This window comes from Aotus nancymaae, unplaced genomic scaffold, assembly GCF_030222135.1.
Source record: "Aotus nancymaae isolate 86718 unplaced genomic scaffold, 86718_ANA_hifiasm-v0.15.2.pri h1tg000028l, whole genome shotgun sequence".
In the NCBI taxonomy this organism is placed as follows: Eukaryota; Metazoa; Chordata; class Mammalia; order Primates; family Aotidae; genus Aotus; species Aotus nancymaae.
In genome coordinates, this window is record NW_026988441.1 from 27,506,955 (window position 1) to 27,560,360 (window position 53,406).

At 55.2% G+C, this 53,406-nt stretch overlaps 2 protein-coding genes across 4 annotated transcripts; both read right to left on the reverse strand.

Annotated features, from left to right (window-relative positions):
* Positions 1 to 2,296: 2,296 nt before the first annotated feature.
* On the reverse strand, positions 2,297 to 13,258 carry ARRDC2 (arrestin domain containing 2). Of its 2 annotated transcripts, none has more exons than XM_012443606.2 (8): positions 11,154 to 13,258; positions 6,861 to 6,927; positions 6,510 to 6,657; positions 5,942 to 6,044; positions 5,598 to 5,854; positions 5,300 to 5,462; positions 4,952 to 5,109; positions 2,297 to 3,469 (listed from the first exon to the last, which is right to left on the reverse strand). In XM_012443606.2, exons 1-8 carry the CDS (start codon positions 11,410 to 11,412, stop codon positions 3,416 to 3,418), a joined length of 1,209 nt encoding a protein of 402 aa, XP_012299029.1. In that variant the 5' UTR covers positions 11,413 to 13,258; the 3' UTR covers positions 2,297 to 3,415. The 2 variants fall into 2 exon arrangements, with proteins under 2 accessions (XP_012299029.1, XP_012299027.1); XM_012443604.3 differs by lacking the exon at positions 11,154 to 13,258 and adding an exon at positions 7,055 to 11,139.
* A 99-nt stretch (positions 13,259 to 13,357) lies between these two features.
* On the reverse strand, positions 13,358 to 42,764 carry KCNN1 (potassium calcium-activated channel subfamily N member 1). 2 transcript variants are annotated; one of them, XM_064381638.1, is made up of 8 exons: positions 42,348 to 42,764; positions 41,021 to 41,116; positions 33,877 to 34,295; positions 30,975 to 31,116; positions 27,391 to 27,501; positions 25,580 to 25,707; positions 21,058 to 21,127; positions 13,358 to 14,594 (listed from the first exon to the last, which is right to left on the reverse strand). In XM_064381638.1, exons 1-8 carry the CDS (start codon positions 42,747 to 42,749, stop codon positions 14,340 to 14,342), a joined length of 1,623 nt encoding a protein of 540 aa, XP_064237708.1. In that variant the 5' UTR covers positions 42,750 to 42,764; the 3' UTR covers positions 13,358 to 14,339. The 2 variants fall into 2 exon arrangements, 1 of the variants encoding a protein (XP_064237708.1); XR_001105945.2 differs by having other exon boundaries at positions 14,507 to 14,594; positions 25,605 to 25,707; positions 42,348 to 42,749.
* Positions 42,765 to 53,406: the final 10,642 nt, after the last annotated feature.

Here is a 53,406-nt window from a genome sequence, read left to right on the forward strand (position 1 = left end):
CTTCCTCCCTCCTTCCTTCCTTCCTCCCTCCTTCCCTTCCTCCCTCTCTCTCCCTCCCTCCCTCCCTCCTTCTCTCTCTCTCTTTCCTTCCTTCCTTCTTTGAACATGTGTGTCCTTAGCAGCAAGATTCACCATAGCCAAGCCATGGAAACAATCCAGATGTCCATCCTCGGGTGAATGGCTAAACACAACCAGCTCCGTGCACACAATGGAATATTATTCAACCAGAAAAAGGAATGAAGTTCCAATACATGATACAATGTGGATGAACCCCGAAAACATGCTGAGTGATAAAAGCCTGACACAAAAGGCTGTATGATTCCATTGATATGAAATGCTCAAAATAGGCAAATCCATAGACACAGAAAGTGGATGAGTGGTTGCCGGGGGTGTGGGAGGGGGGATGGGGATTGATCCTGAATGGCTAAAGGGACGGGGTTTCCTTTGGCAGGGATAGAAATGTTCTGGAAATAGACGGTGAAGAGCTGGGCACAGTGGCTCGCGCCTGTCATCCCAGCACTGTGAGAGGCTGAGGCGGGAGGACTGCCCAGGAGTTCGAGATCAATCTGGGAAACAAATGGAGATCTTATCTCTACAAAAAAATAAGGCCGAGTATGGTGGCTCATGCCTGTAATCCCAGCACTTTGGGAGGCCGAGGTGGGTGGATCAGGAGTTCCAGACCAGCCTGACCAACATAGTGAAACCCCGTCTCTACTAGAAATACAAAAATTGGCCAGGTGTCGTGGCAGGCACCTGTAATCCCAGCTACTGGGGAGGCTGAGGCAGGAGAATCGTTTGAACCCGGGAGGCGGAGGTTGCAGTGAGCCGAGATCACACCACTGCACTCCAGTCTGGGCGACAGAGCAAAACTCGGTCTCAGGAAAATAAATATGAAGTTAATAAATAAATAAAAATAATTAGCTGGGTGTGTTGGTGCACACTTGTGGTCCCAGCTACTTGGATCCCTTGAGCCCAGGAGGCTGAGGCTGCTGTGATCCGGCCATTGAACTCCAGCCTGGGCAACAGAGTGAGACCGTCTCAAAACAGAACAAAAGAAACATTATGAATGTACTACTTGCTACACTGTGAAGTGTACTGAACACTCTCAAATGGTGAATTTAATGTGAATTTCACCTCAATTAAAACAAATCCAGGGCTGGGCACAGTGGCTCACACCTGCAATCCCAGCACTTTGGGAGACTGAGGTTGCCAGAGCACCTGAGGTCAGAAGTTCAAGACCAGCCTGGCCAATATGGTGAAACCCCATTTCTACTAAAAACATACAAAAATTAGCCGGGCGTGGTGGCAGGCACCTGTAATCCCAGCTACTTGCAAGGCTGAAATAGGAGAATGAGTTGAATTTGGAAGGTGGCCGAGACCAAGCCATTGCACTCCATCTCAAAAAAAACAAAAAAAAGGAAAGAAACCCCATCTCTACTAAACATTCAAAAATTAGCTGGGCATGGTGGCAGGCACCTGTAATCCCAGCTACTTGGGAGGCTGAGGCAGAAGAATCGCTTGAACCCGGGAGGCGGAGGTTGCAGTGAGCTGAGATCACACCACTGCACGCCAGCCTGGACGGCGACAGAGCAAGAGTCCTCAAAACACACACACACACAAACACACACACATACACACACATACACACACTACACACACAAACACACATACACACTACACACATACATGCACACATACGCACACACACACATACACACACACATACACATACACACAGACAATACACATACACACATACACACACATACATACACACACTACACACACACACATACACACATACACACTACACACACACACATATACACACACATACACACAAACACACACACAGGCACATACACACACATACACACACAGACACATACACATACATACACACACACACACCCCCCCCCCCAAACCTAGACTCAGGTGACAAGATGTTCCTGCAGGCCAGTGGCTCCTGCCAGCTCCAGCCCTTCCTCCCCACTCTTTGAGGATAGAGTTCTCTGCCTGTCCTCCACTGTCCATCGCCCCCACCAGCTTCTGAGACTGTCCCAGGGGGTGCAGGTGAGGGGCCCAGGGCTCAGCCCCTGCCCCACCTCAGCCTCCCCGTGTGTCCTTGGGCCAACCCCCTCCCAGGCCTGGACCTCAGTTTCCCCTTCTGAATCGTGGGCCCCTCCGCCCTCTTTGGCCAGGAATTCAGTCTCCAAGAAGGTGACCCGGGATGACAGTGCTGGTTCCCTCAGCAGCCGGGTGGGGGCAAAAAAAATCAAGAAGCCCGAGAAAGAAGTGGTTTTTCTCCACACGTTTGCTTTTAAAAAATAATTGTACAAAACAATGATTTCTTAAGGCGTATCAGAAATGCTGAGTCCCAGGCCGGGCCCTGCCCCTGCAGAGCGGCGACTCTGCAGCTGGGGGCTGGTCCAGCTGCCCCTTTCAGTGCTTTTCTCCAGGACACGGAGCTTCTGGAAGCACAGCAGTCCCCGTGTGTCCCCGTAGGCTGACCTCTGTCCCCAGGCATGGCGTGATGCTGTCCCTGTCTGGAATCCTTCATTGTTCCACCGCGAGCCGTGTTTTCATTTTGCATGTTAGGTGTCTGGCCTTGCCTGTCCTACTCTGAACCCGGGTTCCTGGGGCCATGTAACACTCAGGCAGCTCGGATGCCCCTGGGTACTTGGAAGAACTCCCAGGAAATCCAAGCCTGCGCCAGCCAGAGATCTCTGGCTTTCAAAGTCTTCAAAGGCTGGAGCGGCTGCCCCTGCCACCCCCAGACTCCACAGAGTGCTGACAACCTGCTTTCTTTCCTGAACGCCTCGTTCCTGGGTCCTTTCACCCACTGGACCTCACTGTGTGGCCTCAACTCGGAGGCACTTGCCCTCTGAACCCCCAATTTTACAATAAATGGAGTAGATTCCAAACGCCACTCAGCTCTGACCTTCTCTGACTTTTCTTCCTCATTCGTCTGCCTGCTGACCTCCTATTCATACTCCAAAGCCTCAGCTAAAAATCCCCCTTCCGGAAGGAAGACTTCTCTGCATCCTGTGCTGCGGGTCTCTTCTTCTGGTTCCATGACGCTGGAACTGTCTATGGCTCTGCTTCTTCCAGACTGAAGGTTCCTGGAGGACTCCAGCGCTGCCCACAGGCTGGGAAGACAGGTTTTTAAACAGTGTCTCAGATGCCGCCCTGGGAAGTCAATGCCTCGCAAGGGCAGCGGTCCAGATAGGTCAGATTCCAGCCAGGCTCTTCCTCTGTTCCCTGTGACGTCGGAAAGGCCCCGCCTCACTCCGAGACTTGGTTTCCCCGACTTTGATGTAGTTGGGGAGGTCAGTCCTTGGTCCAGCCGCTCCCTACAATCCCGGTGGCTGAAAGCAGGTATGCAGCCTCGTTCCTCGAGGTGTCCCTGTGCCGTTCAGCAAGTCGTGCAGCGCGGCCTCGTGGCCCCCGAGGGTGGGTTTGGATCCTCCTGAGAGAAACGTTCCCGTTAAGCCTTGGGGGTTACTGTAAACAGACATTCAGAACCCACCCCGCCCATCCAGCCATCTCCTAACTCCCACCCTTGGCCAGGGAAGAGGCCATCCGGGGGTGCTGCCTCGGACTCGGGTGCGAGGAGGGTTCTGGAGCTGAGCATGTAGCATCTCTTGGTATCCACAAGGAGACTGGTTCTAGGAATCCCGTGGACACCAAAATCCACAGATGCTCAGGATCCTGATATAAGATGGCATAATATCTGCAGATAATCTAAGCCCATCCTCCTGTGTGCTTTATTTTTATTTCATTTTGTCTTATTTTTTGAGACAGAGTCTCGCTCTGTCGCCCAGGCTGGAGTGCAGTGTGGCGTGATCTCGGCTCACTGCAACCTCCACATCCCGGTTCAAGCGATTCTCCTGCTTCAGCCTCCTGAGCAGCTGGGATCACAGGTGTGCACGCCACCACACCTGGCTGATTTTCGTATTTTTAGTAGAGATGGGGTTTTGCCATGTTGGCTAGGCTGGTCTCAAACTCCTGACCTCAGGTTATCCACCCTCCTTGGCCTCCCAAACTGCTGGGATTACAGGTGGGAACCACAGTGCCTGGCCAATTTTTATGTATTTTAAGAGATGGAGGCTGGGCGAGGAGGCTCATGCCTGTGATCCCAGCACTTTGGGAGGCCAAGGCGGGTGGATCACCTGGGGTCAGGAGTTCAAGACCAGCCTAGCCAACATGGCGAAACCCCGTCTCTACTAAAAAATATAAAAATTAGCTGAGCATGGTGGTGAGCACCTGTAATCCCAGCTACTTGGGAGTCTGAGGCAGGATAATTGCTTGAACCTGGGAGGCAGAGGTTGCAATGAGCAGAGATTGTGCCACTGCACTCCACCTGGGCAACAGAGCAAGACTCTGTCTCGAAGAAAAAAACAAAACCCCAGCTCAGTGGCTCCCACGTGTAATCCCAGCACTTTGGGAGGCCGAAGTGGGCAGATCACGAGGTCAGGAGTTTGAGACCAGCCTGACCAACATGGTGAAACCTCGTCTCTACTAAAAATACAAAAACTAGCCAGGTGTGGTGGCGTGTGCCTGTAATCCCAGCTACTCAGGAGGCTGAGGGAAGAGAATCACTTGAACCCGGCAGGTGGAGTTTGCAGTGAGCCAAGATCACGCCACTGCACTCCAGCCTGGGTAACAAGAGTAAAACTCCATCTCAAAACAAACAAACAAAAAATTAGCAGGATGTGGTGGCTTGCGCGCCTGTAGTCCCAGCTATTCAAGAGGCTGAGGCGAGAGGATCAATTGAGCCCAGGAGGTTGAGGCTGCAGAGAGCTATGACTGTGCCACTGCACTCCAGCCTGGGTGACAGAGCCAGACCCTGGCTTAAAAAACAAAAAAATCTATCTGCTAATGTCTCCCACCCCAGGGAGGCTCCCAGGGCCCAGAGAGGAATGGGTGCTTCTCAGATCCCTGAGCTCACCTCGGAGTACAGGGGTGGCGGACGGTAGCGGAACTCTTGGAAGTAGGCGAAGAATGGGCCTTCCAGGCTCATGTCGGGGGCCTGCGGGAGCGGGAAGGGGCTCTGCCCCAAGGCTGCCGCCTCGGTGTCGGCTACCACCTCCGAGTATTCAGGAGGAGCTGGAATCGAGAGACAGGGTGGGTGAGGCTGGCAGGGGACAGCCCTGCTCCAAGGGACCAGGGCCCGGGAGCCAGCTTATGCCAGCTCTGGGGCTAGGATTCCGGGGGATTGACGGTGACAGAGTTGACCTGGCATCCGCCTGTCCGTGTACCCACCCACCCCCTGCATGCCAGCAGGGTGGGAACTTACCCTCGGGCCGCTCCGGCAAGGCCCCCAGCCCCCAGTCCAGCAGGAAGCTGGCGTGGCTGCCCACGCTGGAGGAGCGGCTGCCGAAGGGGTGCAAGGGGATGGTGCCGATCACCAGTGGCAGCTCCAGCAGTAGCTTGGATGTGCCGGGGATGTCCACGCAGACCTGGAGGAAGGAACCATCATAAGGGAGGACACCCGGGCAGCCTCGCCGACCCCCACCTCCCTCCTATCCCTGGGGAGACGGAGGCCTCATCTTCCCCGAATCTGAGGGATACAGGGTGGATGCGGGATGCCCTACCTTGAGCGCGTAGTCCACGTGGAGAACGCGGCAGTGCAGGATGGAAGGACCCACCGGGGGTATCCGCAGCGCCCGGCCCTGCCACAGTGCCCGCTGCCCCGGGCCCACCGGCTCGCCTGCGAGGCTGGCCACCACCGCCTGTTTCTGCTTTCGGGCGCCTCGCGCCAGGAACGTCTGTGTCTGCACCACGGCCGCCCGAGGCAGCACGGGACGCGTGGAGCTGTTGTCGATCTCAGCAAAGACGGGGATGACCTCTCCTGCAGCGAGGAGAGCGGGGCCTCAGTTTCCCCTCCTGCAGCCCCGACGCCAGCCCCTGTCCCGACCCAGTCCGGTCTGCCTGCTACCTGGCGTGTAGCCCTTGCGGTCGATCTTGGCTGAAAGGGAGACAAGGCCACGGTTGCGGTACCAGGATCGGGCGACCTTTTCCTGAGCCCCCGCTTGAGGTGCCTGTCAGTGTAGAGGAAAGTGACATGGATGAGTCATTTTGTGCAAACCAGAGACACCGTGCAACTTCCAAACCACTCCCAGCTGAGAGAGGACTTTGGGCAGGGCTTGGTTTCTTTTTAACAATCCAGAAACTATCTATAAAACAGAGCCAGGGACACAACCCATCCTATAAAGCCAGAAGTGAAACGTACAAGCCAAGTGTTTGGTGTGTCATTCGTGTTTGGTAAGCTCTAGCTCTGGTCTCTTTCACAGAAGAGGCATCTGAGGCTCAGAAAGGGCAAGACACTTGCCCAGAGTCACGCAGCAAATGGGGGCAGATCCCAGTGGATTCCACACGCATTCCCACACCTGCCTGCCTCCCGGCCAGGGCCCACCTGTGACCCCCCAACTTCTTACTCGGTGTCACCCAGCAGCCAGGTCCTGCCCTACAATACTCCCATCCTACCTCCCAGGGCGGCCACTCACCAGCAGGGCGGGCGTGTTGATGTCTACCGGCTCGATGACAGTGAACACCTTCCTTGCCCTGCGTGCTGGGATCCAGGGCCGGTGCAGGGTAGCCTTGATACAGTATCGGACACTGCCGTGTTTGCCCTCGAAGGATGTCACCAGGGTCCTGGGGTGGAGGGAAGAGAACTTCAGGGGGCGAGATACAGAGACACGCAGGCAGGGAGAAGGCGACACACACAGACACTCCGAGGGTCTCCCAGGGGAGTCTTCGGGCTCAGAGGTGCCCAGATATCCAGTATGGGAGGGACAAATCTGGAAGGGGTGGCAGGCTTAGGGACTCCCCCGCAACCCTGTACCCAGAGGACTTACGGGGGCAGCTGGAAGCTGAACAGGAACTCATGGCGTCCAGGAGGCAGCGTCGTGGTCTCCCCCGTGTCTGCAGGTAGGAGCAAAAGGAGGCGACTAAGCGGTTGCGCTGGGGTCCTGGGGCTGACCGGTGTACCACCGTCCGGGTGATGGGAAGCACACAACCGGTGCACCGAGCAGGGGTCCCCGATCCGTACCTGGCGCCAGAAGCGTGGCGCGGTGGCTCACGACCTCCACGCGCTCGCTGTAGCTCTGCGTGTAAGCCGTGCTCGAGCCCGCGCTGCGCGACTCGGTCCAGTGCACGTGGGCGCGGCCCCGCGCGCGCAGCCTCAGGGCACCCACACGCATGGCGCTCGCCAGCTCCAGCAGCACCCGGCCCGCCACGGTCTGGCCGCCGCTGAACACAGGCTCGGCGCCCGCGGTCGCGCCGTCCAACTGCACCGAGAACGCTTTCACCTTGTCGAACAGCATCGCGTCCGGGCTGCGAACCCAAGACACGCGGAACCTGGCCTCGAACCCGCGACCCGGCAGCTCAAGGAGCCGACGCTGCAGCCTCAGAATGCAAACTCGCCCTCAACACGCAGGCGCGCTCGTCGACCGGACTAGAAAATCCCAGCGCCTTGCGTCGGCGCCGCTTTTATACGGCAGGGCAGGGGCGGGGCCACCGTATCTCACCCCGCCCCCAGAAGGGACTCCACCAATAGCGCGACAAGGGGCGTGGCTCCGCCCAGGCGTGGAGCAAAATAACAAACGTCCCTGCTCACCGCTGGCTGCCCCCTACCCTCGCGGACCCCGGGGGGAAACTGAGGCCCTGAGGCGGCCAGAGCTGGTCTCTCGCGGACTCCGGGAGCAAAGGGGGGAAACTGAGGTCCAGAGGCAGGGCCCAGGCCTGAGGTCACCCAGCAGAGCCTTCAGCCTCTCGGCTTAATCGCTCACCAGCCGCCCCGGTAGACGTGACTCGAGGCATGTCCGGCCCTATTTGGGGCGGGGGGCCGTCGCCCCAGTTGAGGACCCGAGAGCCTATGACTGTTCCAGGCCTGTTTCCCCCGGTATGCAAAGGGGGAAGACGAGGAGGTGGGTGGGACCGACCGCCGTCCACACCGGTGCCTGCCGCACCCCTCCGCTCATTCAAGCCCCGCTCAGCTGGTGGTCCTGGGCAAATGACAACCTCTTGGAACCTCAGTTTCCCCCTCTGTAGAGCCGGGAGAAAATAAAAATCAGTCCTGACTTGAGAAGGTTGTGCATGGATCATCGTGCAGCCCCAGCTGGACCCCTCCAAGAGCGTCGCTCCCGGGTCATCACCCTGCTCCGGACACACCGTCACTCGGTCGCGCCTCGGTGCATCTGCCCGAGCGGCAGCTACGACCTGACGTTCTTTCCCCAGTTTTCAGCCTCTGGCAAACCCGACCTTCCCCCAAGCCCTTGTGCCCGCTCCAGCCATCCTCAGCCCCCGCCCCTCCACAGAGCCGCGTGCAAGGGACGCTTGGGCACCCCCAGGTCAACGGCTGCGGGGTGCCCTCGGGACGGCGTGACCTCTCGCTGGCCTTCAGTTTCCAGCGATTCTTCTGCCTCAGCCCCCGGAGTAGCTGGGCTAATTTAAAAAGAAGCCGCGCGGAGTTTACGCCCGCGGAGCTGTCTCTGCGTCGCCTGTGGGACGCTGGCGCCCTCTTGTGGCAGCGGGATGCGCTGCCGCCGAACCCATCCCCTGCCCCGAGTGTCTCCTCCTCAACATGGCTCAGGAGACGCCAGACCTGGTGAGGGGTGTGGGTGTGGAGGGGGCGGTTATAAACAAACACGGTCACTCGCAGCCCGTGATGAGGGTCAGAACAGGAACAAAGGGGCTGGAGGCACAGTGATCAGCCTGGAAAGCTGCCTGGGAGGGCGGGGCTTTGCAGTTGAAAGGAAGATCTGGGACCTTGTGCCAGGTCTCAGGGGACCCTGGACGGGAGAGAGTAGGCTGTGAAGTCCGGAGGTGAAGCGGATGAGGTAACCCTGAAGGGACTACTAAGCCAGCGCCTTCCTCAATTCATGTCACAGATGGGCCCCAGAGGCCCAGAGAGGGGCGGGCCCCTGCCCGAGGTCACACAGAAGCGCCACTGGCCTCGCCTCTCCAGGATCATTGTTTTTTTTTCTTAAACGTTTACAAAATTTTAAATTAAAAAAAAATTTTTTTTTTGAGACGGAGTTTCGCTCTTGTTACCCAGGCTGGAGTGCAATGGCGCGATCTCGGCTCACCGCAACCTCCGCCTCCTGGGTTCACGCAATTCTCCCGCCTCAGTCTCCCGAGTAGCTGGGATTACAGGCGCGCGCCACCATGCCCAGCTAATTTTTTGTATTTTTTTTTTAGTAGAGACGGGGTTTCACTACGTTGACCAGGATGGTCTCGATCTCTTGACCTCGTGATCCACCCGCCTCGGCCTCCCAAAGTGCTGGGATTACAGGCCTGAGCCACTGCACCCGGCCAAAAATTAAATTTAAATTAATTAATTATTATTATTATTTTTTTTTTTTTGAGACGGAGTTTCGCTCTTGTTACCCAGGCTGGAAGTGCAATGGCGCCATCTCGGCTCACCGCAACCTCCGCCTCCTGGGTTCAGGCAATTCTCCTGCCTCAGCCTCCTGAGTAGCTGGGATTACAGGCACGCGCCACCGTGCCCAGCTAATTTTTTGTATTTTTAGTAGAGACGGGGTTTCACCATGTTGACCAGGATGGTCTCCATCTCCTGACCTCGTGATCCACCCGCCTCGGCCTCCCAAAGTAATTAATTTTTTTTGAGACAGGGTCTCACCCTGACACCCCTGCTGTAATGCGGTGGTGTGATCTCGGCTCACTGCAACGTCAGACTCCCGAGTTCCAGCGATCTTCTGCCTTAGCCCCCTTAGCAGCTGGGCTAATTGAAAAATTAGCCTGGCTAATTTTTGTATATTTAGTAGAGATGGGGTTTCACCATGTTGACCAGGCTGGTCTTGAACTCCTGATCTCAGGTGATCCTCCTGCCTCGGCCTCCCAAAGTGCTGGGATTACAGGCGTGAAACACTGTGCCCAGCCAATTTTTATGTATTTTAAGAGATGGGAGCCTGGCGAGGTGGCTCACCCCTCAGTGTTTTAAGGAAGTTGCCGTTGAGTGTCTGGGACGGCCTTCGGGTGAAAGCGGCCCCAACAGTTCTCCGGGTCGCTGGGGAAGGGAAGCGCCTCCTGGGCCCCTTCCTGCCCTGCCCCACCGCACTTGTTCCTCTGTTTCTACTGCTGGGGAGGGGAGGGTCTCCCGTATCTGTGGCTCTTGTGTCCCTAAAGCTTCTATTGCCTACAGCGCTGGGAAAAATGCGCTGTCGGGAATCTGAGCTGCCTCCCTCCTGGCCCATTTTACAGTCGGGTATAGTGAGGTCTAGCTTGGCCCAGAGAGACTGATGCCCTCCTGAAGCCACACAGCAGGGTGCAAGGATATGGACTGCCTCCTTCTGTGGCCCCTGGCTGGCTGGTGACCGGCTGTGTAGCCTAGGGGCACTTGGGATGCAAGGACTGAGGTTGGGGCAGAGTAGGGATCTCCCCAAGACCCAGACTCCCAGCAGAATATGACCCCACCTCATCTCCCGCCTCTGGGATGCACTTCCACCTCCTCACCGCAAAATACCACCAGACCGCCAACCCTACCTCGATGCACACCCTGTGGGGTAAACTGAGGTGGGGCCCAGGGTAACACGTGAGTTGGGAGCCTTCTTTGAGAATCAGGGACTCCAGGCCTGGGATTAACGGGGACCCTGGGGTCCACCTGGGAAATCTCCCACTCTATTTCCCAGGGGTTCCCTGGACTCTAATAAGAGGGTCCCCCTGCTTTGAAAGGGGCCGCCCCATCGCACAGCCTGTAAGTCGAGGGCGTCTGCCTCCAGAGAGGGGAACGCCCAGACCCTGGGTAGACGTTTCCGGTTATTGGGGGTCCTGACCGGGGCTGGGCGAGTGTCCAGGCTGGAGTGCAGCGATGCGATCTCAGCCCATTGCAGCCTCTACCTCCCAGGCTAGAGCGATCTTCCCACTTCAGCCTGTACCTGGGACTCCGGGCGCGCGCCACTGGCTTGGCTAATTTTTTATTTTTTGGAGACATGGGGTTTCGCCATGTCGCCCAGGCTAGTCTTGAACTCCTGGCCTGTGGGAGGGTACGAATCCCGGGAAGGGGGTTCCCAGTCCTTGAAAAAGGATCACCCGATCGCAGAGGTTCTAAGTGGAAGGGCTTCCGGCCCTGGAGAGGGTCCCAGCCTAAGGGGTCTGGGCTGCGGCGGGGACCTCGCGGAGTGTCTCACCTCGGAGCAGCAGCTGCCGCCGCCGCAAGTAGGTCTCGGCGGCCGCGTAGTCGCTGGACACGGCGTTGACGCCCACGCTGCGACCCTCCAGCCAGTGGGTGACCGCTCCGCCGCGCGCCTTCACCTCGAGCGCTCGCACCCGCAGCGGCGCCACCACGTCCAGCAGCACCCGGCCGCACAGCCGCTCCCCGCTGCGGTAGGCGCCGCCCGGGCCCCTGGCCAGCTCCAGCGCGAAGCTGCGCACGCCCCCAGGGCGCATGGCTCGCGGCGGGGACCGTGCGCCCGGCGGGGGCCACAACCTGGAGACGCGGCGGGGAGGCGCACGGCCGGGGTGCGCCTGCAGGTCCCCTGGGTCTCCGCGGCCCCCTTCGCGGCCCCGGGCGCCCCCGGAGCTTCCTCCCGGGCCCCCGGCGAACTTGGGCCGGCGCGAGTGGCCCAGGGCGGGCGCGTCGTCGGGGAACTTCCTGGTCCTCTGCGTCCGCCCCCGTGACGCGCCGTTGACTTTGCCATCCTCGGAGCTGGGCGGGCCCTGTTTTCTTTAGGGTCGGCGCTGATGACTCAGAGGCAGGCAGGGGCGGAGGTGGCCGGGGAGGCACAGAGGAGGCCGCGGAGCTCAGTCCTGTGGTCTCATTCGCCCCTACCCGGCACCGCCTCAGCCTCCCCTTCACTGTCACTTCCTGCCTTGTCCCCCTAACACAACCACCTCGGGTCCCCTTCTTCGCCTCCCCGTCTTCGCCTCCGCACTGGGCTGTTCCGCTGCCAGATCCGTTCTCCCACCCATGCCGCCCACACCCAAATGTCACTTCCTCAGAGTCCCCTTGCCACCTCTGGCCTTGTTTACTTTTCTTTCTTAATACAGAGTCTGGCTCTGTCGCCCAGGCTGGGGCGCAGTGGCGCGATCCCGGCTCACTTCAACCTCCACCTCCTGGGTTCAAGCAATTCTCCTGCCTCAGCCACCCAAGTTCCTGACGACGGGCGTGTACCACCACGCCCAGCTTATGTTTGTATTTTTAGTAAAGCCAGAGTTTCACCATGTTGGCCAGGCTGGTCTCCAACTCCTGACCTCAAATGATCCTCCTGCCTCAGCCTCCCAAAGTACTGAGATTAAGGCGTGAGCCACCACGCCCGGCCTGTTTATTTCTTTATGGCTTTATGGCTTTGGTTACTTATTTTTTTCCCCCCACTGCTATGGGTTTACTGTGCCTCTCTGCCATCAGACCTGGAGCTACCACCGAGCACAGAAGGTACACTCAAGAATGTTCCCTAACTGAACCCTGGCCTCTCACCCTGAAGGACAGCCCCCTTCCTTCTCATGCCTCAGTTTCCCCAGCCAGACAACAGGGTAAAAAGGATGAGTCCTGCCAAAGACTCCGATGTGATCCCTCAGGCTGGAAGGAGCATTTATTGAGCACCTACTAGTTGCCTGGCCGTTTTTAGGGAGTTCTGGTTCAGTAGACTGTCACCCCCATTTTACAGATGAAACAGCCGAGGCTCCAGAGGGCCAGCCACTGCCCAGAAACACCCAGCAGTGGCAGAGTCAGGACTTGAACGCCGGTCTGACCAGCACCTCCTCACTCCCTTCTCGTGCTTGGGTCCAATACTTGCACCAGCCATGGGTTAGTTATCATGTTGAGCCAGGTGACTGATGGGCTTATCAGAGGCTGCCAGGACCCGGGGCTCCGAGGCTGGGCACTGCACCGTCTCCCCAGGAACCAGGCCTCCCCACCGCACCCAGGGCTCAGCATTTGCCAAGTAAGTATTCACAGCCCCCAGCACCCAAGCCCAAGTTGTGTGGGACCTTTCGGATTCTACCTGTGTCTGGAACCCTCCCCTCTAGCCCACCTGAAAGGGTTTCTCTTACCCCTGGATGTCACCAAACTCCCCCTCCTCCTGCCGTCCCCATGGCTCCTCCACGGAGTCCCTTCCACGAAGTCGAGGTTCCTTTTTTCTCAATGCATCCTCTACCTCCTGGGTTCAAGTGGTCCTCCTGCCTTGTCCTCCTGCCTCAGCCTCCCGAGTAGCTGGGATTACAGGTGCATACTGCCATGCCTGGCTAATTTTTTTTGAAATTGAGTCTCGCTCTGTCACCCAGGCTGGAGTGCAGTGGATGATCTCGGCTCACTGCAACCTCCGCCTGTCAGGTTCAAGTGATTCTCTTGCCTCAGCCTCCCAAGTAGCTAGGACTACAGGCACGTGCCACCACGCCTGACTAATATTTTGTATTTTTAGTACAGATGGGGTTTCACCATGCTGGCCAGGCTGGTCTTGAACTCCTGACCTTGTGATCTGCCCACCATGGCCTCCCAAAGTGCTGCAGAGGCGTGAGCCACTGCGCCCAGCCAGTCCAGTTCTTTACCTTGGCCTAGGAGATTTCCAGTTTAAATCCAGTACCATCCCTCTTCGCTTTGTGGCCCCAGATAGGTAGATTTACCTCTCTGGGCCTCAGTTTCCCCCCATCCCACCTTGGTCAAGCTCTGATGAGGAGTCAGTGTGGTAATTGACAGCATCACATTCTCTGTAGACAGCAGGTGCTCAATACACATCTCACAAAAACCCAAATGACCTTCCCACGGGCCCTGCTGGGACCTGGCACACGGTGGGCGTCCATCAACGTGATTGGTTGAAGGGGAGGGATGCTTCCGGCCAGGGCTGAGCTACGCCCTCTGAGGGATCGCGCTATCAGCGCCAGGTGGGGCTGTCACAGATGTCCCTAGAGAGTTGTCCCTGACTGAGCTCCAGCCCAGAGGGAGAGGGGGCTTCTAGGCTAGGCCGGTGATGGGAACGGGCTTCTCTGATTCCCACATTCATCTTGGTGCCCGGGGTTGGGGGTCTACCTCCTGGGACATCACTGGTACCTCCCAGCCACCCACACAGGCAGCCACTGGGCGGGCGGGTCCTGCTTTATTCAGAATGAGCACGGACCCCTCCTGGGCTGCTCCATGTCCACCTGGGGCCTGGGGAGAGTCGGGGGACCAGGTGGCCAGAGGCAGCTCCGGGCTTCCCTGTCCTCACCCGTGGTCCAGCCCTGCCCTCTGCCCGGGCAGTCTGGGTGGGGCAGGCCCCAGTCCACTCAGCCCGACTCAGTGCCGGCTTCTTGAACTCCAAGAGGCGCCATGGTACAGGGCTTCACGGAGGTGTCGGCCACACGATGGCCAAGATTTAGGGGTCTGGTGGCGGGCAGGGCCGTCACCCGCAGTCCGAGGTGGCCACGGGCGGCCACCGGCATGGGGAGCTCCGGGCCGCCTGGTCTGGGGGGCCGGGGCCAGGCCGGGGAGGCAGGGGCGGCGGGGGCGGGCGTATGGCTTGGGCGATGAGGCCGGGCAGGGCCTGCAGAGAGGCGCCCAGGGCATCCAGGCGGCTTTCCAGGGTGGCCAGGCGAGCCTCCAGCTCCTCGTGCTGTGCGTGCAGCTCCGATACAAGGTCGTACATGACGCTCTGGGTCTGAAGGAGACAGAGAAGGGCGGGAGAGGGGCGGGGCTGAGTGAGAGAGGGAGATACCAGGACAGATGACAGGGACAGCCCACATGCTGCGGGTGGGTGGTGGCCACCAACGGGCCCCTGTGAGGGGGGCTGGGAGGACACCCCCACTCCCTGAGGTCCCTTGCTGGGCCAGGGAAGGATGGAGAGTGGATGAGGGGAGAGACAACTCTTTTCTTTTTTTTTTCTTTGAGACAGTCTCACTCTGTCACCCAGGCTGGAGTGCAATGGCCCAATCTTGGCTCACTACAACCTCCACCTCCCAGGTTCAAGCGATTCTCCTGCCTCAGCCTCCTGAGTAGCTGGGATTACAGGTGTGCACCACCACGCCCAGCTAATTTTTGTTATTTTTTAGTACAGACAGGGTTTCACCATGTTGGCTTGCCTGGTCTGGAACTCCTGACTGGCCTCAAGTGATCCGCCCACCTTGGCCTCCCAAAGTGATGGGATTATAGGCATGAGCCACGGTGCCCAGCCTAAGAAACAGGTTTTAAATGCCAAGCTCAGCTGGGTGCAGGGGCTCACATCTATATTCCCAGAACTTCGGGAGGCTGGGCAGGTGGGTCACCTGAGATCAGGAGTTCAAGACCAGCCTGGGCAACATGGTGAACTCTACTAAAAACACAAAAATTAGCTGGGGCCAAGGTGGTGGGTGCCTGGAATCCCAGCTACTCGGGAGGCTGAGGCAGGAGAATCACCTGAACCCAGGAGGTGGAGGTTGCAGTGAGTTGAGACAGTGCCACTGCACTCCAGCCTGGGCAACAAGAGCAAAACTTTGTCTCAAAAAAAAAAAAAAAAAGAGCCAAGCTCAGGGCTGGCAGGCCTGGGGAAGGCCAAGTGAGGTCCTGGGGTGGGGGGACGTGGCCAGAGCGGCCCTAGGGAGGGTGCGGTGGCCACAGGGCACACACAGCCAGAGGGGGTGCTCAAGTGGTACCCATAGACTCGGGGGAGGTTCTGGGCTGACACTGCTCCCGGCTTCAGAACAGCAGGAGCTTGGGGACATGGCCTAGGAGGAAGAGGAGGGGTACCCTGTTCAGTCCTGAACTGCCACCCCTCCCACTAGGCTGGGGAGGAGACGGAGTCTGATGAGAAAGGTGACTGCCCTGAGGATCTGACCCAATCACAGACTGGGGACACGACAGCCACAGTTACGGTTACAGCAGCCAGTGGGGCGTCCCCACCACTTCTACTGCCCTGTTCTGGCACTGTCCCACTATGGGCAGGGGAGGCCGGCCAGGCAGGGACAGCCCTGGGTGCAGATGCCAGCCTGGCCACCAGGTGGCGCTAGAACAGCACTCTACGGCTCTGAGAGCAGCGGGTGCAGACACCGGTTCACCACCCTTTGGCGACCTCCATGGGAGGATGGAGGCAGGGAAGGAAGGGAGACAGGATGAGGTGCCCACCCAGCTCCTCTGTGCTTCTCTCACCCCCAGCCTCTTCCAGCTGCCCTCGCTGTGCCCCCTACACTTTTCCCTCCATCACTGCCAGGCAGACCCACTCTGAGTGTGCAAACACGTTGGGGGTGGGGGCCACCCCTCCTGGCACCACCGACCTCACCCTGGCCTCTCTCAGGTGGCCACAGTCCCGAGGGCCGGAGGGTGACGCCTGAGGCCAGAGTGGCGTCCAGCCTTCGGGGAGTTCTCTTTTGCCTTCTCTGAGGTTTAATATTTTATTTTTATTTTTATTTTTGAGATGGACTCTTGCTCTGTCGCCCAGGCTGGAGTGCAGTGGCATGATCTCAGCTAACTGCAACCTCTGCCTCCCAGGTTCAAGCGATTCTCCCGCCTCAGCCTCCTGAGTAGCTGGGATTACAGGCGCCCGCCACCACACCCGGCTAATTTTTGTATTTTCAGTGGAGAGAGGGTTTCACCATGTTGGCCAGGCTGGTCTTGAACTTCTGACCTCAGGTGATCTGCCCACCTCAGCCTCCCAAAGTGCTGGGATTACAGGTGTGAGTCCCTGCACACAGCCTTAAAATTTTATTTTTTAGAGACAGAGTCTTGCTCTGTCTCCCAGGTGGAGTGGGGTGGTGCAACCACAGCTCACTGCAGCCTTGACCTCCAGGCTTGAGCAATCATTTCGCCTCAGCCTCCCACATAGCTGGGACTACAGGCGTGCACCACCAGATCCAGCTAATGTTTGTATTTTTTCTTTTTTTCCTGAGACAAAGTCTCACTCTGTTACTCAGGTTGGAGTGCAGTAACTTGATCCCAGCTCACTGCAACCTCCACTTCCTAGGTTCAAGCAAGTCTCCTGCCTCAGCCTCCTAAGTAACTAGGATTACAAGTACATGCCACCATGCCGGGCTAATTTTGTATTTTTAGTAGAACATGGTGAAACCCCGTTTCACTATGTTAGCTGGGCTGGTCTTGAACTCCCACCCTCAGGTGATCTGCCTGCTTGGGCCTCCCAAAGTGCTGGAATTACAGGTGTGAGCTACCATGTCCAGCCAATTTTTGTATTTTTGTAGAGATGAGGCTTTGCCATGTTGCCCCGGCTGGTCTTGAACTCCTGAGCTCAAGTGATCCTCCTGCCTCAGCCTCCCAAAGTGTTAGAATTACAGGTGCGAGCCACCGCCCCTGGCCTGATTTCTTAATATTTTCCTTTCTCTAACTTACCTTATTGTAAGAATACAGTATATAATACATATACAAAATACATATGAATCAACTGTTTACACTATCAAGAAGCCTTTCAGTCAATGGTAGTCTGTCTGTCAGTAGTTAAATTTGGGGTGTGTGGGGGGCATCAAAAGTTATATGAGGCTGGGCGCAGTGTCTTACGCCTGTAATCCCAACACTTTGGGAGGCCAAGGCAGGTGAATTGGTTGAGGTCAGAAGTTCGAGACCAGCCTGGCCAACATGGTGAAACCATGTCTCTACTAAAAATACAAAAATTAGTTGGACGTGGTTGTGTGTACCTGTAGTTCCAGCTACTCGGGAGGTTAAGGCAGGAGAATAGCTTGAACCCAGGAGGTGGAGGCTGCAGTGAGCCAAGATCGCACCTCTGCACTCCAGCCTGGGCAACAGAGCAAGACTCTGTCTCAAAAAAAAAAAAAAAAAGAAGTTATATGGGAATATTTGACTTTTAAGGGGTCAGCACCCTATAACACCCATGTTGTCCAAGAGTTACCTCTATATCTCCAGGGGTCTAGAATTATTTTTCCCTCTGTAAAATTCCTTTCTGAGTGCGGTGGCTCACGCCTGTAATCCCAGCACTTTGGGAGGCCAAGGCAGGAGGATCACTTGAGCTCAGGAGTTCAAGACCAGCCTGGGCAACATGGCAAAACCCTGTCTCTACAAAAAATACAAAAATTAACGGGACCTGGTGGTGCGTGCCTGTAGTCCCAGCTATTCAGGAGGCTGAGGTGGGAGGATTGCTTGAGTCTGGGGAGATGGAGGCTGTGGTGAGCCATGTTTTAGCCACTGCACTCCAGCCTGCACAATACAGCAAGACCCTGTCTCAGAAGAAAAAAAAAAAAAGATTCCCTTCCAAATTAAATTTATTGTAGGTTAATATGAAACTAGATTGCATTCACTGAGTCCAAAATGCACTGGAGACAAGAAATAAAATAGAATAGGACTTAACGTTTTCTAAAGATAACATGAAATTAGCCTCGGGCTGACCGGTAGATCAGGGGACGTAGCTGCTGAGAAAAGCTATTTTCTGAAACTATGTCATTGGTCAGAAGGGAATTCAAATCAGTGTTGCAAAGATCCCAAGCACCTGATTAATTGCAACTGGTCCAATGACACATCTTCTAGTGGAAGAATTCAAAAAGTGGGAAATGGGCTGGGCACGGTGGCTCATGCCCATAACCCCAACATTTTGGGAGGCTGAGGTGGGTGGATAACGAGGTCAGGAGTTCGAGACCAGCCTGGCCAACATGGCAAAACCCCATCTCTACTAAAAATACAAAAATTAGGCAGGGCACAGTGGCTCACGCCTGTAATCCCGGCACTTTGGGAGGCCAAGGTGGGCGGATCACGAGGTCAAGAGATTGAGACCATCCTGGCCAACATGATGAAACCCCGTCTCTACTAAAAATACAAAAATTAACAGGGCATGGTGGCGCGAGCTTGTAGTCTCAGTTACTCGGGCGGCTGAGGCAGGAGAATCACTTGAACCTGGGAGGCAGAGGTTGCAGTGAGTTGAGATTGTACCACTGCACTCCAGCCTGGCGACAGAGCAAGACTCCGTCTCAAAAAACAAAAAACAAAAAACAAAACCAAAAACCAAAAATTAGCCGGTCATGCTGGTGCACGCCTGTAGTCCCAGCTACTCGGGAGGCTGAGACACGAGAATTGCTTGAATCCAGGAGGCAGAGGTTGCAGTGAGCCGAGATCATGCCACTGCACCCCAGCCTGGCGACAGAGCAAGACTGTGTCTGAAAAAAAAGTTAAAAACAAAAGTGGGAAATGACTTGATATTCGAATCAACGCACAGATTCACGTATAACACAAACTGATTTCTTTCTTTCTTTTCCTCCCTTCCTTCCTCCCCCCACCCCCGCCTCTTTCTCTTTTTGACAGGGTCTCGCTGTTTTGCCCAGGCTGGACTGAAGTGGTGCTATCATAGCTCACGGCAGCCTTGACCTCCTGGGCTCAAGTGATTCTCCCGCCTCAGCCTCCCTAATACCTGGGACTACAGGTGCGCACCACCATGCCTGGTTAATTTTTTAATTCTTTTTGTACAGATGGGGTCTCTCTATGTTGCCCAGGCTGGTTGCAAACTCCTGGGCTCAAGTGATCTGCCTGCCTTGGCCTCCCAAAGTACAGGGATTACAGGCATGAGCCACGGCACCCAGCCCCAGTTTCTTTTGCAATCAATTTTGATTTCCTGACAGATGTTTAATTGCTATACAAATAAGCTTTCTCCCAAGGCTATCATTTGAATTTATACCCATAGCAAAGGAATTTCGTTTTTCTCTTCCTTTTCAGAGCTTGAATTGAGGTGGTATGCCTAAATCTAGAAATACCTCTTTACCCATTTAGCCCCATAACTATATACTCCTCTTTTTTTTTTTTTTTTTTTTTAAATACAGGGTTTCACCATGTTGGCCAGGTTGGTCTTGAACTCCTAACCTCAGGTGATCCACCCACCTCGGCCTCCCAAAGTGCTGAGATTACAGGTGTGAACCACCACGCCTGGCCCATATACTCGTCTTAAAATTTTTATGATTTTTAAAATTATTATCATTTTTCTGAGACAGGATCTCATTCTGTCACCCAGGCTGGAGTGCAGTGGTGCTATCTCAGCTCACTGCAGACTCACTCTCTCAAGTTCAAGCGATCCTCCTGCCTCAGCCCCCAAATAGCTGGGATTACAGGTGCCCACCACCACACCTGGCTAATTTTTGTATTTTTTGTAGAGATGGGGTTTCGCCACCTTGCCCAGGCTGGTCTTGAACTCCTGACCTCAAACAATCCACCTGCCTCGGCGTCCCAAAGTGCTGGGATTACAGATGTGAGCCACTATGTCCGGCTTAATTTTAAAATTATATTATTATATTTAAAAATTTTATTTTTAGAGATGAGGTCTCACTTTGCCCAGGCTGGAATGCAGTGATGCCGTCATAGCTCACTGAAGCCTCGAACTCCTGACCTCAGGTGATTCTCCTGCCTCAGCCTCCCTAGTTGCTGGGATTATAGGTGTAGCCATGATGCCAGCTAAAACAATTTTCTTCTCTCTTTTTTTTTAAATTTTTAAAAAAATAATAGAGACGGGGTTTCACCATGTTGGCCAGGATGGTCTCCATCTCCTGACCTCGTGATCTGCCCTCCTCGGCCTCCCAAAGTGCTGGGATTACAGGTGTGAACTACCGCGCCCGGCCTAAAACGATTTTCTTAGAGGCTAAAACTATTTAAATAAAAAGCAGTCTCCAGCCTGGGTAACAAAAAGCGAAACTCCGTCTCAAAAAAAAAAAAAAAAAAAAGCAGCCGCCAATGTTAAAAAGTAAAGATTTTATACAAGATTTCGGTGTACAGAGTCTCTCTCACCATTAGGCTCTCTGGCCACAGTGGGTCTTTTTCGTTTATTTGCTTTTGTTTGAGCTGGAGTCTCGCTCTGTCACCCAGGCTGGAGTACAGTGGCTCAATCTCGGCTCACTGCAACCTCCACCTCCCCGGTTCAAGTGATTCTTCTGTCTCAGCCTCCCGAGTAGCTGGGATTACAGGCATGTGGCTACCACGCCCAGCTAATTTTTATATTTTTAGTAAAGACGGGGTTTCACCATGTTGGCCAGGCTGGTCTCCAACTCCTGACCTCAAGTGATCTGCCCACCTCGGCCTCCCAAAGTGCTGGGATGAGAGGTGTGAGCTGCTGTGCTCAGCCCACAGTGGGTCATTGTACCCTCCTCCAGCAGGAGCTGAGCCCCAGCCCATCTGCTCCTCGGCCCCACCCAGCCCTCCCTGCCCCACCCACTCACCTTGGCCAGGTCGGTGAGCGTGTTAGCCTGGTCATTCAGCTTCCCTTGCTCAATCTTCACACTCCGGAGCCTGCGGGACACAGGGTGGGGGAGGGGGTTAGCTGGGTTCCCACGGAGGCTGCTGTGGGGGCGGGGTCTCTCATGCATCCACCTGGGGTCACCTAGGGACATGCACCAGAGGAGGAGGTGGGACTTGGGAGACGGATTCCCTGTGGTCCATTCCCTCCCAGCACAGCGGGTGTGTCAGGCCTAGGAGTCAGCCTGGCCACTGCTCACACTGCCCATTGGCCGGTCCTGTCTGCGGCCCAGCTTAGGACTGTCCCAGGAAGTTGGATCCCAGACCAAGGTGAAGCCTGCACCGATCTATGGAGCAGACGTGAACCCTGCCTGCCTCTGAGGCTGGGGTTGGCACGCCCTGGGTGTGCCCCTGTCTGTGACCACCATGCAACCCCAATTTCCGAGCCCCACTGAGCCCCTGGGAGAAGACTTACTTCTGAGCCCTGGCAGGACCAGGCGGAGCAGGAGAAAAATCACAAGGTAAGTTTAACCTCAGCACACTTGTGCGGCAAGTACCCGACCCTGCCCACCTCCCGGGGGCGCCGCCCCAGGGCCCCGAGCGGGGTTCCCAGATGGCCGAGGGGCTGTCCTTGCTCTGGGGAAGTGCCCAGCCTCTGAGGGTTCTGTGCCAGCCCCTCAGGGACATGCCTGTCCTCTGCCCTGTCCCAAAGGTGGCGTTTCATTCAGAAAACTATGCCCACACCATCTCCCAAGGGGGAAACTGAGGCTCAGGGGGTAGAGCTCTTCCCATCCACTTGCTATAGGAGGATTTGAACCCACTCTTGCTACTTGGCATTGGTGACTCTGGTCTCTGGACAGCTGGCCACAGGGAGAGTTGGTTAGGATACGTCCTCGCCCCTTCTGGCCATCCGTTTTTTTTTTTTTTTTTTTTTTTTTTTGAGACAGAGTCTCACTCTGTCACCCAGGCTGGAGTGCAGTGGCATGTTCTCAGCTCACTGCAACCTCTACTTCCCGGGTTCAAGCGATTCTCCTGCCTCCGTCTCTGGAGCAGCTGAGATTACAGGCCGTGCCACCACACCCGGCTAATTTTTGTATTTTAGTAGAGATGTTCACCATGTTGGCCAGGCTGGTCTTGAACTCCTGACCTCAGGCGATCCACCCACCTCAGTCTCCCCAAATGCTGAGATTACAGGCATGAGCCACCTGGCCTGGCCTTAAATTTCTTAAAGATGAAGTCTCACTAGGGGAGCCAGTCTTGGTTTCTCCGAAACCTCCCTGTTCGATTGCTTTCTCTTTTTTTTTTTTCTTCTTTAAGAAGACATACTCAACCAGGCGCAGTGGCATCACACAAAGTGGTGGGCGCCTGTAATCCCAGCTACTCAGGAGGCTGAGTGAGGCAGTAGAATTGCTTGAACCCAGGAGGTTGCAGTGAGCCGAGATCGCACCATTGCACTCCTGCCTGGGGGACAGAATGAGACGTCTCAAAAAAAAAAGGGTGGTGTGAGATTAGGACCACATGCGGACACGCACGGAGATGATGAAGGGTTGGAGTGCTGTGTCTACGAGCGAGGCAAGGAATAGACCCTTCTCTAGCGACTTTGGAAGAAGCAAGGCCCAGAGACTCTTTTTCTTGAGATGGAGTTTCACTCTTGTTGCCCAGGCTGGAGTGCAATGGCGTGATCTTGGCTCACTGCAACCTCCACCTCCTGGGTTCAAGAGATTCTCCTGCCTCAGCCTCCTGAGTAGCTGGGATTACAGGTGCGTGCCACCGTGCCCAGCTAATTTTTTGTATGTTTAGTAGAATCAGGGTTTCACTATGTTAGCCAGACTGGTCTCGAACTTCTGACCTTAGGTGATCCGCCTGCCTCAGCCTCCCAAAGTGCTGGGATTACAGGCGTGAGTCTCCACACCCAGCCTTTTTTTTTTTTTTTTTTTTTTTTTGAGAAGGGGTCTTGCTCTGTCACCCAGGCTCAGTCACTGCAGCCTCAACTTCCCAGACTCAAGTGGTTCTCCTACCACAGCCTCCCGAGTAGTTGGGACACCGTCATGTACCGCCGCGCCCAGCTAATTTTTTGTATTTTTAGTAGAGATGGAGTTTCACCATGTTAGTCAGGATGGTCTCGAACTCCTGACCTCAAATGATCCGCCCACCTTAGCCTCCCAAAGCGCTGGGATTAAAGGTGTGAGCTGCCGCACCCGGCCTTTTATGCTTTTTTCTAACGTGGCTGTTAGCAAATTTAAAATTATATATGTTGTTCACGTGACATTCTAGTGGACAGCACTGTCATCAGCATAGAGGGGCCTGTGGGCCGTATCTAGCCAGCTGCCTGTCTTGGAATATGAGGTTTCTTTGGAACATGGCCGCTCCAGGTCAGCCTCACTGCCTCCCTGCCTCAACAGGAGAGGGCTGAAGTGTGTGACAGAAACTGTCTGCACCATAAAACCTGAAAGCTGTCCCACCTGGCCCTTGACAGAAAAAGCGACTGCCTGCATATTGGACTCACCTGAGGAACTTTTATTTATTTACTTATTTTAATATATGTTTTAGTTTTTGAGACTGACTCTTACTCTGTCGCCCAGGCTGGAGTGCGGCGGCGCGATCTCAGCTCACTGCAACCTCTACCTCCTGGGTTCCAGCAATTCTCCTGGCTCTGCCTCCTAAGTAGCTGGGACTACAGGTGCCTGCCACCACACCAGGCTAATTTTTATATTTTTAGTAGAGACAGGGTTTCGCCATGTTGGCCGGGCTGGCCTCGAACTCCTGACTTCAGTTGATCCACCCTCCTTGGCCTCCCAAAGTGCTGGGATTACAGGCGCGAGCCACTGTGCCCGGCCATATACATACATATATATATATACACACACACACACACACATATACACAGACACACACACACACATATACATATATATACACTTTTAAGGCAGGATTTTGTTCTGTGGGCCAGGCTGGGGTGCAGTGGCACAATCGCAGCTCACTGCAACCTCGACCTCCTGGGCTCGAGCAATCCTCCCACCTCAGCCTCCCAGGTAGCTGGCACCATAGACACGTGCCACCACACTGGACTAATTGTTTTTTTTTATTTTTGTAGAGACAGGGTCTCACTTTATTACCCAGGCTGGTTACAAACTCCTGACCTCAAGCGATCCTCCTGGCTCAACCTCCAAAGTGCTGGTTTATGAGGCGGGAGCCACCATGCAAGCTTTATTTTTTTTTTTACATAGCATGGGGTCTCACTATGTTGCCCCGGCTAATTTCCAAATGTTGGCCTCAATCAGTCTTCCCTCCTCGGCCTCCCACAGGGCAGGGATTATAAGCATCAGCCACCATGCCCAGCCAAGCAGTCGTTTGAGGAATTTAAATGTAAACCCAGCCTGCAACCCAGACTTTGCTGTAACTGATGTTGGATGTGGCTCATGGGATTTTTTTTTTTTTTTTTTATAAGTCTCGCTCTGTTGCCAGGCTGGAGTGCAATGGCACAATCTCAGCTCACTGCAACCTCCACCTCCCGGGTTCAAGTGATTCTCCTGTCTCAGCCTCCCGAGTAGCTGGGATTACAGGCATGTGCCACCATGCCCAGCTAATTTTTTTTTGTATTTTTAGTAGAGACAGGGTTTCACCATGTTGGTCAGGCTGGTCTCGAACTCCTGACCTTGTGATCCACTCGCCTCAGCCTCCCAAAGTGCTGGGATTACAGGCGTGAGTCACCACGCCCGGCTGGATGTGGCTCATGGGATTTATAAAAAGGTTCCTTGTGACTTTGATGAGCAGCCAAGGATTTAGAGCTACTTTATTAAATAATTCTCAGGGCAAAGAAACAACACAGGAAATCAAGTAATTTCTTTCTTTCTTTTTTTCTTTTTTTTTGAGACGGGGTCTCACTCCATCACCCAGGCTGAGTGCAGTGGCGCAATCATAGCTCACTGTAGCCTCGACCTTGCAGGTTCAAGTGACCCTCCCACCTCAGCCGCCCTAGTAGCAGGGACCACAGATGCATGCCACCACCCAGCTAAGTTCTTAGTTTTTGTAGATGGCGTCTCCCTGTATTGCCAAGGATGGTCTTGAACTCCTGGCCTCAAGCGATCTTCCTGCCTCCCACAGTGCTGGGATTATAGGCGTGAGCCATCGCACCCAGCCCAATTTAGTTCTAGTTACCCCACATGATCCCATGGATCAGGCTACAGATTTAATTATGAGCTTCCTGGCAGACAAAGCAAAAAGAGGAAATCGCTTCAAAGTCTAAAGGATAAGAATCATTCTGGTTATTCCAGAGAATAAAATACACGTCCTGCCACTTACTGAGTAGTGTTCATGCCTTAGCAGAACCCATCATCTGCCTCCCTCTCAAGATCCTCCCATCCCACACAGCTCAGAAAATGCAGGCCCCAACCAACGGACCACCCGTCCCGGGCAGGGAGCCGTGAAGAGGCCACACTGAGCTGTGAGGGCTGCCTCCGCGCCATGTGGACACAGAAACGTGAGCTGGAAAGGTGCTGGACTTACTGATGGATGGCTTGGAGGAACTTACGCTGGTGTTTCCGAACCCGGGATTGGTCTGGCTTCTTCACCAGCCTGGTATGTTTGTAGATGAGCCACGTCTCCCTGAGAACGTTAGCAGCGGCGTTTTTCACCTAGGGCCAGAAAAAGAACAGTTCCTCAAGGTTGGCACAAAATTCCGAAAGTCTCCAGAAATGTCTAGAATCTTCCAGAAACTTCTAGAAACTTCTAGAAATGCCTCTCAGGGTCCCTGGGCTGTAAAGCAGGGCCATGCTTGCACAGCAACATCTGTGCAGTGTGTGTCTACCTAACACACATCACTCACCACGGGCCAGGCCCCTTCTATGCACCATGCAAATTTTTTTTCTTTTTTTGAGATGGAGTCTCTCTCTGTCACCCAGGCTAGAATGCAGTGGTGTGATCTCACCTCACTGCAAATTTATTTTTTATTTTTTTTTTTAAAGACAGGGTTTCACCATGTTGGTCAGGCTGGCTTCAAACTCCGTATCTCAAGTGATCCACCCGCCTTGACCTCCAAAGTGCTTGAATTACAGGTGTGAGCCACCTCACCCGGCTCAAAATTTTTTTTTTTTTTTTGAGATAGAGTCTCGCTGTGTCACCCAGGCTAGAATGCAGTGGCACGATCTCACCTCAACGCAACCTCCACCTCCCAGGTTCAAGCGATTCTCCTGCCTCAGCCTCCCTGGTAGCTGGGATTACAGGCGCCTGCCATCATGCCTGGCTGATTTTTGTATTTTTACTAGAGATGGGGTTTTGTCATGTTGGCCAGGCTGGTTTCAAACTCTTGATCTCAAGTGATCCGCCGGCTTTGGCCTCCCAAAGTGCTGGGATTACAGGCGTGAGCCACCGCACCCAACCGCGATGCAGATATTAACTCAATGAATCAGCACGTGTCTTCATCTCTCTCACTTTATATATGGGGAAGCTGAGGCAGAGCAGTCACCTGCTAGGGTCACGCAGCTCTCAAATTGCATAAGGCAGTCTGGCCCCAAGCCTCTCACTGCGTGCCCATCGCTGGACACAGCTGGGCACAAGGGTAGATGCCACGACATCTCTGCACTACTCACAGGTGGGTGTCGGGTGGCAGAGCCAAGCACAGTCTTTTTTTTTTTTTTTTGAGACGGAGTTTCGCTCTTGTTAGCCAGGCTGGAGTGCAATGGTGCGATCTCGGCTCACTGCAACCTCCGCCTCCTGGGTTCAAGCTATTCTCCTACCTCAGCCTCCCAAGTAGCTGGGATTACAGGCACGCGCCACCACGCCCAGCTAACTTTTTGTATTTTTAGTAGAGACGGGGCTTCAACATGTTGGTCAGGCTGGTCTTGAACTCCTGACCTCAGGTGATCCACCCACCTCAGCCTCCCAAACTGGATTACAGGCATGAGCTACTGTGACGGGCCCTTTTTTTTTTTTTTAAGACAGAGTCTTTGTCACCCAGGTTGGACTGCAGTGGTGCCATCTCGGCTCACTGCAACCTCCGCTTCCCAGGCTCAAGCGATTCTCCTGCCTCAGACTCCCAAGTAGCTGGGACTACATGCCCCCACCAACCACCATGCCAGGCTAATTTTTGTATGTTTAGTAGAGACAGAGTTTTGCCATGTTGGCCAGGCTGGTCTTGATCTCCTGACCTGAGGTGATCCGCCTGCCGAGGCCTCCCAAAGCCAGCACAGTCTTGACACAGAGCTCTATGGTAACCTGTGGGCACATGTGCGTGCCCGGCACGTACAGAGGGAAAGCAGGGAAATTCTACACTCACTGACAAGGCCAGGAGGCAGCCTCCATGGGAACCGCGTCCTCACCCGCTTGGTGAGCTGAGTGTCCATCATGAAGTTATGCACGTGCTTCTCAGCCTTGGTGAGCTCCAGCTTCCGGGCCACCACAGCCACCACGAGCGCCGTGCAGCCAGCTCCCTGTGTGCAGGGCAGAGGGGGCACATCAGCGTCCTGTCTCGAGGTCACTCCCTCCTCCAGGAAGCTTGCCCAGATTGCAGCCTCCCCATTCCCTGAACCAGCAGTGTGAATGGATTCCATCTACTGAGCTCACTGAATCCACTTGCTTCCTATTCATCAAATGTCGGGGAAACCATGTCCCCAAACATGAGCTCATTCGACCCCCAACAACTCCAGGAGGTAGGACGATGCTTTTTTTTTTTTGAGATGGAGTCTCACTCTGTCACCCAGGCTGGAGTGCAGTGGGACTATCTCAGTTCACTGCAACCTCCACCTCCTGGGTTCAAGCGATTCTCCTGCCTCAGCCTCCTGAGTAGCTGGAACTACAAGTGTGCACCACCACCACCACCACCACCAAAATTCACGCCCGGTGAATTTTGTATGTGTCTTTTTAGTAGAGACAGGGGTTTTACCATGTTGGTCAGGCTGGTCTTGAACTCCTGACCTTAGGTGATCCCCCTGCCTCAGCCTCTGAAAGTGCTGGGATTACAGGGGTGAACCACTGCGCCTGGCTTTTTTTTTTTTTTTTTTTTTTTTTTGTAGAGCTATGGGGTCTCACTATGTTGCCCAGGCTGGTCTCAGATGCCTGACCTCAAATGATCCACTTGCTGCCTGTATTTTTTTTTTTTTTTTTTTTTGAGACAAGAGTCTCACTCTATTGCCCAGGCTGGAGTGCTGTGGCACAATCTCGGCTCACTGCAACCTCTGCCTTCTGGGTTCAAGTGATTCTCCTGCTTAGCATCCTGAGTAGCTGGGATTACAGGTGCCTGCCACCACGCCTGGCTAATTTATTTTTGTATTTTTAGTAGAGACGGGGTTTCACCATGCTGGCCAGGCTGGTCTCGAACTCCTGACCTCGTGATCCACCTGCCTTGGCGTCCCAAAGTGATGGGATTATAGGCGTGAACCAGCACGCCCAACCAATCGCCTATATTTTTAATAGAGTCGGGGTTTCGCTTCAGCCTCCCACAGTGCTGGGATTATAGGTGTGAGCCATGACTGTGCCCAGTCTCAGGCAGGTTTAGATGCCAACACCCTGAGCCTGAGCACAAGCAAGGGCTCCCGGAGGAAACCCTGTCTTGGTTTCCGGGTTCAGACAAAGGTTTTGAGAGGACCAGAAGACTGTTCTCAGGAAAAGCCCTGTCAATTGGGACAGATAGACTTGCTGGAAACCTAGAATATTAGACAGCAAGGAAAAAGGATGGACAGCGGCTCTGCAACAGCATGACGCACTGCGCAGACACTGCAGGGAGCGACCCACGCTGGGTGACAGCAAAGCCAGGCATGGACCAGGTGCAGTGGCTCACACCAGTAATCCTAGCACTTTGGGAGGCCGAGGTGGGTGGATCACCTGAGGTTGGGAGTTCGAGACCAGCCTGGCCAACATGGTAAAACCCCGTGTCTACTAAAAATACAAAAATTAGCCAAGCGTGGTGGCAGGCGCCTGTAATTCCAGCTACTTGGGAAGCTGCAGCAGGAGAATCGCTTGAACCTGGGAGGTGGTGGCTGCAGTGAGCTGAGATCACACCACTGCACTCCAGCCTGAGCAACAGAGTGAGACTCCACCTCCGAAAAAAAAAAAAAATGCCAGGGGGCCGGGCGCGGTGGCTCACGCCTGTAATCCCAGCACTTTGGGAGGCCGAGGCAGGAGGATCACGAGGTCAAGAGATAGAGACCATCCTGGTCAACATGGTGAAACACCGTCTCTACTAAAAATACAAAAAATTAGCTGGGCATGGTGGCGCGTGCCTGTAATCCCAGCTACTCAGGATGCTGAGGCAGGAGAATTGCCTGAAACCAGGAGGCGGAGGTTGTGGTTAGCTGAGGTCGCGCCATTATACTCCAGCCTGGGTAACAAGAGCGAAACTCCGTCCCAAAAAAAAAAGCCAGATGTGGGCCAGCTGCAGTTGCTCAGCCTGTAACCCCAGCACCTGGGGAGGCCCAGGAAGGAGGATCACTTGAGCCCAGGAGTTTATGACCAGCCTGGGCAACACAGTGAGACCCCATCTCTATAAAAACATAAAATAAAATACAACATGGAAAAGCATTTGTTGGCATGGACATAAAACACGTTTGGAGAGAAAGAAAGTTCTGGAAGGAGGGGATGGACAGGGACCCTTTTGACTGAATCAGGGAAAAGAGAAAGCAGGAAGCATCAAAGGATGTCCACGGACACCCACGGCAGACTGGAGAATCCTTCTGGGGAGATGGGGTGCTGCCTGTGCCCACTCAATCGTGACAGACATACTTTACATCATGGGGACTCAGGGGACACCCCGAAAGTCAGCCAAGCAAGGAGGTTTGGGTTGCAGAAGACACCACCCAGCAGGTTTTTTTTTTTTTTTTTTTTTTAGATGGAGTCTGGCTCTGTTGCCCAGGCTGGAGTGCAGTGGCGCCATCTCGGCTCACCACCACCCCCACCTCCCGAGTTCGAGCAATTCTCCTGTCTCAATCTCCCAAGTAGCTGGGATTACAGGCACCCGCCACCACGTCCAGCTAATTTTTGTATTTTTAGTAGAGACGGGGTTTCACCATGTTGGCCAGGCTGGTCTCGATCTCCTGACCTTGTGATCTGCCCGCCTTGGCCTCCCAAAGTGCTGGGATTATAGGCGTGAGCCACCGCACCCGGCACAAAATTTGAGACTTTCACTGTACTTGTGACTCTTTTTCTTTTCTTTTTCTTTTTGAGACAGAGCCTTGCTTTGTTGCCCAGGCTGGAGGGCAGTGGCACGATCTCAGCTCACTGCAACCTCCATCTCCCACGTTCAAGCCTCAGCCTCCTGAGTAGCATGTGCCACCATGCCCAACTAATTTTTGTATTTGTTAGTTGAGATGGGGTTTCACCATGTTGGTCAGGCGGGTCTCGAACTCCTGACCTCAGGTGGTCCACCCACCTCAGCCTCCCAGTGTGCTGGGATTTACAGGCCTGAGCCACAGGGCCCAGCTGTCCCAGTAGGTATTTATAGCATGTCCTTGGCATTCACAGTTCTGGGACTCTCATATAAATAACCGACTTAGCCCTTGCAAAGCAGAGGAAGTAGCACTGGTCACAGCCGAGGAAACTGAGGCACATCAGCATCAAATCCCTTACCCTGGATCCAAAGGCTGTCAATAAATTGGGCTGTAGAGAATAAACCAGTGACAATGACTCTCTGGTCAGAGTGGACCACAGCTGATTGGGCAGGCATGGTGGGAGCTGCCTATCTAGGCCTGGAAGGACCACAGGGAGAGGTCCTAGGAAGCCTGTGGGCGTGGCTTCCATATGACATCAAAGGAAAAGCAGGGCAGAGGAGGGGTGGATTGACAGGAGGAACGCTGGCCCAGCACAGCCCACGACGGGATGAGCGCCCCGTCAGCGAGGGGTATGCAAGGGCTGGTGGAGTGGGTGGCTGGCTGGACCTCCCAGGGCCATGCATATGGGCCCTTGCCCTTACCATGATGCCAGTGAGCAGGCACACGCCCTTCCCACAGTAGGTGTGGGGCACCATGTCACCATAACCGATGGAGAGGAAGGTGATGGAAATCAGCCACATGGCGCCCAGGAAGTTGCTGGTCACTTCCTGCTTGTCGTGGTACCTGGGGGGGCCGGGGTGGGAAAAGGGAGGGTTCAGTCGGTTTACACCATCCCCTCTGCCTCCATCACACCCCCTGGGGTGGCACCAGGGCTGTAGGGCCCTGAGTCCACCTGGCTGCATGGGGGCCGTGTCCTGTGAGCACAGGACATGTGCACCCTCTCCCCCGACAGCCCTCCCACATTCCCTTTGCCTGCCCCCCAAGCTGCTTCCCCAGACGGGGCAGAGAGAGGGGCCCAGGTGAGGTTGCATGAACATACAATCCCCCTCCCAACGGCAGACACACACAGAGAGGAGGACAGGTGACCACGGCACCAGAAGCGGCAGGAGGTGGAGGCAAGGATTCAGGTCAGACACCAGGAAGAACTTCCCCAGCCAGCGAGGCCCCAAGGAGAGAGGAGGACTGTCTGGGGAGGTAGGAGCCTGGAGGATCATGCCCCAGGACTCGAGGGAAGAAGGGACGCCCATATACGAAGGACATAGGCTGGGGGACAGCATGAGTCCCCCCACTCCTCCCTGACTTCAGCCAGAGGGGCTGCAAAGAGGTTCTGCCTGTGGCCATGCCAGGGGGCAGAGGGCTTGGCTCTCTGGGTCTGGGGGTGGCCCTAGGATCTGTTCCCACTTAGCTCTCAGCCTCCAAATCCCCTTGGCCTTGTTCTGGGGGCCGGGCCCCCTCTGACCTGGCTTCCAGCTAACCCATTCCTTCCCAGGGCTTTGGTTGTCTGAGCCCCAAGCCAGCCTCTGCGGGGTTCAAGGTCAGAGGCCAACTGGGGTAGCACAGACGGAGCAGGATCTTCAGGGGAGGCCAGTGCCAGGCATGGTGGGTGACAGAGCCCAAGGACAGGGCTGGGGTCAGAGGCTCCAGAGGGAAGGAGATGGAGGCCCCCCACAGATTGGCTGTTTGGGGGTCCCCACTCCTGCGGAGGTCGAATGCCACTCCAGGCACCTCCAATCTGGGCTTCTAGGATGCTTGACTGGGTGGGGGTCCAGGGACTGACCCCATCTTATACCGAAACATCTGAACCCCAAGCTGCCTGACCCACAGAGGGGAGGAGGGGCTGGGGGCCCTCTAGCAGGTGAGAGGGTGAGCCCCAGACCCGGAGGGAGCAATGGGGGAGGGTGCCGTGGGACCACCCAGGAGCAGGGCGGGGGGACATGCAGAAGGCGGGGGTGGGTCAGAGCGAGGCAGGCAAGGGGGCTTGAAGCGTTGTTGCCAGGCTCAGAATTTAGGATTGGCTGCCCGCCTGCCCTGCCCCGTGCCCCTCCCCCACCTGGGGCAGAGCCCTGCAAGGACCCACCTTGGACCTCATGGATACCGGACAAGGAGCACCCCATACCTCGACCCTCGTTCTGACCCCACCCTGAGGGGTGGGGAAAGGCTGTGGGAGCTGCCTGGGGGAACATCAGAGAGACCAAGGAGATCCTGGAAGCCCTGACAGCCAGAGGAAGTGGGGCCTTCACCCCTGAGAGCCGGACCTCAGGCCCAGGCAGGAGGGTATGGGGGGTGGGAGGCTGGGCGGAGGGATGAGGATGGGATGCTGAGGGCAAGCAGGGGTCCAGCCAGGGACTCCCCCAGGACCTCTCCAGGGCCTCCACCAGCTAGGCGCATGGCAGGGAGACCCTCTCCCAGATAAGGCCCCTCACACCCAGGCCCAGCGGAGCCCCTCCCGCCTCTGAGGCCACCAGGACTCAGGCTTCTGGGCAAGTCCCTTTGCCAGCCAGAGCCTCAGTTTCCCTCTCTGTCAATCGGGTTGACGGCCCACCACCGCCCAGGGGTATTCACAACAGACTCCCTCCTGCTTGGAGGTCCCCCAGGCCTGGCTAGCTTTCCCTCACCCCAGAAGTATTCATTCATCTATTTTTGTTTGTTTGGGTTGGCGTGCAGTGGTGCTATCTCAGCTCACTGACATTCTCCTGCCTCAACCTCCCCGGTAGCTGGGATTACAGGCACGCGCCACCACGCCCATCCCATCCCAGATCCATTTAAGCCTTGGGAGGAAATGTGGAGCTCCCAGGGATGAACTGCGCAAACACATCAGAGCCAAGCCCTTCCTTAGTCCCTCGCCCTCTGGACACAAGGGCCCAGAGACTCAGAGAGGACGCCCAGCAGAGCGCCTGCGCCCGGTGGGACTGACCCCGACCCACCCTGCCAGGCCCTTCCTCCCTGCGTCCCTCCCCCTTGCGGCAGCTAATCTTAAATTCCTGGAGGGTGGGGGATGGCGGCAGCGGTGGCAGCGGCTGCTCTGCGCACACAGCTCAGCTCAGCCGACGGTGGGACTCACATGTTTTCCCTAAAGTCCGGTGGAGCGGGCAGGGGGGAAAATGAGAGCTGGTTAAACGTGGGAGGTGGGAGACAGAGGAGGGAGGAGGCGTCCCTGTGCCTGCTGCCTCCGCCCCCAGGGCCAGAGAGCAGGGGTCAGCCTCCCAGAGAGCCGAGGGGCCGGCCGGGAGAAGGAGGCGCAAGAGACCCTGAGGAAGAGGGAGCTGGGGTCCCTCCCTGGTTGAGGGCAGCTGGGGACACAGGGCTGGGTCCCCGGGGAGGATGATTACTGAAGCCACAAACTGGGAGACAGGAGGCACCGTGGAGGTCTTGCAGTCGGGGAGACGGAAGCAATGGCCAGGGTTACGGTCCGGGGGAGCTGAGGATCAGTGAAGTCATGAACGGGCACGGAGGTCCAGGGAGGGGGGGGCTGGGGCGGGAGGTCCCTGAGGCCATCCTCGGCCCAGGCCCCGGGCGTGGGGGGCTCCGGGGGCGGGGTCGCACCTCTCGCAGACGCGCACTGTCCAGGCTGCGATGATCCAGGAGGAGATGCTGAAGACCAGCAGCACCGTGCCGGGGCAGATGGTCATGAGCGTCTTCATGACGAAGCGCGTGTTGAAGGTGATCTTGTTGAGGGCCCCGATGCTGCGGCTCGAGGCGTCCGTGAAGATCTTGCTGTGCAGAAGCATCACCCGGCCCAGCAGGTAGAGGCGCAGGAACATGGGGATGGACAGCAGCACATCCACGTCGGCCTCGGCCACCGAGGGCGCGTAGGTGAAGGCCAGCCGCGCCGTCCACGTGAAGCGGTAGTGGCCGGGCACCGGGTGAATGGCGCACACCGCCAGCTCCAGCGAGATGAGGAACACGCGCTCGCAGGTCATGGCGATGCGCCAGTCATCTGCCCCATTGTCCACCATGAACAGCTGTGTAGGGGGAAGGGGCCAGCCATGGGTGTCAGACACGCCTCCGCGCTCCCTGCCCAGCCCCGGACCCCCCAGAGAGTGATGTCAGCCTGGCCTGAAACCCCGAAGGCTTGGATTTTTCTTTTCTTTTTTTAAATTTATTATTATTATTTTTAAATGCCTACAGCACCCGAATAGTCCCCAAGCGGTCTCCCATCCAAGTACTAACCAGGCCCGACCCTGCTTAGCTTCCGAGATCAGACGAGACACGTTCAAGGTGGTATGGCCGTAGACCTTTTTTTTTTCTTTTTTTGAGACGGAGTTTTGCTCTTGTCACCCAGGCTGGAGTGCAATAGCGTGATCTTGCCTCACTGCAGCCTCCGCCTCCCGTCCGAGAGCGATTCTCCTGCCTCAGCCTCCCAAGTAGCTGGGATTACAGGCACCACCATGCCTGGCTAGTTTTTATATTTTTAGTAGAGACGGGTTTTCACTATGTTGGCCAGACTGCTCTCGAAATCCTGACCTCAGGCAATCGCCCACCTCAGCCTCCCAAAGTGCTGGGATACAGTCGTGAGCACCGTGCCCGGCCTTTTTGATTCTCTCTCTCTCTCTCTCTCCCCCTCTCTTTCTCTCTCTCTCTCTCTCTCTCTCCCCCTCTTTCTTTCTTTCCTTCCTTCCTTCTTTCTTTCGAGTCTTCCAGCAGTGGCACCATCTCGGCTCACTGCAACCACCGTCTCCCAGGCTGAAGCAATTCTCCTCCCTCAGCCCCCAAGTAGCTGGGACTACAGACATGCACCACCACGCCCAGCTAATTTTTTTTTTTTTTTTTTGTATTTTTAGTAGAGATGGGATTTCACCATGCTGGCCAGGCTGGTCTCGAACTCCTGACCTCCAGTCATCTGCCTGGCCTCCCAAAGTGCTGGGATTACAGGCATGAGCCACCACACTTAGCCAGGATTTTTTTTTTTTTTTCCTTTTTTTTTTTTTTTTTTGGAGACAAGGTATTGCTCTGTTGCCCGGACCGGAGTGCAGTGGCACAATTGCAGCTCGCTGCAGTCTTGACCTCCTGGGCTCAAGTGATCCTCAGGCCTCAGCCTCCTGAGGAGCTGGGATTACAGGCATGCATCACCATGCCTGGCTAATTTTTTAAATTTTTTTGTAGAGATGGTGTCTCCCTATGTTACCCAGGCTGTTCTCAAATTCCTGGCCTCAAGTGTCCTCCTGCCTCAGCACTCAGATCTAGAGTGCTGGGATCACTGGTGAGCAACCACGCCAGCTTCGAATATTTCCAAGAGAAGTCAGAAACGTGACCTCATATGCAAAACTCTCTAGTTCTCAACACTGGCCACAATTTGAGCTAAATATCAGATGAGTGTTCCCCCAAAAATTCAACATAGAGTTACTAATGACCCAGCATTCCCACTCCTAGACAGACTCAGAGAAATGAAAACAAGTGTTTAAGCAAAGCCTTGGACAAACACACTCAGAACAGCCTGATTCACAATCTCCAGAAGTGGAAGCAGGATGGCTGTGGTGGCTCCCGCCTGGAATCCCAGTGCTTTGGGAGCCTGAGGCAGGAGGACTGCTTGAGGACAGATATTAGAGCAGCCCAGGCAACATGGCAAAACCCCATCTCTACTAAAAATACAAAAAAATTAGCCAGGTGTGGTGGCGTGTACCTGTAATCCCAAGTACTTGGGAGGCTGAGGCAAGAGAATCACTGGAACCCAGGAGGCGGAGGTTACAGTGAGCCAAGACTGCGCCACTGCACTCCAGCCTGGGCAACAGAGTAAGACTCTGTCTCGGAAAAAAAAAAAAAAAAGAAGGCCAGGTGTTGGGCTCACACCTGTAATCCCAGAACTTTGGGAGGCAGAGGCGGGTGGATCACCAGAGGTCAGGAGTTCGAGACCAGTCTGGCCAACATGGTGAAACCCGGTCTCTATAAAAATACAACAATTAGCCAGGTGTGGTGTCATGCACCTGTAATCCCAGGTACTTGGGAGGCTGAGGCAAGAGAATCACTGGAACCTGGGAGGCGGAGGTTGCAGTGAGCTGAGATTCTGCCATTGCACTCCAGACTGGTCAACAAGAGCGAAACTCCGTCTCAGAAAAAATAAATAAATAAATAAATAAATAAATAAATAAATAGAAAAAAAATAAATAAAAGAAAACTTATGTAGAGATGGGGGTCTCCCTCTGTTGCCCAGGCTGGTTTCGAACTCCTGGGCTCCAGCAATCCTCCCGCCTCGGCCTCCCGAAGTGCTGGGATTCCAGGTGTGCGCACCCGGCCCTTCGCTGTGCTTTCCTCTTCCTTTTGAACGTATGTATAACTCCTAAGTATCAAGTTTTTTTCTTTTTCACGTGTCATTTTAAAAATAAGAAGCAATAAAGTCATTCTAAAATAAGAAAAAGAAAAAAAATCACTTCCTTAAAATGTGGCGGCCTTGCGTTCTAGGGGCCTCCTCCGCTCACACATCCGCAGAGCGCAAAGCGTTGACATAAAGGACACCCGGCAGTGCCACTGCTACCCCCCTCAAGCCTGGGGGCCTCGATGGGGGGCCTGTCCCCGGGCCAGGCCTGGGAGAGGTGAGCGGAGCGCCAAGATACATAACATCTGTCAGTTACGGAGCCGGGACCAATCATACTGGAGCTGGAGGCAAAGGTAACATCGGGAATGCGTCCACACCCCCTCTCCCCACCGCCCATGCCCCGCCCTTTTTTCTGAGACCTGATTTTGCTCTGGAGGGATCACAGGTTACTGCGGCCTCAAACTCCTTCCTTTTTTTTTTTTTTTCTTTAGAGGAGGGGGTCTTGCTACATTGCTGCCCGCACTGCCTCTGGTTTTTCTTTGTTTTGTTTTTTGAGATGGAGTGTCATTCTGTCCCCCAGGCTGGTGGCCCGATCATGGCTTGCTGCAGCCTTGACCTCCCTGGGCTCAGGTGATCCTCCCACGCCAAGCTCCCAAGTAGCTGGAACTACAGATGTGTACTAACATGGCTGGCTAATTTTTAAAAAAAATTTTGTGTAGAGACAGAGTTTCACCATGTTGCCCAGGCTGATCTTGAACTCGGGCTCAAGTGATCCTTCAGCCTTCCAAAGTATTGGGATTACAGGTGTGAGCCACTGCATTCAGTCTGAATTACATTGAAAAAAAAAAAAAAAAAAGCCGAGTCTGTGGCTCACACCTATAATCCCAACACTTTGGGAGGCCAAGGCAGGAGGATCACTGAAGCCCAGGAGTTTTCTTTATATAAAAAAACAATGGTTTTAAATTTAGCTGGGCATGGTGGTCTGTGCCTGTGGTCCCAGCTACTTGGAAGACTGAGGCAAAAGGATTGCTTGATCCCAGGAGGTGGAAGTTGCAGTGAGCTCTGACTGAACGATTGTACTCCAGTCTGGGTGACAGAGCGAGATCCTGTACTTAAAGAGAGAAACAGCCTGGGTGTGGTGGCTCACGTCTGTAATCCCAGCACTTTGAGGGGCTGAGGTGGGTGGATCACTTGAGGTCAGGAGTTCGAGACCAGCCTGGTCAACATGGTGAAACCCCTTCTCTACAAAAAATACAAGAATTAGCCGGGCGTGGTAGCAGGAGCCTGTAATCCCAGCTACTCAGGAGGCTGAGGCAGGACAATCACTTGAACCTGGGAGGTGAGGGTTGCAGTTAGCTGAGATTGCACCACTGTACTCTAGCCTGGATGACAGAGCGAGACTCCATAAAAAAAAAAAAAAACTCACAAATATATATATATATATATATATATATATATATATATATATATATGTGAAATTCACATGGCCAAGCACGGTGGCTCACACCTGTAATCCCAGCACTTTGGGAGGCCAAGGCAGCAGATCATGAAGTCAGGAGTTCGAGACCAGCCTGGCCAACATGGCGAAACTCTATCTACTAAAAACACAAAAATTAAATTAGCCAGGCATGGTGGCACATGCCTGTAATCCCAGCCATTCAGGAGGCTGAGGCAGGAGAATCGCTTGAACCTGGGAAGCAGAGGTTGTGGTGAGCCGAGATCATGCCATCGAACTCCAGCCTGGGCAACAGAGCAAGACTCCATCTCAAAAACCAAAAAAAGAAATTCACAAACCCTACAATTCTCCCATGTAAAGTGCACAGTTCAGTGGCATTTAGTACATTCAGTATTGTGCAGCCACCACTTCTATTTAATTTCAAAACACTTCCATCACCCCAAAAGGAAGCCCTGTCCCCATTAGCAGTTGCTCCCTTTCTCAGCCCCCGGCTACCACTGATCTCCTTTCTGTCTCTGCGGATTTGCATCTTCTGAAAATGTCACATAAATGGAAGCACGCAATTTGTGGCTGTTTGTGTCTGGCTTCTTCCGCTGAGCGCCCTATTTCTGAGGTTCATCCATGTTCAGTATCAGAAATTGTTATGAGTTGACTTGTGTTCTGCTGAAAAAGATACGCTGGCATCCTAACCTCTAATACCTCGGAATGTGCCCTTATATGGAGACAAGGTCTTTATAGAGGTCATCTCGTTAAATGAGGTCATTGTAATGAGGTCGGCTAGTTAAGATGATTCCTGGCCTGGAATCAGGCCAGGCACAGTGGCTCATGCCTGTAATCCCAGCACTTCGGGAGGCTGAGGCGGGAGGATTGCTTGAGCCCAGGAGTTCAAGACCAGCCTGCCCAACACGGTAAGACCCCCTTTCTACAAAAAATGCAAAAAAATTAAAAATGAGCTTGGGGGTGGTGGCAAGTGCCTGTAATCCCAGCTACTCGGGAGCTGAGGTGGGAGGACTGCTTAAGCCCAGGATGTCGAAGCTGCAGTGATCTGTGATCAAGCCACTGAATTCCAGTGTGGGCGACAGAGTGAAACACTCTCTAAAAAAAAACAAAAAGGTGAAATCATCTGATTATAATTACAGTGGGCCCTAATCCAGTAATGACTGGTGTTCTTATAAAAAAAAAAAAGGAGGGGGAAATTTGGACACAGACACTCTCACAGGGAGAATAGCATGTGAGCCTCAGGCAGAGATTGGAGAGACACAGCTCCTAAGCCAAGAAATCCCAAAATTGCCAGCAGTCACCAAAAGCTAGGAGAGAGGCCTGGGACGGATTCTCTCTCGTGGTGACTCTCAGAAGGAACTAACCGTGTTCACAGCTTGATCTCAGATGTCTATACTCCAGAACTTTCAGACAATACATTTCTGTTATTTCAGTGTTTCATTCTTTTGTTAAGGTTGAATAGACCAGGCACAGTGGCTCATGCCTGTAATCCTAGCACTTTGGGAGACCGAGGTGGGTGGATCACCTGAGGTCAGGAGTTCGAGACCAGCCTGGCCAATATGGAGAAATCCCATCTATACTAAAAATACAAAAATTTGCTGGGCATGGTGGGCAATGCCTGTAATCCCAGCCACTCAGGTGATTGAGGCAGGAGAACTGCTTGAACTTGGGTGGCAGAGGTTGCAGTGAGTTAAGATTGTGCCACTGCATTCCAGCCTGGGTGACACACTGCGACTCCATCTCAAAAAAAAAAAAAAAGGTTGAATGGGCCATTATACAGGTACACCACATTTTATTTATCCATTCAAGCCTGGATGGACATTTAAACATTGCTTCTTTTTCTTTTTCTTTTTATGACAGTCTTGCTTTGTCACCTAGGCTGGAGTGCAGTGGTACGATCATGGCTCACTGCAACCTCCACCTCCCAGGTTCAAGTAATTCTCATGCCTCAGCCTCCCGAGTAGCTGGGACTACAGGCACCTGACATCACGCCTGGCTAATTTGTATTTTTGTAGAGATGGAGTTTCGCCATGTTGGCCAGGCTGGTCTTGAACTCCTGACTTCAAGTGATCCACCTGCCTTGGCCTCCCAAAGTGCAGGGATTCCAGGCGTGATTTTTGGCTACTTGTTATCAACGTGCGTGTGTGGCTGGGCAATGTGGCTCACGCCTGTAAAATCCCAGCACTTTGGGAGAGTGAGGTGTGCTGATTACTTGAGCCCAGGAGTTTGAGGCCAGCCTGAGGAATATGGGGAGACACCATCTCTACAAGACAATACAAAAATCAGCCAGGCGTGATGGTGCGCGCCTGTAGTCCAAGCTACTCAGGAGACTGTGGCAGGAGAATCTCTTGAACACAGAGGAGGTCAAGGCTATGATCGCATCACTGCACTCCAGCCCGGGCAACAGAGTGAGACCCTGTCTCAAAAACTAAATAAATAGGCCAGGACCAGTGGCTCACAGCTATAATCCCAGCACTTTGGGAGGCCTAGGCAGGCAGACCACTGGAGGTCAGAAGTTCAAGACCAGCCTGGCCAACATGGTAAAACCCCATCTCTACTAAAAATACAAAAATTAGCCGGGCATGGTAGCTCACACCTGTAATCCCAGCTACTTGGGAGGCTGAGGCAGGAGAATTGCTTGAACCTAGGCGGAGGCTGCAGTGAGCTGAGATCGCACTACTGCACTCCAGCCTGGAAACACCTGTGTGTCCCAGAGTCTCAGCTCAGCCCCTCACTTTCTCACTACCTATTCTTTTTTTGGAAATAATCAATGAAAATTAAAACACAGATGTGTGTTCCAAGGAAATCTAGAATGATGGACACTGTGTCTTTATGGAGGCCATTTTTCTATCCGGAGTCAATTATTCATCCTTTTATGTTTTGGGGGGTGGGGTCCCAGGGGGCGGGGTCCCAGGTGGGCTGGTGTGGGGGGATCTGGTGTTTGGAGAGAGGAGCTGCTTCCTGCAGCATTCAGCACTGACCTGGATCTCCCGGGCATGGTAGAGGACAACGAGACCCAGCAGGATGGCCGTGGAGAGGCTGATGAGGCATTTGAGCGCGAATGAGTACAGAGACTCCTGCAAAAAGAGAGGACACAGCCGGATGGACACTGGAGGCGGTGGGTGGCGCTCCCATCCCCCTACCCTGGCTCCCGGGCAAGGGAGTCAGCCAAATGGGGCTCTTCCCAGTGGCTTCCCCCACTGTACCCCGACTTTCTGCTTTCCCCAGTCGTGGGGCCGCTGTGTGTGAAACAGCTTCACCAGGGCTGGCGTGCCCTTATTCCTGGGGACTGGGCTGATGGCAAGATGTGTCCAGTGCTTCACGGTTTATGAGGCCTGGCCTCACGTAGGCACAGCACTTCATAGTTTATAGGGCCCCGCCTCACATGGACACAGCACTTCACAGTTTATGAGGCCCGGCCTCACATAGGCACAGCACTTCACAGTTTATGAGGCCCGCCTCACATGGGCACAACACTTCACAGTTTACGAGGAGCTGCCTCACGTGGGCACAGCACTTCACAGTTTATGAGGCGCGGCCTCACGTGGGCACAGCAATCACAGTTTATGAGGCCCGGAATCACGTGGACACAGTACTTCACAGTTTACGAGGCCTGGCATCACGTGGACACAGCAAGTCACAGTTTATGAGGCCCGGCCTCACATGGACACAGCACTTCACAGTTTATGAGGCCCGGCCTCACATGGACACAGCAATCACAGTTTATAAGGCCCGGCCTCACGTGGACACACTAAGTCACAGTGTATAAGGTCCAGCCTCACGTGGGCACCACACTTCACAGTTCATAAGGCCCTGCCTCACGTGGACACAGCACTCACAGTTCATAAGGCCCAGCCTTACGTGGGCATGGCACTTCACAGTTTATAGGCTGACACAGCCTTGATTTCTCTCCATCCTCACACACTCTTGGTGGCATGAGGGGACCCACAACCAGGCTCATAACCCGCACACGCTCACTTGCAGAAGGGGGGAAGCTCTTCCGTTGCTCCCTGGAGCAGGCCCACTCTGGGGATCTCCTGTCCTTGGGGGAAGCCCCCTCTCTGCCTTAAGCCAGGGTGCAGCCCCTTGACACCCAGCCAGGGAATGGGCTGAAACCTTCCCTCCCCAGGTGCAGCCTCCCTGCTACCTTCCTGGAGGTGGGTATGCCAGAGGCCAGGAACCCCTCACCTCCAGGAGCTCCCCAACACCCCCTACCTCCTGGGGGGCCCTGCCACCCCCAGCCCCATGCCAAGAAAGCCAGCAGGCCCGGTGGAGCCTCCCTGGGGTGCCTGGGAGGACCGCGCCCACCTTGGTATACACGCCCCAGGACAGCTCAGTCTCCGTCACCATGACGACGACGCCAAACATGCCGAAAATGAGGGCATAGTCACTGAGGCGCTTCCGCTTCTCAAAGAGCGCCCGCCGGTGGCCCAGGCGGTGACCCACATTTGAGGGCTTCCCCGAGCCCCTCCGCCCGCCAGCCTCATCTTCCTCATCATCCTCGTCATCGTCCTGGTCCTGAGGCTGCCCCCGGCGGCTGCCGGGCGAGGGCACGGCCGGCTCACTCTTGGCCACCACCACCTGGAGGCCCGGGCTGTGTGGGGACTGCGGGGGGCAGCCGGCCTCGGGGTCTGGAGGGTCTCGTCCCAGGGCGCCCGGCCCACTGCCCAGCGGCCGCCCCATGCCGCCATTGTAGCTGTGGCTGTTCATGACTACCTGGGTGCAGGGCTTGGGCTCGCTGCAGGCCACCCGGGGCCCGGCATGGCTCAGCGGCGGGGCTCCTGTGCTGACCTGCAAGGACACAGAGGAACATGGTCACAGCAGGGTCCAGCTCACTGACCAGCGAGACAAGGACCATCCTGGCCATCCCAGAACATTCTAAGGCTCAGGAGTGGCCTTGGGAGGCAGTGAACCCAGAGCGCTGACACACACATGGGTTTACCATCCCAAACATCTGAGTCAGCCTGAATCCCTCCCCTCCTGGAAGCCCTCCCATGGCTCCCCACTGCCGCCCCATTGAAAAAATAAACTCCAGAGCCGGGCATGGTGGTGCAGCTCTGGTAACAGCAGCTACTTAGGAGGCAGAGGCAGAAGGATCACTGGAGGTCAGGAGTTTGAAACCGGCTTGGCCAACATGGCGAAGACCCCATCTCTACTAAAAATATAAAAATTAGACAGGTGCAGTGGTGCATGCCTGTCGTCCCAGCTACTCGGGAGGCTGAGGCAGCTTGAACCCAGGAGGCAGAGGCTGTAGTGAGCCTAGATCTCACCATGGCACTCCAACCTGGGTGGCAGAGTGAGACTATGTTTCAAAAAAAAAAAAGAAAAAGAAAAAATAAACTCCAGAGCTGGGCCTGGTGGTGCACGCTTGCAATCGTAGCTACTTAGAGGCCGAGGCCGAGACTGGAGTTTGAATCCAGCCTGGACAACACAGCAAGACCCTATCTCTAAAAAATAAATAGAAACAAAATAAAATAAAACACCAAACTCTTCACTACGGCCGAGGGGCCCTCTGTATCTGGTTCCCACCTATCTCGTCCTTCTTACTCTCCCCAGACCCAATCCCTCCAGCCACGATGGCCTCCCGATCACCAAATTCCAACAAGCTCATCCTTCTCCGAGCCTTGGCACAGGCGGTGCCCTCTGCCTGGAACACCCCCCTACCAGAACCCTGCCTGCTGACTTTCTGTGTATCCAATCACCTAGAACGATGCCTAGCAAACAGGTGGCACTCAGTGAACGCTTGCTGAATGCCGGAAGATGAAATCTACCAGCGGACTTGCCTGAGAGGATAGGCTGGCTAACGACATGATTAGAAGGTGGTTTTCTTTTCTCTGTTTTTTGAAATGGAGTTCTTGTAGCCCAAGCTGGAGTGCAGTGGTGCGATCTCAGCTCACTGCAACCTCTGCCTCCCAGGTCCAAGTGATTCTCCTGCCTCACCCTCCCGAGTAGTTGGGATTACAGGCATGCACCAGCATGCTCGGCTAATTTTGTATTTTTAGTAGAGGTGAGGTTTCTCTGCATTGGTCAGGCTGGTCTCGAACTCCTGAGCTCAGGTGATCTGCCCGCCTCAGCCTCCCAACATGCTGGGATTACAGGCATATGCCAGCGTGCCCAGCCAGAAGGGGGTTTTCATCTGAGCTCACCCTCTTCCAATCTTCAAACTCCTTGAGGAATTAACCTCACCCCACTGTGCCTCCTGCATTTGTAGGCTCAGGCTGTGGGCCATGGGACATTAGGGGCCCTGGCTGTGGCTACAGAGATCCTGACGCTCCCTCCTGACTGGGCAAGAGGGGATCCATAATCTCCAAACAGGGACCAGCATGGCAATGCAGGATTTAACGCTTGGAGTTAAATCGATCTGGAATGGATTCTGCGGGGCTTTGTAAGACATAAGACACGCTTGGCTGGGCTCTGTGATCTCAGGTCAGCCTCAGTTTCCCCACCAGGCTATTGAGGGGCACCCTGTATAATCACAGAGCAATGCCCTGTGGCATCATGGTGACAGCAGGGATTGCAATGACGAAACGATCACGCTCACCAAGGCACTGATGATGCCAAGTCCCTGGATCCAGCTTATCAGACTCTCACCTGTCCTGCCCAGTGCAGTATCTCAGACCCTCGCATGCACTCCCTACTTGCTCTGTAGCCCAGGCTGGAGTGCAGTGGGGTGATCCTCACTGACTGCAGCCTCAGACTCCTGGGCTCAAGCGATCCTCCCACTTCAGCCTCCCAAGTAGCCAGGACTGCAGGTATGCGCCACCACCCCAGCTAATGATTTGTTTTTCAGAGATCAGATGAGATTGGGTGCATTCAGGGTGGTATGGCCATAGATGATTTATTAATTAATTATTATTATTATATATATTTTTTGAGATGGAGTCTCACTCTTCTTGCCCAGGCTGGAGTGCAATGGCGTGATCTCAACTCACTGCAACCTCTGCCTCCCGGGTTCAAGTGATTCTCCTGCCTCAGCCTCCTGAGTAGCTGGGATTACAGGTGCTCACCAGTACGCCTGGCTGATTTTTTTGCATTTTTAGTAGAGATGGGGTTTCATGGTGTTACCCAAGATGGTCTCAATCTCCTGACCTCGTGATCTACCTGCCTCAGTCTCCCAAAGTGCTGGGATTACAGACGCGAGCCACCGAGCCCAAACTGATTTATTTTTATTTTTAGTAGAGATGAGGTCTTGCTACGTTGTCCAGGCTGGTCTTGAACTCCTGGGCTCCAGTGATCCTCCCTCCTCGGCCTCTCAAAGTGTTGGGATTACAGGCATGAGCCACTGCGCCCGGCCCCAGGTTCCATTCTTTATGTAAGTGTTCTGAATGCTCCTAACACTGCCAAGAAGTGGGTCCTGAGATTTGGCCAGTTTTGCAGATGGGGAAACTGCCTGGTGTTGTGAAAGGACCTGCCTGAAGCCACGCCATCTCCTTGCAAGGAAGATTCTGGACCAGTCTCCTCTGTGGGATTTTCCCAACAAGCTGGGCGGGGGTGGGTGGAGGACCAAGTGTCATCTCCTTTGAAATGGTCACAACAGTGTGAGCTGGGGGTACCCCACGTGCCAGGCCAGGAAGAAGGGTTGAGGGGCAGCTGTGGGCACAGGCAGGACACTTCCCTCCCCTACTGGGGGTGACAGGTTAAGAGACCGTCATTCCAGGACGCAGCAAGTGAGCCACACTGTCTGGGCGCGGTGGCACAGGCCTGCCATCGCAGCACTTTGGGAGGCCAAGGTGGGCGGATCACTTGAGGTCAGAAGTTTGAGACCAGCCTGACCAACATGGCAAAACCCTGTCTCTACCAACACTACAAAAATTAGCCAGGTGTGGTGGTGGGCGTCTGTAGTCCCAGCTATTCGGGAGGCTGAGGCAGCAGAATCGCTTGAGCCCAGGAGGCGGAGGTTGCAATGAGCCAAGATTGTTCCATTGCACTCCAGCCTGGGCAACAAGAGTGAGACTCTGTCTCAAAAAAAATAAATAAAAAAGGCAAAACCCTGTCTCTTCCAAAAAATATAAAAATTAGCTGGGTGTGGGAGGCTGAGACACAAGAATCACTTGAACCCAGGAGGTAGAGGAGGCAGGGAGCCAAGATTATGCCACTGTAGTCCGGCCTGGGTGACAGAGTGAGACCCTGTCTCCAAATAAAAAAAATCATTCCTTCAATGGCCAGGTGATCTCATGAGTCTCACAACTTGTCCCGCCCCTCCCCACCCTCACCTGGCACATCAATCAGGCTGTGGTTTCCTGTGACCAGGTGCTTCACAGCTTATAAGGCCTGACCTCCCGCAGGCCCAGCACTTCCCACTTTATAAGGCCTTGCCTCATGTAGCCTGGTACTTCACAGTTTATCAGGCCTGAACTTCTGCAAGCCCAGCACTTCACAGTCTATAAGGTCTGCCCTCCTGTGGGCCCAGCATTTGACAAGTTTATGAGGCTGACCTTGGCCCCGATCTTTCCCCTAACCTCGCAAATACTCAGGTGGGCCTTCTGCTCTGAGTCTCAAACCTCTGCCCAGCACCCGAACGTCTGCTGGCTGCCAGGTGGGGCTGGGAGCTTGTACTAGGGTGTAACCAAGGACCCCAGATCCTGTCCTCATCCAGGGGGCCCAGGAAAACTCAGGCACCCCTTCCACCATCCTCCTGAGGGTGCAAAAGTTCCCTGCCCTGGATGGGGGACATGGGGAGGAGAAGCGGGTGGCCTGGCAGACAGAACCCAGAGGGGGTGTGGGCCTCCAAGGGCCTCTGCAAACGACCTTCTGAAACGCACCAATGAAGATGCAATTTGGGGATGTGACTCAGCCACCCGACGCATGGGCCAAATTCAGCCGTGTGTCTGCCATGTTCCTCCTCGCCTGGCAGCCGCGTCCTAAGGTGCCCTGGGCAGGGAGGGGGTGGGGAGGAGGAGAGAAATGGCAAGTGGCTTCCAAGAGGGTAGAGGGCTTTCCTGGCACCCACTACGTGACTTGGCAGACGGGGCCCTTCCTGTGTTTTGAGGCCGAGATTGGAATGATCACATGTAATCCCTGTCACCACCAGCGAGCAAGGTGGCATTCCTGTTCCCATTTTACAGATGGGAGACAGAGCTCAGAGAAGTTCAGCACCTTTTGGCCAAGGTCACCCAGCCAGGAAAGGCAGGGACTAAATTAGTGCCATCTAGGCGTGGCAGGTGGCAGGGTCTGCTTTCTGGGAGGGGAACCAGCCTGGTCCTGCCCTCGAGAAGCCACGAGCTTGGAGCAGAGAACCGACGTGTACCTGGCCCTTCCCCGTTCCTGGGTACATATCCCCTCACCCACTGCAATCTGGGCCTGACACTGGCATCCCTGGGACCCTCAGGGATTCCCAGAGACCCAGGAGCCCCTATGAACTCTCAGCCAAGCTTTGGATGTCCATGAAAGGGTATGTTTTTCTGAGTGACAGCCCTGGGTTTGCCAAGTGAGGAACACCACCCAATTAGCCAGGAATGCACCTGGAGTTCCAGCTACTCAGGGGGCCAAGGCAGGAGATGGATTGAGCCCAGGGGCTCGAGACCAGCCTGGACAACATAGCCACATCCTGTCTCTACCAAACAGCAGACATCCGACCGGGTGTGTTTGGGTTGGAAGGTCTTTGTTACTGCCTTACTTTTACTACTCTGTCTGGTCGTGATACCTCCCTTCCCTGAAGCCTGGGGTGAGGGGATGAGCAGAGAACCCCCTTCTATATCCTCCCTGGAGACACAGACTTCTGGGGGAATCTGGTGTCAGAGGAGGGGGGAACCGAAGAGAGCTCTTGAGGAGAGGATGAGGGTGGCAGGGAGCAGGGCTGATGGCTCCTCTTAGATTCCCCACCCAACAGGACACGAGAAGAGACAGAAACCAGCCAGGATCCCAGAGCCGTCCAGCGAACATTTTTACAAATGATAGGTTGGTTGACACAGCCACTGAAGAGGGGCCCTCAGGCACCCGTGCCAGAGAGCAAGCTACTGCCCACTCCTTGGCCACCTGCTTTGTAAAAGCTCCCCGTGGTGCTCCCGCACCGCGAGGGTTGGTGTCCAGAACAGAGTGAGATCTTGCGTGGCAAATGCTTTGTAGGCTGTAAGAGCTCAGTGCTACTGATTTCTGTTCTTCACAACTGAACCAGGAGAAGGTGCTCCCTGCCCCTCAATCCCCAAAGCACACCGCCCCTGCCCCGCAAATGCACACCCAGGGGCTTCCAGGTACCACAGCCACATCAGCACACAGCAGAAACTTCTGGGACATGTGGGCCTGTTGTGGGTCCCCAGCGGGCACAGCCAGAGGCCAGGTGTCTCTGCTGAGGTTGAGGAAGGTCTCCAAGGATCCCCCTCCCCTCCCCCAGTACTCCTCTTCCCCTCCCCCAGTACTCCCCCTCCCCTCCCCCAGTACTCCTAGGGCCCTAGCTCTGCAGGGCAGACAGGCACTGCCTGCCCTCCCGTCCCATGGGCCGTCCAGAGCCAGTGCAGCAAGGTGCTGGTTGTCCGCCCGATCCCCCCATCACCACCCGCCAGGAGCCTGCCAGCAGCCAGCAGGGTGCAATTAGCCTGCCCTCCCGGAGGCTGCCTCCCTCGGGGCCCTCCATTCTGATGCATCTTCATCAGCCTCTCCGCTCAGACCCCAGCCTCGGGAACTCCCATCTGCTGGCCAGCCCTCCCGAACAGCAGGGGCAGTGCCCCGAGCTGGGTCCGGGACTTCTGTCCGGGGAGAGCTGGAAGACCCGGCTCCCTGACCCCTCCCTGAGTGCCCCAACGCCTGGATCCAGGAGCCAGTGGTGGGTCACCTCTCTCCCATCCCCAAGTCACTGCGGTCGTCTGTCCCTGAGAGCTCCCGACCTCCAACCCTATCTATGGAGTTTGGAGACTCACTGTTCTGCCCTCCCCCAAAGTGAACCCAGCACCCTCCCCCTCCCGGTTGGGGGTGCGTGGATCTTCACTCACTCGGGCAGTGGACATGCATTCATTCCCCCCACCTTTCCCGTGTGCCCTGGGCTCCGGACCGCACGGAGACCGTCCCTCTTGGCCCCTGCCCCAAACCGCGTCTCCCTCCGGGATGTCTCTCCTTCCTTGGACGCCCCGAGCTGTAGACCCTGGATCCTCCCGCACCCCCACCCATCCCACCCAGTACCTGCGGGGCTCGGCCCGGGCGGGCGGACGAGGCTGGAGGGGAGAGGGTCCCGCGCAGCCGCGGACCCCCGGGCGGGGGCCGGAGCCGGGGCCGCGGACGGGGCGGGCAGCAGCGAGCAGGAGCGGGGCCCGGGGGCGTCGGGGCCGGGGGCGGCGGCAGCAGGCGCATCCCCCGCCGCCCAGTCCACGGGCCCGGCGGGGGGCGAGCGCCCGCCCGGGCCGGGAGAGAACGGGGCGGTGCGACGCGGGAGCCGCCGCCGATTGGCCGAGCCCGGGTTGGCACCGCCTTCGACGACCCCGCAAGCCCCGCCCATATTTAAAGATCCCACATTCCCCGGCGCCCCCTGCAACCCCCCAGCAGGCGGCTGGTCCTCGAACTCCCCCTCTTGCCCGGTGCGACGGAGGGGACCTTGGTGAAGCTCCAACCCCCACCCCCAGCAGCCCTCTGGACCTCCTAACTACCCCTTCCCCAAAATTAGGTCCCAAACTTCAGCCGCCCGTCAACCTTTGCACGCCTGGGGACTGTCCTCCCCGTAAGCATCAGGTGAAAGCCAACTTTGCAAAGCGACTCAAGGCCTGCCCCTCAAACGACCTCCTCCGGGGTCTAGCTCTGCGTAGGGGAGCCTTGCGGGGGTTAGGGTGTTTGCAAGTGGAGGGGTGCCTGGGAGCCAGATGTAGGGGCTTCCAGGGTTGGACTGGGTACCCGCCAGGGCACCCGGTTAGAGGCCACCTTCTCTGGAGAGGAGAGACTTCTCTGGGGAGGAGAGACACCCAGTCCTAACCCCCCACACCCATGCCCAGAATGGCAGGAAGCCGGAGCCCCGGGGAGTTGGGATCACCAGGGCTGGGGGTCCCCAAAACGGTGCTCCTTCTTCCAGCACCCAGGCTGAACTTGGCCGACCCATTCATTCAAAGTTAATGGCGGCTGCTGGGAGCCTTGGGGACCAGTGGGTAGGGAGCTCTTCCTTCCTCCTCTTCCAGACAGTCTCGCTGCATCTGCCTCTGCCTCTGCCTCACCCTGTTCCCAACAGGCTTGGGGTGACTGTGTTCAGCTCTGTCCACCCCCTCCAGGCCTGGGGGCTTCCTGGAGGCAGCAGATCCCACCCCGTCTCTCTCCCACACCCTCCATCTGTTTTCTTCCTAGCCCAGAGCTTTGGCCCAGGTCAGGAACATCTGAGTGTTTATTCCTGAGGGAGGCTGGTCTTCTGTGTTTCCTCGGCAAATCTCAGAAAACAGTTGGATCGAATGAATGACAGAAGGAAGGAGTGCATGAATGAGGGATCCCTGCATGGGCTGGGGGTGGCGGTGAGTCACACTGGGGCCAAGTGATGGCTCAGAGTTGCAGACGGGACCTTTGTTCCCTCCCCTGGAGAGCCTGTTCCTCATCCCAGACTGTGCTGTGCACAGCCCGGCTGTGGCGACAATGCCCAGGGCTGTGACAATCAGGAAATAGAGGCCTGGGTGGTCTGGGTCATATCCACAGAGGTACCAGGTGGGGACAGATGGGACCAGTAACGGGGGGCTGTTACGAGCGACCTGACCAGACACAAGCAGCTTTGAGAGTCACTTCAGAGCAAGGAAGAAAGGGGTTATGGGAGACCCCAAAGGGGAGGGTTTTCAGCCATGCCCAAGAAGCAGCCACCTCTCCTGCATCTCTCTGCTGACTGACCAGCACCCTGACCTCTAGCCTAGCCTCCTCAGTCTCCCCTCACCACAGTTCCCACCTCCAGGCCTTTGCACTTGGTGTTCCCCTGCCTGGACCCCCAGGAGCCCTTTCTACAGCACAGCACTGGAGCCAGCCACAGCTCCCTTGGGACTGGGCACATCCCTGTACCACATTCAAGGCTTCTGGCCTCTGACAGCTCAATCCAGTTGCTATACGGGTCCCTGGGCCAAGAGAAGCATACGATGCCCACGGGCTGACCCTGGTCTGCTTGCATAGGCAGCACCATCAGACACTTTTTTTTTTTTTTTTGAGACAGAATCTTGTTCTGTCAGCCAGGCTAGAGTGCAGTGGTGCAATCTCCGCTCATTGCAACCTACACCTCCTGGGTTCAAGCAATTCTCGTGCCTCAGCCTCCGACGTAGCTGGGATTACAGGTGTGCAGCACCAGGCCCGGCTAATTTTTGTAATTTTAGTAGAGATGGGGTTTCACCATGTTGGCCAGGCTGGTCTCGATCTCCTAGCCTCAAGCAATCCACCTGCCTCAGCCTCCCAAAGTGCTGGGGTTACAGGTGTGAGCCACTGGGCCTAGACAAACGGTTTCTGAATTCAAGTCTAACACGTAACTGTCCAGAAATTCACAAAAGCATCAGCCACAGCACTCCACCGCCTCCGACCCCCTGCATCCCTGCCCAGGCCCGGAAGCCCCTGTACTCATCTTCTCCCTCTGAAAAGACCACTACTTGTTTTCCTTGGCATCCACTTACCCTGAGGGATCAGAGACTGCCCCCATCAAGAAGTGGAACTTGGACAGTCAACCTGGTGATCAACAGCCTTGCCTCCCACCTGAGTCAGTCCTGCCACCTGCTGGAATCCCACCCCTCAGAGACAAGGTCAGCAGCATGAATGGGAGTCAAGGTTGGAATGGAGGTGGGGCTTCTGGTGGGGGCTGTCTGGGTCTCCGTTCCAGGCAGAGCCTCTCAGCAGCCCATGGTTGGCTGGAAGAGACCCAAGAAGCCTGCAAATGAGCTTGTCAGCCAGCCAAGACGCCCCCGGGACTCATGCCCCGAGAAACTGCCTTGCGCACAGGCTTGTCCTCTGCAGACAGCAGGCGTGGTGGAGGCGGCTGGACAGCAAGCCCCTCCACAGGGGATCTGAGGGCTGTGGGTGAGGGTCTGGGTGCAGGAGAACTGGGAGACGTTCGCAGGAGCTGAGGGACACAAAGGTAGCAGCCTGAGCAGGGAGTGGCCTGGCCACAGGAGCATCTCCCTGCACCTGCATCCCCAGCACCCCTCAACGTGTGCATCCACTGAAATTCTGGACCCAGACCTGGCTGCCTGGATGGAGGCTGGAACTTGGGCCCCAGTGAGTGTCAGGATGGCAAGGGTGAGTAAGATATTCACTCATTCACCCATTTATTTCTTCACCAATTCATTCATTCATTCATTCATTCACTCATTCATTCACATATCCACGTAGCCCCTTCTCTGAGCCTGGTGCTGGGGAAGGCAGTGCCCTGGAGAGATACAAACCCTGCCCCTCTTGAAGCTGGCTTTCTAGAGGAGTGGGACAACCGTCTCCAAAAAGGGAAATAAAACTTGGGATTTTAGATACACAAAAGTACTGTCCAGCCTAGGCAACATGGCGAGACCCTGTCTCTACAAAAATTTTTAAAAATTAGCCAGGTGTGTGCATGTGCCTATAGTCCCAGCTACTTGGGGGTCCTGAGGCGGGAGGATGGCTTGAGCCCAGGAGGTCGAGGCTACAGTGAGCTGTGATCATGCCTCGCACGCCAACCTGGACGACAGAGTCATATCCTACCTCAAAAAAAAAAAAAAAAAAAAAGGATCAGGACAAGATCCAATAAAGTTGAAAGAAAGAAGAATGAGGATGGGGAGACTTGAGTTAGGGTGGTTGGGTAGGCCTCTTAGAAGAGAAACCATTTGGACTGGGTGAGGTGGCTCACGCCTATAATCCCAGCACTTCGGGGGTCAAAGAGGGCAGATCATCTCAGGTCAGGAGTTTGAGACCAACCTGGCCAACATGGTGAAACCCTGTCTCTACTAAAAATACAAAAAATTGCTGGGCGTGGTGGCTTATACCTATAATTCCAGCATTGTGGGAGGCCGAGGCAGGTGGGTCACCTGAGGTCGGGAGTTCGAGAGCAGCCTGACCAACATGGAGAAACCCCGTCTCTACTAAAAATACAAAATTAGCCAGATGTGGTGGCATATGCCTGTAATCCCTGCTACCCAGGAGGCTGAGGCAGGAGAATTTCTTGAACCTGGGAGGCGGAGGTTGCCGTGAGCCAAGATCATGCCACTGCACTCCAGCTGGGGCAACAAGAGCGAAACTCCATCTCAAAAAAAATAAAAAAAATTAGCCAGGCATGGTGGTGGGCACCTGTAATCCCAGCTACTTGGGAGGCTGAGGCAGGAGAATCACTGGAACCCAGGAGATGGAGGTTGCAGTGAACCGAGATCACGCCACTGCACTCCAGCCTGGGCGACAGAGCAAGACTCTGTGTCAAAAAGGAAGAAGAAGAGAGAACATTCCAAAGAGATCTGCAGTGTTGGCTCCCTCGAGCTTCTGG

What these genes read in the sequence shown, in the direction of transcription:
- KCNN1 (XM_064381638.1), bottom strand. Translation starts at nt 42,749, where the DNA reads ATGAACAGCCACAGCTACAATGGCGGCATGGGGCGGCCGCTGGGCAGT. An exon ending in ACAGTGCGCGTCTGCGAGAG is followed by an intron (nt 31,117 to 33,876) that starts GTGCGACCCCGC and finishes CGGCCCCCCCAG; the next exon opens with GTACCACGACAAGCAGGAAG. An exon ending in CGCTCACCGACCTGGCCAAG is followed by an intron (nt 14,595 to 21,057) that starts GTGAGTGGGTGG and finishes TGTCTCCTTCAG; the next exon opens with ACCCAGAGCGTCATGTACGA.
- ARRDC2 (XM_012443604.3), bottom strand. Translation starts at nt 7,328, where the DNA reads ATGCTGTTCGACAAGGTGAAAGCGTTCTCGGTGCAGTTGGACGGCGCG. An exon ending in TTCAGCTTCCAGCTGCCCCC is followed by an intron (nt 6,658 to 6,860) that starts GTAAGTCCTCTG and finishes CCTCCACCCCAG; the next exon opens with GACCCTGGTGACATCCTTCG. An exon ending in CTTGCCGGAGCGGCCCGAGG is followed by an intron (nt 5,110 to 5,299) that starts GTAAGTTCCCAC and finishes TCTCGATTCCAG; the next exon opens with CTCCTCCTGAATACTCGGAG.